General features: G+C 34.1%; 1 protein-coding gene, 1 non-coding gene and 1 pseudogene across 10 annotated transcripts; all 3 read right to left on the bottom strand.

The window, feature by feature from the left end:
* Window positions 1-9,483: 9,483 nt before the first annotated feature.
* On the bottom strand, window positions 9,484-53,787 carry TIA1 (TIA1 cytotoxic granule associated RNA binding protein). 9 transcript variants are annotated; one of them, XM_031950637.1, is made up of 13 exons: window positions 53,616-53,787; window positions 30,444-30,546; window positions 26,639-26,737; window positions 25,971-26,025; window positions 25,766-25,798; window positions 24,394-24,481; window positions 21,384-21,459; window positions 19,499-19,607; window positions 18,981-19,076; window positions 18,790-18,874; window positions 15,502-15,625; window positions 14,338-14,483; window positions 9,484-13,221 (listed from the first exon to the last, which is right to left on the bottom strand). In XM_031950637.1, exons 1-13 carry the CDS (start codon window positions 53,639-53,641, stop codon window positions 13,068-13,070), a joined length of 1,194 nt encoding a protein of 397 aa, XP_031806497.1. In that variant the 5' UTR covers window positions 53,642-53,787; the 3' UTR covers window positions 9,484-13,067. The 9 variants fall into 9 exon arrangements, with proteins under 9 accessions (XP_031806497.1, XP_031806498.1, XP_031806499.1 ...); XM_031950638.1 differs by having other exon boundaries at window positions 14,338-14,480; XM_031950639.1 differs by having other exon boundaries at window positions 30,450-30,546.
* A 439-nt stretch (window positions 53,788-54,226) lies between these two features.
* On the bottom strand, window positions 54,227-54,297 carry TRNAG-CCC. The gene has a single exon. It is a non-coding gene; the product is annotated as a tRNA-Gly (tRNA).
* Window positions 54,298-61,938: 7,641 nt separating this feature from the next.
* The window catches only part of LOC100929033, a 1,569-nt pseudogene continuing 167 nt past the window's right edge, over window positions 61,939-63,340 (bottom strand).

Raw genomic sequence — 63,340 nt, 5'->3', positions numbered from 1 at the left:
CCCGTGAGCGGCAGAAATGGCAGCAGGTTCCCGGCCTGAGCTCTTTCCCTTCAGGAATGGCAGCGGCAGACGTGGACAATGTAGTGTCACTAGTATGGCAGAAACGAGGCACGGACCCACCCTAACACCATATACCAAGATCGAAAAGTTCATGATTTAGTCATAAAGTGACATGAGCAAAGGAGAACAAAGGACAGGGGCAGCTAGTAGCGCAGTGCATAGAGCACCAGCCCTGAAGTCAGGAAGACCCGAGTTGAACATATGATCTGACATCTAACACATCCCAGGTGTGTGAACCTGGGCAAGTACATAACCTCCAGCAAAAAATGAACAAATGAATAATTAGTTTACCTCTCAGATCTCTAGAGACGGAAATAATTTGTAGCCAAAAACCGGAGTTCATTATTGAACACAAAAATATATTTTATAAAGTTTTCGTACAAACAAAACTAATGCAGACAAGATTAGAATGGAAGCACTAAACTGGAAAAACATTTTGACATTCAAGGGTTCTTATAAAGGCCTCATTTCTAAAATACAGAATTGGCTCAAATTTAAAAGAATTCAAGTCATTCTCCAATTGATAAATGGTGAAAGGATATGAATAATTTTCAGATGAAGAAATTGAAACCATTTCTAATCATTTGAAAAGGTGTTCAAAATCACTATTGATCAGAGAGAAGTGAATTCGGACAACCACGACACACCTCTCAGATTGGCTAAGATGACAGGAAAAGATGACGAATGTTGGAGGGGATCTGGGAAAACTGGCACACTAATACATTGTTGGTGAAACTGTAAACTGATCCAACCATTCTGGAGAGCAATTTGGAACTATGTTCAAAAAGGGAAAGGGATTCACATGTGCAAACGTTTGTGGCAGCTCTTTTTGAAATGACGAGAAACTGTAAACTGACTGGATGTCCATCAGTTGGAGAATGTCTGAATTATGGTATGTGAATATTATGGAATATTCTATATATTATGGAATATTATGGAATTGTTCTATAATAAACAATCAGCAAGATGATTTCAGAGGCTTGGAAACTTACATGAATTGATATTAGCACCAGAAACAGTAAAATGAGCAGAACCAGGCAATCATTGTACACAGCAACAAGATTATATTATGATCAATTCTGATGGATGTGGTTCCTTTCAACAATGAGAGGATTCAGACCAGTCCCAATGATCTTCTAATGAAGAGAGCAATCTGCACCCAGAGGGAGGACTGTGGGAAGTGCGTGTGGATCACAACATAGCATTTTCATTTTGTTGTTTGCTTCAATTTTCTCTCATTTTTTCCTTTTAATTTGATTTTTCTTGTGCAGCAATTTGTGTGTGTGTGCGTGTGTATACACAAGGTTTTGCAAGGATCAATGTTGAGAAATTATCCATTCCCGTTTTGAAAATAAAAAGCTTTAATTAAAAAAAAAAAAAAAAAAAGCAATCCATCCTTGGACCAATTATCAGCTGAAGAACAGCAGGGGATGATGGATCCATTATGTCAATGAACAGACTAGGATTTTATCCATGTAGTGTATAGAGCCAGGAGGATGACGACTATATTGTTCCAGAATACCTTTCCCTTGCTGGGGTTCAAAAGGAAGCCCAAATATTGTATAGGGCACTATATGCATGTGGTGTTGGTCCTTTTGAAAAGAATCAATGACATCACAAGGTGAAGTGAGGCAACTGCACAAAGTTTCAGCCTCACTCTCTTCCAGTCATCTTAGTCCCAACAGCAAATAAAAAAGTCAGTTCTGGTGAAAGCCAAGAATGCAGTAGATAATCTTGGAGGCTTTTATGTCTGATGAAGCTCCAAGCCTGCTTCAGACTGCCTAATAAATTGTTTTCGTCAGCCCATGGCAGGGAAAGAAAGGGGTACAGTTCAGGGTTCCTTCATAAACTTGGGATGGACAGCCCCACTCACTGGGTGAGTAAAACTCAGTTTTACTAGGCTGTGGCTGCTGTGCATGCTAACAGGTTCTTAAGAGTCATGAGTAAAATTTAGGTGACAAATCTTAAGGGCTTAGCAAGTTCTCTTGAGATATTAATACTCCCTGAACACCCCACCATACCACATATAAAACACAATAAAACTTAATGTGAACAATTTCAAAAGAGGTGTAATTGAGCAGAGGAGCTTTGTTTGACTTCTTAGCATACAAATCAAAAGGGTTTTTCTTTTTTCTTTTGGAGAGAGCTGCCTAAATCACAGGGAATAGGCTTTATCAGAGCAATTTAATCTTGATCATTTAAGAGGGTACACATCTTTCGCACATTTTTAAGTCTAAATAAATTTATTCTACATTCTGCTGTTAGCCCAGGTATTTTGCATGCAAAGTTTAGAGAACTTTACCTTTTTTTATGAGTCAAATTTTAAGTAAGGAAAGAAGCAAAAAGCATTTATGAGACTACCCCAAAGCTAAATCCAGCCCAACCTTTTTGAAACCATCATCTTGGCAGGCTTTGAGTTCAGCAGACTACAATTAATTTGACTTTTGTTAGACCACAGGGGTAAACGGAGCATTTAGAATGAGATGGCACCCTGCTTTCATTAATATTTATTCCAGGGAACTGAGTGGATGCCCATCAGTTGGAGAACAGCCGAATAAGTTACAATATATGAATGTTATGGAATATTACTGTTCTGTAAGAAACAATCAGCAAGATTACTTTAGAGAGCCTGGAGAGACCAACATGAACTCATGCCAAGTGAAGTGAGAAGAACACAGCAACAAGAATATTATGTGATGATCAATTCTTATGGATGTGGCTCTTTTCAACAATGTGGTGATTCAAGCCAATTCTAATAGACTTGTGATGGAGAGCCATTTGCATCCAGAAAGAGAACTGTAGGGAGTGAATGTGCTTCACAACATAGTATTTTCACCTTTTTTGTGGTTTACTTGATTTTTTTTTTCCTTTTTGATATGATTTTTCATGTGCAGCAAGGCAATTATGGAAATATGTATAGAATTCATATTTGGATTACTTGCTTTCTAAGGGAAGGGGGGTGGGGAGAAGGGAAGGAGAAAAAATTTCAAACACAAGATTTTTTTGCAAGGGTGAATATTTTAAAACTATGCATATATTTTGGAAAAAGAAATAAAAATGACAAATTTTAACAATAAAAAAAATAATACTTATCTCATCTCCAGGGGAGGAAGATTTAGTTCAATTTAGCACAAGTGCTTTGCATAGAGTAAACATTTAATGTTCTATGTATTGTTATCTTGTATTTAAGGGGCTGAAACAGAAGTATAAATAACTGTAATGCATAGTTTTACAAGATTGCATTAAATACTAGTTAATCAAATAAAAAAGTCACTCTACTTTTCCTAATCACTAAGGGTTTGGTTTATGTGTGCCATGTTATTTCTTCAACAACAGAAATTATTTTCCATTGAAAAGAAACACTTTCTAAAAAAAAGAAAAAGAAAAAAAGATCCAAGTACATCTAAAATATCACAAAATACTCAAGGTAGGAAAAAACACAGAGATTATCTAGTTCAGCCCTGAAATTTTATTTATGTATGAATTGTCATGCTGAAAGAGTAAAGTGCACTGGATTACAGGTTTCCCGATTCCTGTTCCAATAATATTTACCTTACACACTTTATTCCTTGAGACAATTTCATTCACACATGGTGGAGTCAGAAGACCCAAGTCTGAATCCTGCTATCACTGATGGTTGATCTAAATGTTCTAAGCTTCTTTCCACGCCTAATTCTAAAAATGTCTATCATTGGATTGGAGGGAGGGAAGAGAATAGTAATTTACTCCCTGCTATATCATCAATTGAGTGTGATCTTTAGGCATTTAACCTCCATGTACTAAAATGGGGGACCCTTGGCTAGCGCAGAAGCAAGTTTGAGGAAGTGAAAAAATTGTTTGCATTCAGGAGACTGTGTGAGTCAGCTTCAATACAACTATGAAATGGGGGGATTAACACTTGCACTATATACCTCAGCTGAAAAGAACATACTAAAACACTACAAAAATGACATATGACACTCATGCCATAACTTTAATCACTGTTGAAGCATTTACCATATTATAATGGGACTTTGATTGAAGTTGGAAAATTTACAGACAATAGCCACAAACTTCACTTTATTAACACAGCTGTTTGGAAAAGGAAGTTGAGCAGGATGACCTCTTAAAACTCTTAATATGAAAATGCCTTCAAAAAGGTTTCAATCAGTCAGTGGGGAGAAGAACCATACTGGCAAAATGACAGATCCTAAAACCATTATAGTATTTCAGGATAAAGCAACTGTGCAATGCAACTTTAATAGTTTTGTTTGGAACACACCAAAAGCATAAAAATTAGAAAAGATTCTTAAGTTTCCTCTTCCAATCTTGCAGCTTCTAAAGGAACCATTTTTGCAACAGATCTGATAGGCAGTCATCCTATCCAGCTTCTTGAACTGTCTTGCTTATCCCTCTCCAAATCTCACATTTTACATTTACAGTCCAATTCAAACACCATTTCCATTTATATAACCTAAATTTTGTCTATCAATAATGATATTTCAACTTCTTTGATTTAGAATTGTACCGATTCTTGCCATACATTATTTTTTATTATCAAAACTGCATTTTAGAGAAATGCACTGCTTCTAAGTCCCAAATTGCCCCTACTAACACATTATCAATGGTACTATTTAGCATACAAATTCACAATTTTTAAACACAACTGTAGGTAGTCCCAAGGAGCACTGATGAAGTATACAGCATATTTAAGTAGGTTGCACTTCCATGAACTTAAAGAGAGAATAATTTATGATAGCCAAGAAATATAACTAACAAGAGGTGGGCCAATTATATAACAAGTATATAGATATAGCCCAAATACTACTCAATAAGACCCTTCTAAGTGTTGGGTAGAACCTCTATGAAGTATCTGTAGGTGGTCATGGAAAAGAATCATCTAAAATGAATTGAGAATAGATGAATTTGTAATCTGTACTAGCAGAGGAAATATCGACATCAATATTTTTTAAGTTTACTCAAGTTCCGGTGATAAAAGATCTTACTATGTCATAGTGTAGTCCATTCCATTTATTAGACAACTGTAATTTTTAGTTTTCTAAATTAATCAAAATTAAAATGGGTAAAATTAGGTAGAATTAGGTAGAAGGCATCTTTCAAATATCTTAAGAGAGTTCTTATTGCTCCCTCCATATCCATCAAGTTGTACATCCTCTCAGTTGCTTCAATTAAACCTTGTATGACATTTCATAGTTCCTTTAACCTTCTGGATCACTCTTCTAGATGTATTAATGTTATTAATCTTCCAATCTCATCCTGCCTTTTGAACTATTCAAAATGGATATTCTATAAAAACCTTAAACTCAAAATATGACCAAAACAGAATCTTTTCTCTCAAGCCCTTCCTTCTCCCAAAGTTCCCTATTGCAACTGACACAGACCTGTGTCACCCTCATTTCCTCACCCAAACTCACAATACACATCCATTACACTGTCATTTTGTCCTTTTAACCTTCACAACACTTCTCATAAATTCCTTTCCCTAATCACATGAGTCATATCTGGGATTAACCCTCATTACATTATTTCTAGAATAGTTCGATAGCTTTCTAATTGGTATTGCTGATTTGTTTCCAATCCCAATCCATCTTTTACTTAGCTGGCACACTGATTTTCCAAAAAGATGTCTGATTTTGTCATCCCCTGATTTAGCAGTCATTTTTTTTTTTGGGGGGGGGGGGGGGGGGGGGATGGGGGAGAACTTCCTAGTATTTCCAAGATAAAATATCAAAGCTTTGGCAAAGTACTTCATAACTTGGCTCTTTTCCTAGATTTCTAGACTTTTGACCTTATTCCTCTCACCTCCATATTTAAAATCTAACACTTCTTTCTTACACTCCAATTCCCAACCTGTTCTTTTAACACCTGTCTTCTATACTTGGAAAGCTCATTTTATTCCTGCTTTCTTCAGTCTCAAATATCACCTCCTGTGATGGCTTTTGTGGTCATTACCTTTCTAGTGCCTTGAATCTGAGATGAATTTTGATTCATATTGTTTTTCTCTTGTGTGCTATATGGTTGTTGTTGCAGTTGTCTTTCCCAATAAAATGTCTAGTACATGATAGGTAATAAGCATTAAGCGCTTACTATGTGCTAGTTACTATGCTATAACAACACTGTAAAGTTTAAAGATTTGCTTGCCTCCATCCACCATTAGTTATCCAAATTTCCTTATCTCCCACTCCCTTTCAATCCAAATCCAAATTCCTGTTTAAATTCTATAAATTAATTATTATAGAAGATCAATGAATTTGAATTCAAGAAGGGTATCTCTGATAACAATCAATCATGACAAAGAAAATGATTAAAATCCAAAATTAAATGATTAACTCTTCAATTTTTGGGGAAACAAGTTTTAACAGAATAGTTTATTTGATGCCTCCTTCCATTTTTCTTATCTTATTAAAAGTTTTCTTGCTGTTATTTTTAGGAAGGTCTAGTCAATACAAACATCTCTGGCTTCCTTAGGTTTCTTTGCCTATTTGCCATTCTTTGCAGTACACTAATTTCCTATCACATACACTTATATATATCATATACACTTATATCATAAACACTTATATTATACCATATCATATACACTTATATAAAGCTTTTAAAAAAATTATTCATGAATACAGGCTTTTTTGTTATTAAATTATATGTTTTAAAATAAAAGTAGATAATCCCATTCTATCTTCCTTTGAGTTAACATCCTCAAGCTAGTCTTAGCAGTTGGATCATTGTTTCAAGGGTTAAAAATTCTCCCCCCCCCACACAAAAAAAAAAAAAAAACAATAGCTCTAATTAGTTGATATTACCCCCAAACTTTACTAATGTTGAATTTTGAAATTTCCAAACATTTTTTCAATTTGATAAAAGTAGGGTGAAATTTCCTCCACTTTAGTTCTATATGGATGTCTCCTTCCTGGAATGGACTTTTCAAAGTCATGCCAAACAGCACAACTTAAAAAATGTTTATAAAATGTTTAGTACAGTGCCTGGCACAAAGTTAAGTGTTATGTAATTGTTAATGTTGTTAACTATTAACTTTCAGCAGATCTTAAGCTAAAAGGCTTAGAGTATGAATTCTCAGTAGGGAGTATTGAGGATTAATCTATTTGGAGACCTTACTAGAGGGCCAATTACCAGGTCACGAATTTCTTAGGCCAAGTCAATTTATTAAGCTACAAATTAGTATGGAGACACTGAAATCTACACATCAGTGGTATATGCTGCTAGGAATAGTCACCATCTTGAGCTAATTGTCCTTAAATGTTAGATAAGGATTTTTTTTTTACATGGGGAGAATGAAGAAGAGATGGTGAAGAGTGTAAGGAGAAAGAAATAAAAAGCAGCAATAAAAAAACTTTTCCATAAAATAATTAAATAAAATGTTTTTTTTTTTTAATGAGTATTCACAATGGAAGAAATTACAATTATTCAAAATATTTAAGTGGTATATCCTAAATGGTTGCTTCTCTAATTATTAAAGCTTAAACTGTTTTTCAAATGATTATCAAACTTTTTTGGATAATAGTCCTTGGACCATTAGCCATATGATTAAAATTTTATCAGTTACTTAAATTTTCTTGATGTCAGATATTTAACTGATATTCACTATAGCACAATGGGGTACTGAATTAGTATCAAACCTAAAAAAGAATTTAAATCCTACCACTGACATTATATTATTAGCTGTAGAATCCTTAATCTTGTGGATCTGTGGAACACTTGATTTTGCAGTGCATCAAATCAAAAGGACCAAGCATATCCACATTACTCCTTAATCCACCAGAACCATATTAAAATAAAATTGGAAAATACTTAACAAAATTTTATAAATATAAGTCAATAATACAACATGAAAAGACCTTTATGTTTGATTTAGGACCTAGTTTAACATCAATGCTCTGGACAATTTCAAGGCAAAAGTTGCACAGAAGCTGCATTAATAGCAAACATTTTCGCATTTAGCAGTTCCTATTATCATTGAAATCATACATGCAGCCTCATACAAAAATTTTCCCCAATCTGTTTTTGTTGAATAGTTTTATTATGTAAAATTCTGTTACTGGTCAAATCCCATCTTTGTAATCAACAATTTTTCCATTTAATATTTTTCTTCTACCCAAAATTATTAATATCATACACATCCTTCAAGAGATTTTAAGAGACCTCCTTATTGGTTCTGGAAACACTCATGGCAAGAAACCAAATCTTTCTCGTCATCAGTCTTTAGCATCTTCTTTAACTGACATATCAATCGACAAAGCTCCACTTTGCCATTTCACAAGCTTGACACCTGTATTTAAAATGAAAGAACCAATTCTTATTTGCATCAAACTTTTAAAAATGTTATTTGCTGTCAAGTTTTGTTGAAAATGGTGAAGAAACTGAAATATTCAGCATTGAAATTGATCCTGAATCCAAATTCAAACATTTTTGCATCTCCAACCACATCCTTCATCTAATCTTAAAATGAGTTTTAACCTCAGCAAAAGGTCATTCATCCACATATTATACATTTTTGTGGAATAAAAATGATAATAAAACAATCAAAGAAATTTTTACACACTTACCAGAAATGATTGCTTGTGGAATCATGACTCAAAAGTAGTTTCTGTGGAAGGCCATACATATGTTGCCACTGATACAGCTATTTGTATGATTATGGGCAAATCATAACTTTTCCATGCCAGAGGCAATTCTCTAGGAAAGCTTAGTTCTTTAAATTACAGGCTAATTGCCAAACTATATCAACAGAGGGGATTTCCCACAATGCTGAAAAGAGAACTGGGAAAAAAAGAAAACCATGCCAGTATTCAAGATAGTTTTGACTAAATTCAGATTTTACCAGGGAATAAAATTAAAAAAAAAAAAAATCAGTAACATTATTTCATTACAGGACATCTTTTCTTTTCTGGAATTTTTTATCTCCTTTCCTAGCTCTTTAAACAAGCCAGACTGGGAAATGGAAGGACTCCAACATCAATCAGAAGGCAAAATCCACTTGTTTGCTTCTGGTTGGTTCTAAGCAATAACACAATCATAACTGGTCGGTTCTCCCAATTGCCTAGGTTCTATCTATACAAAATCCACTTTAAGTCACTGTTACCTTAAAGAGAAACTGAACCAAACTGTGGGGTTACTCCAACTTAAAGTAAATAAATAATAATGGTATAGTATCAAACTTTTTAAAATGAGAATACTTTTAGCTTTCAACTTAAAATATTAATACAATCATTTTCATCTATTCAATCTTAGCAAAACCTATTCTTTGAAGTTACCATTTTGATACTCTACAAAACAAAAATCATTTTCAAAAAAATATATATACTAACAATTAAATACCAACTAACATGCTAAAGTAGGTGGTAAACTTGGCTGTACTTCCCACATATGCAAGAGCTCCACAATAAAAAGAAAATAAGCCAACGAAACTGTAAAATGAGGCACAAATTCACAACTTTTATTAAGGTCCTTAATGGCTTAAAAACATACTTGATTGTTCTGGAATTAAATTCCTGAAATTCTAAAAACAAGACCCAAAAGACATTGATTTAATTAAATGCAAACAAATGAGCTATAGTGGAAGCTGATTTTTAAGCACTCCCATTTTTCTACCTTGCTCCATATGTAACATTTCTATACATCTTAATACCCAACTAGATTATTGACTCCTTGAGAACAGGCCCCATGTCTCCTACTTCTTTGGTATCCCCTACAGTACTTAATCCCTATTAATTTCACTTATCTTCTTTCACTGAAGTTCCTATGCAAAAATCAGTCTCTCTTTTCAAATGAAGTAGAAAACACAAGGGAAAAACACAAGGACATGGGGAAAAGGAGAAGAAAACCAACATATAAATCAGAGCCCTTTGCAAAGATGCTACCCACATCAGGCAACAAAAATAAACCTGGGTTTCAGAATGGTCATTTGCTCTTAAGATTATTAACACTCAACATAAACATCGGTTTCTGAAAGCTTTTTGTCCTATCAAGTATATGAATGGACTTAACAGTACTGTTGAAAATACACAAGCACACATCCACACTCACATGTCCACAACATCCCAGATATTTGTAAAAATATAGAGGGATTTTAATAATCAAAAAGCCTAGGGGTGGAACACTGGAATAATAAACCATCAAGTGTTAGTCACCTTGGATCCTTTACAGTAGTAAGTTGTTTTCAATTAACAGCAGAAGATATTGCAAAAAAAAAAAAAAAAAAATTTAATCATATTTTGACCACTTTATTTCCTTACCTGATATGAATACCACAGAGTATGAAAAGAACCTCTGAATGATTTCCTTTGATCTATAGCAAAGTTTAAATTCAGTTCAAGGTTGATTTTAAATGCAAGACTCTTAAATAGTAACTTTTTCCCAATAAGATGTAAGGCAGTAGCAGTTATTCTTTATATTGACCACCTTCTTTCCCATCAGCAGGTGCTGAGCATTTTGGTATTGTTATCAAGTACAAACATGTAATATTTTTACTTTATGCAATAAAAAAGTAAATGAGAAAAATCTGACTTCTGTATACATCCAAAATCAGGAAGGAAGCCTGGTAGTGGAGACGGACCTGGCTCTGGAGTCAGAGGATCTGAATTCAAATCCTACCTCTGAAGCATACTACCTGGATAAACTGGTCAAGTCAATCTCCCTGGGCCTAAATTTACTCATCTATAAAAAAGAGAAGGCTAATCTAAAGGCCTCTCAGTTCTTCCTAAATCTAATATCTACAATCTATCTAAATTAATTCAACCTGCAATTACTGATATGCAGGAAGTAAAAGCTATTTTTGTTAAAATCTGAAATGGTATAATGAATGTCTAAATAAGTCAAGGAATCTAAAATTAGTTTCCTGATTTTATTTTTTAGAGTATTTCATTTTCATTTTGTTTTGGGTTGCATGCCCTGATCTGCAAAAGTTAAACATGGAAATAAAGTTTCCATTTTTAAAAAAATTTACGCATCTTCCATAAAGCAAACTCTTAAGTACCAACACTTGAAAAAACACACACAGTGACTCAATGAAACATTTTTAGTACAGCTGCATAGAATTGATCTCCAGAGAATTAAACACTTATGAACATTCTTTTCTGGCCCCCAGTTTTACAACTTATTGGCTTAGAGACCAGCTTAAGAGTCATTTGCTCTTATCTGGAGATATAGGCCAGAAACTAAAATTCCTTAGGCCTTTCTTGTCCCTAAGGCGTTAGGAGTTTTGAAGGTCTTTACAAAAAGATACCCCCAACTATACATATACATATATACGTATACATATGTGTGTTAACACACGCACATATCTTATGTGTATACTGGGAAGCACACTACCTCACATATTTCCTAGTGTGAAGCAAGGAAGAAGAGATTTGAATAGACCAAGTTTGACCTTCATTTTAAAATATAAGCAAAAAAATAATAATAAAATTCCCTCATGAGTTACATAAGACTTTGAAATGCTCTAAAAAGAAACTTTAAAAACTAGAATGAAGCCATCAAAGATAAAACCCCCTGAATATGTGGAGGTATCCCAAAGAGACACTAATACAGAGTGAGTTAGAGCGAGTTGGGAACTCCACAAAAGCAGGTACCAAAAGGATCATAAATTACACTGAGGACTCTCCTCTTTGAAGGCTGGTTAAGGAGGTAGGATATCATAAGGTTGGTTTTTTTTTTTCTTTCTCTTTTTTTCTTTTTTTGGGGTTTTTGGCCTCTGAACATTTTTTTTAAAAAATGCTTTGCCCAGCTGGTCCTTCAGGCAAATTTTGGAGCACTCCACATACCCCATGCCTGAATAAAGGATATTTTATAGTTTCACAGCTATAGTTGTACATATTAAAATTAAGTGACTTACTCTACTTGAGTAAATCTAATAACTAGAAAACAGTAAATTAATAGCTTTTCCATTTTTTACTTACAACTGTGTCTTAATTTTTGAAAAATAAGAGCAGATGACTTTGTATTCAAAGACTACCAAAGTGTATATTTGATACCGACATGCAAACATAAAATATAAATCTCATGTCAACTCTGTATCATACCTTTAAATAAGGAAATGACAAAGTTTGCTAACTGTGCAAAATATTAATTTGCTAAAATATTTTACATGATAGTGAAATAATACATGTAAATGTAAAAGTTGACAGATGAAATGAAGGGGGAGTTTTTATAGAAATTTATCACATTTCGGTAATTGTCTTTAGTATGTTTTTATATATATATATTTCCTGGTACACAGCAAAGTTTATCACAGAAGATAAAAATCCTTTAAAACAAATCTAACAGGGAATTCTCTAGGCACCTTCTCATATAAAACACAAAATGAATGCAATTATCGATCCATCTGAGAAAGTTTTGCAATTTTTAAAAGGTTGAACATCATTTTCCCCATTTAACTATAATTTACAGAACTTTAATAAGGCAAGACAAAATTTTGTGAAAAAATGTTGATACAAAATGATGTAAACTAATAATTTATATTTAAAAACCCTGACAGACAGGACAAAAGTGGAGATGGACAGCTGAGACAATGCCTGTTCTTCTAAAACACAGAATTGTGCACAAGTTGAAGATTTCAAAGAACTTTCAGACTCTGCACAGTTTTGGCTTTTTGTACATTTTTTTATATTACACATTTTTAAATCATATTAGGAATGCAAACTAGAACTGCACACTACTTCAGTGGAAAAAAGTTCGACATTGTGCAATTTTCTGCCTCTTAATTTTAAAAAGTGGCAGCAATCCCTGCATTTATTGTGTTTCAAACAAGGATCTGAGAAACATTATCAAAAACAGTAATGAAGGCAAAAATTGGCAGACATCCAGCATCTTGTTTCTTATTAAAACAATGCGGATGACAAGTAATTTCATGATTAAAAAATGAATTTCTTTTAAATAAATACATTGTATCTGACATTTGCACTGACTGATTTGATAAATCTTTAAGTAAACAAAGGCTTTACTACACTCCTTGTAGCCTCAAGCCACTGGTGTTAAGATTCCGTAGTCCTTTTTCATTGAGTCTCATAACCTGCCACGCGATATCCAGTTTGATTGGGCAACATGCTTCCATTCTGCCCTTGAGGTGGCTGTACTCCATAATTTGCACCCATCCATGGTGCAGAAGTCTGTGGTGGTGGTGGTGGTGGTGGAGGAGGAGGTGTCTGACTGGTTAGAGAACATGGGGAGGAAAAGGAAGAGAAACCACTTAATTAAAAAGATGATTTAGTGCCTAAGAATATATTACACGAAAAAGTTGAAAACATGTTATCATATGCTCTTTAAAAAGGGGAGGGTGCAAAAAACTATGAAAAACTTATGAAAACAAAAGGAAATTTTGGAGTTTTTTTTTTTAAGCACAAATATTCCAATCGAATTTAGATAATGAATGATACGACAGTCTTAATTTGGAATTATTTTACAATGAAATAGCCTATTCTGAATAGGTGTGAAACTAACAATAAGTAAATATTTTACCACAACATTCAAAAAACAAGCAAAAGCTGCTTATCTCAGTACACCAGGCAAAAGAAAAAACATTCAACTTGCTGAAAAAATAAAAATATTGACAACATGGTCAGATATGGCAGAATTCTCTTTATGTTCCTTACCAAAACAAAAATGATCATTTTTTATTATGTAAAACTAGAATTCTTTTTTTTTTTAATAGGAAAAAATAGTAATAAAGCATTATTTTTACAAATTCAAGTATTTTTCTTTCAGTAGACGTACAGAATAAGAAAATCTAATCTCACAATTTCACAATTAACAGGAAAAAACCCATGAAGGGATTTATGTTGCACACATACAGAATATAGAAAAAAATTCTATAGTGAGTCTTTACCCCCATACAAACATAACCATCCTCCCCAAATTAAACATTCTACAGAAGTGGCTTCTTATATCTAGGATCCAGAACATCTTCTTGTTAGGGGGAAACACAAATATACCTGCCAATAAAGCAAGGGTATCCAGAATGAGTACTATGTGACCAAAGGAAAATAAGATTATGGCTTATCAGATATTTTCCCTGCTACAAAATGTTCTATTTCATGACCAGGAATTATAAAAACCAATAAAACAAGGTATTCATAAAGGCAGTGATCATAAGAAAATTCCAAAAGCAAACATTTCAAGTTAAAAATTTTAAGAACTTAAAAAGACAGTAACTTTTACAAGGTGGCCATGCTTTAATAAAAGCAGCATAATGTCCACTAAATATTGAACATTTTCTCCCTAAATCAACTCCTACTCAAGCAACAGTAAAATAGAAAATATACTTACTTAAATCCCTGTTGATTCCATGCTTGTCCATACATTCCATATGCAGGTACTTGCCAACCATTAGGCATGTACTGGCCAATTTGTTGGGCATTTCCATACCACTGGCCCCACTGACCATAAGCCTGTGGATATCCAATTTGATTCTGCTTTTAAATAAAATTATAACAACTCAAGTTAGTATTATATGAAGTTGCCAAAACAGAAACAGCCTGAACACAACTATCCGCTATATTTAGTCACAATACATAAGGGCCTTTATCACAATGAGAACAAACTAGAATTTGCCAAGTGGTTCTTAATAAAGTGAAGTTGTACTACTGTATTTCTGCTTGGTGTTCTAATTGCAGACTTTTTGAAATGTAGTAGTATAAACTGTACTGATAATGAAATGTTGTATCTGAGTGTGTGTATAGGGAGATAATAAAAAAAGCAGAGATGACCAATTTAAAAATTAAAGGCAGAATGTTTTATGACTGTTATTCTAAAAGGGCTATCAATTCAATTATATTTTAAATGTGCTAAAGGGAGCATGGTATTTAAAGGAATCCTACTGTGAATTCTTGGTACATAAAAGTGCTCAGTAGGAATTTAACAAATACTCGACTGACTTTTCAAAAAGCAAATAATTAGAAAACATATTTATATTTGGATTTGCATACTTGTACAATCCTGGACATTACAGCTCCTACTTATAATGTGCTCCATCTATAGCTTCTCTTCAGAGGAGAGTGCTATGGTGCAAAGTTTAAACCACTAGTTGCACGGAAAAATAATGGACAGCAATCTGGAGGACAACTTTAAGGCCCTAATAAATATATATTAACAATTTTTGTTTAAATTGACCCAAGCATGCTTGTGAGTTATCTGCACAGTATGTGAATAAATCTATCAAGTATTAAAAAAAGATTTAATACCCTGTTATGTTTGTCGGAGCATTTTTAAATCCACTGTGTGAGCATGAGTCAATTGAGGAGGTCACATTCACCATGTCACCACTGCAATCCATGAAACACCACTCTGGAACTATAATACATGTAGGAACAGCCCTTATACACTATAATTTTAGCTAGAAGCCTATTAACAAGGATTTAATAACAAGTATTTATTCTAAAGTAACCCTTATGAAGCCCAGAAATCAAATACTAATATCAAGAACTCTCTTACCTGTTGAACTGGATTAAGCATATCAAGAGTTTCTTTGCCCCAATAGCATTTCACAACATGTCCTTCAATTGTAGTACCATTAACTGAAACAATTGCATGTGCAGCACTCTCATGGGAATTGAACCTATTAAATACAAGATTTTAAATAATCTGTTACACATTCTATTACAAAAATCTTAAAAAAAAAAAAAAAAAAAATCAGTTAGCCAATCTGCCTCACACCTTCCCAAAAAAGGTTTCTTTATTGATCTTTTAAAGTGATCTCATATTTATAAAAATAGGATTCAAAGTTGGAAGAGACTTTAGAAAGCATCTACTCGATAAAGTGATCTCATTTATCAAAGGACTGAGTTGTTTTGGCCTTTCTAAAATGGGAAGCAGGAAGAAGTAGGCATGGAAAATTGTTTAACATTGGCAAATATGATGAACACAGATACAATTCCCAAATAGGTATTTAAGCCTATACAAAGTCAAGAAATGACACATGACCCTAAAACAGAATGAACTGAAATTATAGTATATATTTGTATTTAAAGGAATCTTAATGATTAAGAAATGGAAAACCAAAAAGTGACTTGCTCTTTCTCATCACCTCTGGTCAAAAGTTTTTCACTTTTTTTAAAACTGATTTTTAATCTCATGACCATAATCTAACCTTATCTTACTATAAAAAACAAGAGAGTGAGTTATTTCTGAAGGAATAAGAATACCATTCTCAACAAACTGTTCCTAACCCAAGATTAAAAACTAATTTAAACTATCTCTACTGCTATTCATTTCCAAACTATACTAATGGCCTCAATAGTAGAAACATAAAAATTTTCTTAAGTATTAACTTTGCTCTAAATATAGGATTTATATTTGTACTAAATATATGTACTAAATATATGAAAGGTGAAAATGCTTAAAGTACCCTTTAAAGGCTATCATCATTAACTGAATACACTACAGAAAAATAAACAATTAATCCCAAAGTAGTAAGATTAAATAAAAGCTAACAACAGAAGTCTTATAATTTTAACTCCAAGGACTGGGTACTTTTTATTAGGGCAGTCATTAAATTTTAGTTTAGTTAATAGTAAATTTTATTATTTCACTCACTCTCTATTATCATTCAAAATGTGTAGCAAAGCTCTAATCTTATACGATAAAAAGTCTACCCTCAAGAAACTTACATCCTAACAAGGAAGACAAATACATACACAAAAATATATATGACTCAGATAAATTAGATACAAGCTAAACTTAAAGGGGATATATTAGCAACTGAGAGGACTAGAAAAGCTCTCCTAAAATTTTCAGAATTCTAAGAGGAAGGAGTAAGGAGAGAGCGCAGAGGAGCCAGGAAAGTGACAAGATTAAAAAAAGACTATGAGTAAGATGGTTGGATCTCAGAAAAATAACTTATAGACCCCTAGAAATATAAGATGGGACCAGGTTATGGTGAGCTTAAAATACTAAAAAGAGCAGCTGTTATGTGATCCTAGAGGTACAAAGATGTCATTAGAGTTTACTGAGCAGTAGAGATGACAGAAGCTATATGAAGGATAGACTAAAGTAAAGGAGAATATATATAAATATATAAAATTTAAATATATTTTATTTTGTATATACTATGATATGAAATATGCTGTAAAGATAGAAGCACCAAGATTTGGAAACCAAGGGGCTATATAGAGTGAAAAATTGAAAATTACTAAGACTGCAAAAGAGGTGACTATAGACTAGGGATTGGGGGTAGGAGGTAGGGGGAAGAAGAAAGGGAGATGATGGGGATAAGGGAATAGGAGAGGAAGGTAATAATGGATATAATGAATTCTTTTTAGAAAAGAGTGAACTTAACTGACTTCTGGAATATCCATTTTAGACAGTCCAATACAGTTACCAGACTGGAGCTTAAAAAAGAGACTCAAGGCTGGAATACAGATGTAGGAACCATTTAAAATAGAACTAAGTGAACTCATTAGAACTCATAAGGTCACCTAGGGAGAGAGGAAAGGTCTAAGAACCTTCAGTTGAGGAGCATGGTGTGAATATTTAGCAAACAAAGGACACTAAGAAAAAAACAATCAGAAGGCTGCAAAGAGAAAAAAGAGAAAGTTTCACAAAAAAACCCAAAAAACTATCAAGGGGGCATAGAGGATCAACAATGTCAAAGGCTTCATGAATGTCAATAAGGATCCGCACTGAGAAGAGACCATTAAGCAAGTTACTACATAATGAACTCCACTGGCAAATCCAAACAAGTACACAATTTTGTTGATGTTGACACTTTTTACCAACTCTAACTATAAAAATAATTGGGCATAATGTGAAACTGTCTATATGAAGCCAAATTCCTAGACCATTTGTGAATCCATTTTGTCAGATTACATACAAAGCAAAATTACTTTTCCCACGTGGGTCTCATATACTACCATTCACACTAATTGGATAAACCTTCCAATCACCTACACCTGAGTTTTAAGGGAAAAGAATATTTCCTTCATTCTTTTTCTATTAAAAAAGAATTTTCTTAAATGCTATCCATACCCAGAAAGAACTAATTGTGTCTGAATACAGAATAAAGCATACTTTTTTCCCCACTTTATTTTTCTTAAAGAGTTTGTTTTTGTTTTTATTATTTTTGGGGGAAAGGGGGAGTTCCTACGTTTTCTTTCACAACATGGAAATAGTGTACATCTGGAGAATCTAGAATTTAAAGGTTTAAAAACAAATAAAAAAAATTGTTTTGAAGATATACCTGGGGGAAAATTAACTACTAAAATTTTTAAAAATTTCTTTTAATACTGTGAGTTTACTGGGTAATGGCTTTTCATACAAAATCCCTGCTATACAAGATAGAAAAGAGATTGGTTACTATAAAGAGATTAGACTTCAGTGTCATTAGATCTGAGCTTTGATTCCTAGTGGGATGTGTCCCTAGAGAAATTCTTTTACTCATATAGACCATTACCTCTAAAATGACATTTCTAAGTCTGTCTTTTTCTTTCTCTTTCTCTCTCCTGTAAAATTCTATAAATTTACAACATAATCTTACCCATCAACATATCTGGCTTATATTTGATTTGGCTTTCTGCCGTTCTTTGAACTGAAGTTTTTAAATAATTTGTATAGATGAAAGAGTTGAGGCTAAATGATCTTAAGTCCTTTTCAAAGAAAAACTAAAAAGTTAACTTTCCTGGATGACTAGACAAAGTGCTTTTTAAATATTGAGCCTATATTGAAATTCATAGAAAACCTATGTGAGAAGAAAGAAACAGAAATACAAACAAAAAAGCACCATACCGTACAAATGAGTATCCTTTGTCTGGGAAGACTCGAATTTCCATTATCTGTCCAAATGGTGAAAAAGTCTGGCGCATTAATTGTTCTATAATTCAAAAATGAGATTCGGGTTACAAATATTCTATACTTTACCTCTTTGGATTTCAAAATGAATCAAAAAACATGAATATGAAACATGTTAGATAATATACCTGTTAGGCCTGAAGTAACACCTCCACAGTAAACAGTGCAATTACTTGGACTGGACTGATTTACCACATCATCATAAGACAGTTGTTTGGTATTTGCTAAGTCAGAGAAGAGTGGAGGGGGAAGGAAAAGAGAAAATAATGTTATGATATTAAATTTCATAAACATTACCATAAAATGCTAAGAAAACAGTTTTAAATTTTTAACTATCAATTCACATAACGCAAGCAATACATTAATTCTACTTTTAATAATCCATATCCCTGACAAGTTATTCTTACCAAAATTCAGTATTTTCCCTCCATTTTTTTAACAAGATAGTTGAAATTAGGAATGTCACATTACCATTATTTGGAGGGGTGGGGGTAGGGAGATAAATCTTTTTAAATTATTTTTTTAAACTAGCTTTGATTCACTTTTCTAGTGCAGCTGTTAAAGTCTTCAAGACTAGTATTTAAAACCTGCTATTTTTTCTAAAAAAAAGATTCTACATTCCCTTTTCCTTTTCTAACACACTTACATTCATAAGTACTCTTTGGAGCTGGAGGTTTTCGTGTTGCCCAGTTAGTTCTGATTTGTCTTCCTCCAAGCCACTGTCCACCCATCTGCTGTATGGCATTTTCTGCATCCTATTAACCATAAAAAAATATAAATGACAAATATGTTCAGTTGATGTTACATAACATTCTATCAGTATGCATAACCAGGTCTACCCAAAATCAACAGAATTACAAAGAAAAATTACTGCAAGAAATATTCAAAGGAAAACAAAAATGAAATGAATTAATTCATATAGGGTCTTTGACTAGAGATGCTTTAATTAAAGCCTTAATAATAATACACATAGTACTCTATATTTTACAGATCACTTTTATAAGAACCCTGAGAAGAAGTTCCTTAGGGCAAATATAAATCATATTACTGACAATCATAAACATATGAAATCTAGTCCACAGCCTGCAGTTAAAAGACTCTGTGACCGAGCTAGATCTCTATGCACTAAAAAGATTCAAGTTCCTCATTTAGAATGATGACTTAAAATAAGCTTAACTTATTCAACTATTACAAAAAAAATTTCTCTAGCTCCCTAAGAGATACCTCCCTAATATGTGACAAGACATGAAAATGAAGCAGAAGATATAATTAACCAGGCACAAGAATTAGAATGTGGTTCAGCAGCATACAGTTCTAAACACGAATAGTCACTGAGGGCATCACCATATTCATCATGACATGTTGTCAACAAGAAAAAGCTTAACTTATTTAGTATAAAAATCAAAGAAATATCCAGTAAATTTAAAAAATGTTTCCATTTAAAATAAAGTATTCCATAACAAAGAAACAGAAATAAGACATTATTGTATAAATAAAATGATAAAAATGGGGAAAGCACTCAATTAAGCAACCTGAGATGGAATCTGTCTCTTGAAACTTGTGTGACTATAAACTTATTCAACTTCCATCGAGTTAAGTTTTCTTTGCTATTAAATGAGGATAATAATATCTGTACAACCTACTTCATAGAGTTGCTGAGAAATATGCTTAGGGCAACCTTTTATAAATGCAACAAAATACCAGAATAAGATAACAAAGATTTGATCTTCAAGGAGTTATTAAAAGGAAATAGCTTAATTTCCTAAGTGAATGTCCTTATCTACATGCTACATCAGCAGAATTAACATATGCTTTTTCTTCACTCTCGAAATCTCATGATATCCCCTCAAAAAAAAAAAAAAAAAAAAAAATCCACCACTATGGAAAAGCAAAGCTATGAATGGATATACAGTTCAAATGTGTATACAAGTAAAAAAATTTTTATATATATTGTTTGTGAATGTGTATGTGTATACACATAAAGAATATGTTGAAATGAATGATATAAAGTTGCCAAATACAGAAATACAACTTATTTTGAGCCAGAATTTACTAGTAGTTTTTCAACAACTTATGGTAATCAAGTACAAGGATGAACAAAATTAAAACCATGATAAAAGATATATGAACTTTATCTGGGATAATTTAGTTTCCTGAGTTTGTCTCATAAATCTTTTTTTGGATGTATGTGCATTGTACAGAGTAGGCATTTAAAATATATTTCTTGGATAAATAGATTAAGGTACTCTACCCTAAGTTAATTAATTGAAAATGATCATAAGGTAAAAGTAAAAAAGGAAGGACAGGTACTATAGAAAAGAGAAATGTCTAATTTTAATAAAAAAAGTCACAATGAATAAATTCCCTTCCAATGATACAAATTTGCAACTCCTCTGTAACTTCTATACCTTTAGATGATAAGCTTGGGAGCACAAAGTCATTAAGTCAGAAGCAGAGCTTTGAACCTAGGCCTTCCTAATTTTGAAGGTTATCAACTGCTAGACTGGACTCTGAGCTTGATTAGAACTTACCCATTTGTTGAAGAAGGAAACAAAACCATATCCTTTTGACTTTCCCGTTGCCATGTCTTTCACAACTCGAGCATCTCTAAAATCAGAAGCAATAAGAATTTCAGTTTTGCCAATCAAACTTTTCTTACAGAAAGAAAAGTGTGAGTCTCACGCACAATTTATTTTCATGTTTCATCATTAAAGTGACCCTTTTAACACACCAGCAAAATAGTCAAAAGCAAGTTTTGCTTTTTCTACTATAAAATTTAATGTTTTCTCATGTAGCAGTAAATTAAACAAATTGTATAAAACATGCAAATCATTAACTTCTCAAATATATACAAATATTTTACAGAAGTTGATTCCCAGTAGCTCAAAATGCTTTTACATTATGTTAAGCACTAGGCATGGTCAAAGCAGCTATTCACATTAAATAAGCCACTTATAGCTCACTAGCACATCAGATGAATGGCTCTCTTTAACCATGCAAATTTATAACTTGCTATTTACCAACACAATCTACCTACTACTCAGTAAAAAAAGTTAAAATAGAAAAAATGGAAAAAATAGGAATTAAAAAGGCATACGTCGCCTGTTAACTGAATTCAATTTTCTCAGGTCAATTCGTTACCCCCTTTTTGGACTGTGGGCAGCTGTAAATTTTGAGAAATTGACATTTTCAGAAATGGTTGCATTATTGAAGAAAAATAAACACTAAAAACACGTCAGTTTAAATTACACACTAAAATTTTATACTAAGATTTTAAACTGCATTTTAAAACAGTAATCATACAGGACTGATTGGAAACTATGAGACATAAAAGCAAATTTTATAAAATTCAGAAAATAAATAAGAACTCCAACATTTATCCATTGTGAACCGTAGCTTGTAGTTAGCCAGGGCAATTCTGTCCACATTCTTCAGAGATACTCTGCAAAATAACCAGAGCCCTATTATTTGAGATTGAGTAAAAACCCAGCTATGACAGCTAAAACTCCATACCTCAAAAAACTGGAATGAAATTTTATTTCTCAGACAATCTGTTTTAAGTTAGCCAGGTATGCTACAATGCTTGTTCTCTTATGACACACCATCAAAACAGGCTATTCTCATTACAAAAACACATATCAGAAAGCCATGCATATACCATATAATGTTAAAAGGATCTAATATCTATCACTCCAATTAACGTGTGTGCCAATTTTAGAGCCAATGAGCTGACAAAAAAGGGGATCAAAATGGAAAACTACTGTCAGTCACTTTTCGGTATTTAAAAATTCTTTTAATTTTACATTTCTGTGCACATGCACTCAATTTTGTAGTTTGACTAAATACTATAACAAAGTTATACTTTGTCTGACTTTCTAATTTAAACCTATTCCTACAGTCAAAAAGGAATGAATCTGACAAAGGAAAAAGAGGAACATTTTTATTTTCAGTAAAGGAGATGGAGGAGCAGGCAATATGCTACCGACTGTCTTAAAAAATGTTTTCTAAATTTAGAAAATCTGTATACTGCACAGTGCAAAAAAAAAAAAAAAAAAAGCTGTCAGATTCACTCTAGCACTTTTTGCATAAATTTTAATTTAAGAAAAATCATGGCAAAATTAATTTTTATATACACACCAAAAAAAAAAAACCCTAAGCATCATATTTCCAATAAAGAAATCAATGGAAAGCTTATTAATATTAGCTTTTTTATGTGCTAACAATGTTGGAAGTTCTAAATGAGACTAAACTAAAATCTATATTTAATGTGTTATTCTACAATCCTGATAATTTGTAAAAGGTACAAAAAGTACAACAACAAAAAAGCTTTCATTTCTTTTTCTACCTATACTTTTACCTTCATAACTAAAGAGGAATGAAATAAAATAATTTAAGATGCATTCACCTTATTGCATATAAGGGACAAATGAGTAGAAAATGTGCAAAGTATCAGAAGCAAGAAAAGTAAAGACTCATTGCAAATCATAGTTGGCCCGATTATTATGTCCAAACCCTACAACAGATTTCAGAGAAACACAAGGAATTCAAATTTGGCTTTACTTTCCTAACCAGTTCACAAATAATCAAAGAACAAACTTGGTGATACAAAAATTTGCTTTAAAAGGATATTTTTCGATTTGTAATTTTAAAGCAATTTTAAAATATGCTGAAATTAATACAGGTCCTTATTTCACCTATGATTTTCAGTAAATAGTTTTAATCTCCTAGCTATCTTTTAAACCTAGCTTCTTACTCCCTCAATAGAAGAAAAATATTCTTAATTCATGAACCAAGGGCCAACTCAAAAATATGCAGTGGGTCAGATTTGTTGACTCAACACTTTAAAGGACCAATTACTTCTAATAATCTTCAATTTCTCATCATTAAGAGTATTCCCCATCAAGAAAAATCATACTTGGAACTTTTAAAAACTTTTAGCTAAATGGAATAATGACCAAAAAAAGCTCTTAAATAAATTATCATTTTGGTAAAACACACAAACTATGCAAATGCACTAGAATAAAATGCTCTACAAAATACGGGAGTACTGTTTTCACTGCTACCCTAGAGATTGACTATGTTTGTAAAGTAAAACTATGATCAATAACAAAATGCAAGCATTTGAGGGATTCACAAAACATTAATATACTTTTGAAAATTTTGTAACTAAAACTTTTCCTAAACAAGCTCACTAACTGTTTTATGAATATTTCACACAAAATGCATGCCAAAATCTAACAAACTTAATACAGATACCAAACAAGATACCTAATCTCAACTTAAAACAGTTAAAAATGAAATGTAACATGGCCAACAAATTTCTTTAAAAGAAAAAAAAAATTTTTAAAGATACTATCTAAGAATTTATAACTGAAGATCAAATATTTACATACTACAAATATAACATGGCTACTAGAAATTGTATGTTAATAGTTTTGCACTGATTAGTTGCAATTTAAATCTAAAAATCAAGGATCATTTTCAATTTATGTAAGCTTGTGTCTTAAGTAAAAGAAATTTAAGTTGCCATCTGTTACTTACGATATTCTTCCAAATGGTGCAAAAGCCGCTTTTATATCTTCAGTTGTAATTTCTGGACTGAGATCACCAACAAAGACATGGAAATGATCTTATAAGGAGGAAGGAAAAGGGGTGGGGTAAAAAGAAAAATAAAATTTTAAAGTTTGAAAAATAAATTTTAAAGCACATTTAATATATTGCTGATATAAAATAATTTCCAGACAATTAAAAGTAAAACACAGCTCTATATCTAAGTAAATAAATCCTATCATAATCTTAAAATAATTGCTCAATGCCACTATAGCAAGGATCTGTTTTTATTTAAAAAGTTATAATGTACTTAAGTTGAACTTGGTATTTTACAGTCACTTCCAGTCACTATTCTAGAACACAAAATACTATATAGTTCATTTAAATTCTGCAAAAAAAAACATCGAATGACAGTTATCATGGTAGTGTTAATTATTTACATTAATTCACTTAACTACTATATATATGATGTTTTATAAATTAAAATAAAATAGTGGTATCGTAAAAAAATAGAAAATAATGTTTCAGGTAAGACAAGATACCAAAACCTAGCTACATAAAAACACTTGGTTTAACCACAGTTTGTGAAGAACAATCAAAGAAATACCTTGCATTGCAACAGTTTGCTGTTATAGTATTTGACAGTTTTCTCAAAAGCCAACAGTTTTGGTTGCCCAGCCATTACACCATTCAGTTTATGTGAATCCATGTGCAAGTGAACTAAGACTGAAGGCAACAGAATGAAAACAGTAATCCCTTCAACTTTATGTCAGAGTCATTAAAGAGTACACTGGAGAGAAATAAAGATTCCCATAGCTGAAGATAATTTAATTAAAAATACATTCTTATTAAAAAAAAAAAAAATACACAATACCACACATGTACAGAAGAGTTTGATCAACACTCTAGAAATGGACACATATATTACACGTTTTAATGAACTGTTTATAAAAAAAGCTATCCCCATCGGTTGGCCTTAAGCAACACATTGGGTTGCCATTTGGGAAACCCAGTTTTTAGAAGTAACTCAAGCACTCTGAAGATCTGGGTAAAAAATAGCACACATCAAGGATGATCTCAAGGAAGGAAAGTATCTTGTTCCTTCTTTAGTTGGATAAATAACTTCTAAAGCATCAGCTATTACCCTAGGGGATTCAGAATATCTGAAATAGTACCAGACTAAAATAGTCTACTACAGGTCAGATTCTGTCAATGCTGGGAAGAAGGGGGAAATATTGCCAGACAATCCAAATACAGCCCTTCCCTCCTCCCCCATAAAAAAACAAAAAACAAAAAAGCTTTCAGATGGTTAGTGAATACCCTTCAGAGATATTTCATTTTATGTTTAAGAAGATACAATTACCTTGTGAACGCAGTGTGCTGACAACGGTACTACCTGATGACAAAGATTAGATTTGTTCTTAAATTTATTAACACAAACATATTAAATCATATCTTAGGATAAAGATCAAAACATTACTGCAAACATGTATGATGCTTATATGCTTTATAAAAAAAACTATGTGTACAATAAAAACAATTCATCAAAGCATATAAAATACACTTACTGCTTGTATCTTTCTTCTGACTGCTGGGGGTTGTTGCCCAATTCACTTTGACTTCCTACAAAAAATAATATCTAGAGTTATATCTAGGAAAAATCTGAAGTGTAGTTTCAAAACAGTTTATCATGTGTATAAAAAAGGAAATTGCACAAATCTATAATGAACATAAAAGGATTAACTAGATTACAGTCAACATATTTAATGCTTTTCTTTTAACCTATAATATAGAAACAAAATGTGAATAGAAATACCTTTCCTACATTCTGCTCTCTGTTCACATTACTAGATTAATCTTACCTTAAGTATTAGCCAGAGAGCCTTTTTTCTTCTTGCTTCCAACCTCCCCTTAGTACCCAATTCTCCTATAAGGCTTCATCCACACCTAATTAAAATTCCTTCATTCAACAAAGAGTAACCAAGAATCTACTAAGTGCAAAAAGGCACAATGGGGGATGTAAAGATGAGTAAGATATGTAGTTCCTTCCTCCAAGGAAAGCTACAATATAGTAGTTTTATCCCACCCCTTTCCCTTAATATTAAAAGATAAAAGGAATAATTTACCTTTTGTAGTTCAGTTGACCCTTTTTTGCTATTTTAGAAGTGTTTCATCCACTTAATATTGTTTAACAACTTTTGAATTTCCACTCCACCCTTCAGTCATGACAGCTTACCTTACCCATTATCTTCCGTCCATTCATAGCAGCTAATGCTGCAGCTGCATGACGGTGCTCATAAAACTCCACAAAACAATAAGGATCATTTCCAGCTGTCTGTTGAAGAAAACACAGAAAAAACATTTTCTTAAAGTTCCATGTTACCCAGTTCCTTAAACCTGCTTAAAAAATATTTACTATATAAAAAGTTGTATTCACTAAGTAAATTTTTAAAACTTAAGACATTTTCATATGGATACCTTTCTAATAACATGCTGTCTTAAGACAGAATATACTAAATAGATCCTTTTTTTTTTTTGATAACCTTGAGGTATATATGCATATTTTCCTTTCTTTTTGAGGATTTTTATTGTTTTTGTCCTCTAGCTGTCACATGCAGAAGCAGACAAAACTTTTAAGCAAAGTGCCTCCCTAATCTCAGTTTCTTATATACTAAGAAACCAGATTACCAACCTTTTTAGAAAGATACTATCTAAAACAAATATAAAAATCCCTACATGAGGGCATGAAGAAGTTTCCCATTAATAAAATGGGCATGAGTAAATGGACTTTTTAACATCTACTTTGGCTGACACAAGATTTTACTAGGTTTTCCTGGTTAGTGTCTATATCTTGAATGGCTGAAGTTTCTTAGTCATTAATTACTAATGGAAAGAGGTGTGTTATTTAAACTATAAAAACAAACAACACCTCCCCCCCAACATTTTATCTATACATACTTCAATATACAAAAGTTGGCATTGTAATCCAATCTTTCTATAATCCCTTTTAAAAAATTAAACCCCCATTTCCTAATACTCTTTCTCCCCAATTTAGAGGAATTCAAGCATTTAAAATTTAAAGTGAAACAATGCTACAGCTATCCAAAAAAATTCAGGTATATTAATCAGCAATATAAACAAAAAAAGAAAATAATCAAAAGAAATCTAATTTTAACACAAAAGGGGATATAAAAAAACTAATAGTTTTTATGCCATAAAAAGAAGAAAAGGATAGACATCCTTAATATTGTATAATGTGAAATATTTTTATATTCGTAAAAATTCTAACAGTATTTCTCCTATAGTTAAGAGATCAAAAGATATGAACAAGAATTGCAAAAAAAAAGAAAAAAAAGAATTGCAAACTATAACTACTTTATGAAATGATTACTAATTATAATGATGAACAATTTTAAAAATGAATATTATTTGACATCTCATTACTGTAAAATTCAGAAATAATCAATGTTGTAGGGGTCATGGAAACATAAGCACACTAATATATAGTTGGAGGAATTAGATTAACTAGTCCAACCATTCTTGGATAAATTTATAATAAGAAAAACCACTAAACTATTCATACACTTGTACCCAGAGACCCTAGTAACTGAATATAAACACTAAGAGAAAAAGACTCTATATAATGGCAGTACACTGTGGTAGCTGAAAAATTGAAAGCAAAGTGGGACCTCATCAGGTGGAAATGACTGAACAAATTATCATATATGTAATATTACTGAACCATAAGAAACAATATAAGAAATTCAGAGAACTATGGGTAAAACCTATAATGTACTGATACAGATTAAAATAAGGGCAAAAGTTGCAAACAGTAGTAGAAAGAGCATTGAACTTGAAAGAACCCGAGTTCAAGTCCAGGTTCTGGTAAGAAAATCATTTAACCTTCTCGGGTCTCATCAGCTAATTTTTGTTTTTTGTTTTTTAACTAAAAAAAAAAGTAGGAAGGGACATGGGAGGGATTAAACTGGACCTGAAGACTAATATACATTGTGATTATATTAATGAAAATAACACTAAAATGAAGCTGAACATTGAGTAACATTAATGACCAATCTTGGCCAAGGAAGTTATGTGAAAGCATCTTTTTCCTTTTAGTAGACATGTAAATAAATACTAAATATGTCAATTGTGTCCATTTTTTTCTGTTATTACAAAAGAGGTCTCATTTGGTTTAAAGAGGTTATCTGGAAATAACTATAATGTAAAAACAAAAGGTACTAATGAAACATCTTTAAAAAAAAAAAAACTCTACTTGTGTTGGTAGGGAGCAGAATGATACAAGGTAGTACAATAAAGGTAAAAATGCAACATTATATAATAAAATGGAAAACCAGAAAGTACCTAGTTATCTTACAAGTAGAATATACAAATGAAAATGAATGCTCATATGACTTACTAAGCCTGGACCACAAGAAGGCATTTGAGCAGTCTACCTGGAAATTAGAGCAAAGAAAGGATGTTCATATAATCCTTTGCTCCCAAGAAATGCTCAGAGAATTCATGCTTTGAGGGTTAGGGATGGGGAAAAGGGAAAAGGAAGGGGGGGGAGACATGACTTATAAAAATCTTCAAAGATTAGTCCAGCAAAAGATAACAATCCTATATTGAGGTGGGCTTATCAAGGGCAATCTTTCCTTTTCCATTTCACACATAAAAGCCTAAAATTCTTGTTCATCTAACTCCAAGGCAAAAATCTGGAATGGGAAGAATGAGGGAAGAAAGAAAAAAGTAGGGAAAAATATTTTTTAATCTCCCTTTAACTTTCCCATTCCTGGATTCCCTCACTCCCCCCACCCATGTCCCCCCCCAAAGCATAAATACATAGTAGAATTAAGGTAAATATAGTGCTTCCAAAAAGTAGAACAATTTTTAAAGCTTGGTTAGAATACACAAACATAATATTACAGATATTGAAAAAGATATAGGGCACTAATGTCGGGAGTCCAAAGTCAATTTTTAAAAAGCAAAAAATACAGGAGAAAGGTTGGGGAATGGGGAAGGGAGGATAACAAATATAGGGAGGGAAACAGAGACGAAAACAAAGTGAATTAAGTACCCATTAAACTAAATTCTCAAGGTGATATATTAAAAAGAGAAATGAGACTTAAGACAACTTCAAGAATGGGAAAAGAAAATTAAACTGTAAGAAAAAGAATCTATGCAAATGTTTTTTTCACATTATTTTAATCTTTTTAATGTGTATTTTAAAAAAAACTAATACTAAGTAGATGCATAATTTCATTGTTATGTGAATATACTATGATTTATATGGAAGTCAAATCAAAAAAGCAAAATAGATGGAATCTAAATTTAAATTTTAAAACTTTTAAAAATGCATTTTTAAATTATTTGCAGCCTGCTAAAGGAAAACTGAATTCAAAGTAAGTGCAATGATCAATCTTGATTCCAGATTTGATGGGAAAACATCTTTCCTTTTAGTCCAAAGGTGGGAAATGCCTACAGATGTTTCATACACTAATAAATGTGGTTGCACATGTTATGCTTAACTGCTTTTCTTTGTTACAAAGGAGTCTCAAAATGCATGTAGAGAAGCTCTATTCAGGAATGGCTCACATAAATTAAAAACAAAAGCCATCAATAAAAGTTCAAAAAATATATTGAAGGACTTTTACTATTTGATTTCAATTTTCAAATTATTAACACTTCATTTCAAGATTCCCTATATAAATTTAAAGGTATTTCAAATATAACAAAAAAAATTATACCTAATGCTCAAAACTTCTTAGGTCCCTAGCTACAGTATTCTTTTTTCAAGAAAAATAGAAAACTTCTCTCAAAAACGGTTTTGTAAAAAAAAAAAAACAAAAAAAAAACATATATATTTTTTCTTTTAAAGAAAGTTGAGCTCAGTGACTATAACTTCAACTCTTCATTTCTATATGTGTACATAATTGTAATATTTATGCATACACCTTCCCCCCTCCCCCTTAAATATTAAGTGAAAAACCCTGAATTATTAATTTCTAGATTAGTTTAAAAAGAAGAACTAAGTAAAATACCCTTACATCCATAATCATCTTGCAGTTTTTGCATGGTCCAATCTGGCTGAAGAGCTGGAGAATTAGAGCCTCTGTCACATCTCGGGAAAGGTTGCCTACATACCTATAAGAGAAAAAAGAAAATCAACTTTGAAAGTGTTTCTTTGGAGATCAAAGCAAAAAGGGCCTCTAATACGCCAAAAATCATCACATTACAGGTGTACAGTAATACATGGCACCAAAAAACTGGAAACAAAATAGATGACCAGCAGAATCACTAAATGAATAGAAGTACATGAATAGAAAGTATTATTACATCATATGAATATGAAGAATCCAGAAACACATAGGAAGACTTTATGAACTGAATAAAGAATAAAGTAGAACCAAGAAAGCTACATTAACAATGAAGCAATTAAATGTTAAGAACAACAAAACCCGACAGACAAAGGTAACAGCAAGGGTCCAATTTAGTTGAAGGCCTTTTCTAAAGCCTGCTGAGAATTTTAAATATATTAAAGGAGCACTCTTTTTATAGAACAATGGAACACTAACCAAAGAGCATCAGGTGTGAGTGATGTCTTATAAGTAAATTAAATGTTAACAACAAAACCTGAACTTTCTAAATATAATAACCAAGTTTGACACTTCCCTCCCAAAGAAGAGATATGAAAATGCACCTCCCCTCATTTCTTTGCAGGACTGAAAGTCTCCAGGTATGAAACACTACATCTACCGTCACGATCTGCTGACTTGTGGGCTAACTAAACTTTTTTTTAAAATTACTTGTGCCAAGGAGAAGTTTAATAAATATAGAAGGAAAGGATTTATAAAGAAAGTTCATGTAAAAATAAAAGGTATCAAAATTAAAAATAAAAATGATTCTTTTGCATTGTTTCTAAAGTTTCTTGACTTAAAACCAGGAAGAATGTGGTGCCAAGCAAAGTTAGGTCAACTTTTAAGATATATTCATCCCAGAACATGGTTTGAACCTCAATAAAGGAAAAATATTTTTATAACAACGTACTTGGGGGCAAAACTGGGTCACTTTTAACCATTCTGGACATTTCACCATGAGAATAATGTTCAATTTTATTTTCCTTTGAAAATCAAGGTTTTCCCTTAATCTAATTCTATTGCTTCAAATCAGATTCACAATCACAGCAACAAACCTAACAAGATGTTCTTGTAAAATTCTAAATGGATTATGACGCTACATAAGAAAAATGAACCTTGCAACAAGCAACAAAACTTAGGCAGCAGTACTAATATTTGTAATTAATCTATAACTAATCTAATGTGTAATTAAAACTAGTATTTTGCTTCCAAGTTAGATGACTTTGAATTTAAACCATACATCCAACACCCAATACAAATGCAAAGCTCTGAAGCCTCAAGTTTGATAGGATTTTTCCAGAGAACTTTTCCAAGAGAATTCTCTTACATAACTTGGGTTAGGTCAAAAATATCATATGAAGAATTAGAATACTGCACTTCAACTTCACTATGTTCAGGAAAATCCATTACTAGAAAGCTGGTCATCAAGTTTTATTGTTTTAGTTTAGTCTATGTATCTCCACTGCTACAGTAGTACCTGGTACTTGATTGATGAATGATTGAATGAAACTTTTATGCCCTATTTCTTGATGAGTCAGAAAATCATCTATTAATCATCTACTATTTTTCTACTAGTTATATAAAACAATTATCATCTACGTCAGATAAAACTATAGGTTTTCAGAAGTGGTAAAATGCAATTACTAAGGACACAAAGCAAAATGGAGAAGCTCTAAAACTTCTGAAAAGAAAAAGTGTGTCTCTTAAGTAAAACAACTGAGATTTTGTGGTACAATCTTATAGGCCTGAATGACATTACCACCTTAAATCATATATTGTATGTGATTCCTAAACAATTGCTTTATACCCAAATACCAATTTATGTGTAGTCATGTTAAAACAATTCTATTTCATACAGTCATAGCATTTTAGAACTGTAAAAGATAATCTTTAGTTCCCTCACTGTAAAAATAAAGAAATAAAGAACAGAAAAGCCACAAAGAAAGATAATGGCAAGGGCCACATTTAATTTTTGTCTCCTGGACCCAAACTGAGGGCCTTTTCTAAAACCTGCAAAACAGCACTCTTTTCAGGGAACAACAGGACTAACCAAAGCTTATCACACATAAGTGATAGCTATCAGTAAAAACTAAATTAAATCAATAGTTTAAAAATTACCTTAGGAGAAATAAAAAAGTGACTACCCATTTGTTTTTTGTAGAGGGCCAGAACTCTGAAAAGGTATACTTGAATCAAGTACAGCAGGATGCTTATAGTTAAGTACCTATTCAGTATGAGATGGTTCTCTAAACATATACTTAATGTAATATGGTGATATAATGGTTGCGCTCCAGATTCCATCTTTGACCATCCTCCTAGTGGCTCTCCTGCCTCCTGCACTCCTCCACTAAAATCAAGACTGGTCCTGAGATCCTCCAGAAAGCTAGCCTGAACATTATAGTTTTTATAATTTACATACGAAAAAAAAAAATGACTTTTTAAAAAACATAAAATGTAATGCTATATTATGGAACATTAAGGGAGAAAAAGGTAGGCGAGTCATTTGGAAGAACAGGGAATAAATGAAGCAGCAACCCCTGACGACCACTGGTATACATATCTACCCCTCTCCTTAGCATACTGGGTATACCTCTTTTGTAAAGTATATAAGACAAGACAGGAGTCTTGTAAATTAAAAGAGCATGGATGAGTTATGATATGCATAAATGGAGAAAGTATCCACAGGCTATGTCTCTCTTAATGTAGATCAAATTTACATGAACTTTCCTGGCTACTGTTTAACAATGCTGACTTATGCTTAGTTTATAGAGTAAAAACCCAGATTTACTTCTCTCTTCTCCCTCCTCCCCCCCCAACAAACTGCTATCCATACTTCCTCCATCTTCTATTTGGCTCAAAATCAAATTCATAAACTTAAGTCCTTCTATCTCCCAAATCTTTTTAGATCCAAATATTCTAACCCATCATGATCTTTTTAGATTTTGGCTGTTATTCAATGGCTTAACTGTCCTCAATTTGTGTCTCAGTGTTAATCCAAGCATGCTGATAATGTAACTAAATAGCTAGAGAGTAACTTTGAGGCACTTACTACAGACTTCCCTTCTAAGCTGACATTAAGTTATTAATGGCTATTATTAAAGTCTAACCATTCAATCAATCCCAAATCCCTCTTGATAGAAGGGATTCCTTGACTTTTTTTTTAATGTCATAGAAACAACTACCACTATCACCACACTTCCTTCCCCACTCCCACCAGCTATGACATTTGACAGTTTGATGAAACCTATCTACCCTTTCTCAAAATGCTTTTAATAAAATAAAATGCATGAAAAATGGTCAAAGGATATGAACAGACAATTCTCAGATGAAGAAATTGAAACTATTTCTAGTCATATGAAAAATGCTCCAAGTCATTATTAATCAGAGAAATGCAAATTAAGACAACTCTAAGATACCACTACACACCTGTCAGATTGGCTAAGATGACAGGAAAAAATAATGATGATTGTTGGAGGGGATGTGGGAAAACTGGGACATTGATGCATTGTTGGTGGAGTTGTGAACGAATCCAACCATTTTGGAGAGTAGTTTGGAACTATGCTCAAAAAGTTATCAAACTGTGCATACCCTTTGATCCAGCAGTGTTACTACTGGGATTATATCCCAAAGAGATTATAAAGAAGGAAAGGACCTGTATGTGCACGAATGTTTGTGGCAGCCCTTTTGTAGTGGCTAAAACTGAAACTGAATGGATGTCCATCAGTTGAGAATGGTTGAATAAATTGTGGTATATGAAAATTATGGAATATTACTGTTCTGTAAGAAATGACCAACAGGATGATTTCAGAAAGGCCTGAGAGACTTACATGAACTGATGCTGAGTGAAATGAGCAGGACCAGGAGATCATTATATACTTCAACAACAATACTATATGATGACCAGTTCTGATGGATCAGGCCATCCTCAGCAACTAGATCAACCAAATCATTTCTAATGGAGCAGTAATGAACTGAACTAGCTATGCCCAGAAAAGAACTCTGGGAGATGACTAAAACCATTACATTGAATTCTAATCCCTATATTTATGCACACCTGCATTTTTGATTTCCTTCACAAGCTAATGGTACAATATTTCAGAGTCTGATTCTTTTTCTACAGCAAAATAACGTTTTGGTCGGGTATACTTATTGTGTATCTAATTTATATTTTAATATATTTAACATCTACTGGTCATCCTGCCATCTAGGGGAGGGGGTGGGGGGGTAAGAGGTGAAAAATTGGAACAAGAGGTTTGGCAATTGTTAATGCTGTAAAGTTACCCATGTTTATATCCTGTAAATAAAAGGCTATTAAATAAAAAATAAATAAATAAATAAAATAAAATGCATAGGATGACAAATGAAATCCAATTATGTTGAAATATAGTTACCAAAATATTTTTTAACATTAACTTATAGATCTTAGATTAAGAATCACTGCTCTAAATTTATTGTCATTGAGCTCACATTAAATGGAAAAGGAAATGGCAAACAACTATAGTACCTTTGCCAAGAAAACTACACAAATAATATTAAAATGCTAAAAAACATGATACTGGAAGATGAGACCCTCTGCTAGGAAGGACATGATGTAGTCAGAAGCACCACAGGTCATGAAGAGTTGGGACACAGATAAACAACAAATTTACATCTCTAAATTTTTCCAATAAGAATATGTGAGACTTTAATCAAAGCTTTGCTAAATGTATGCCAACTATGCATTAAACCTACAGCACCTCCCTGGACTTACAGAGTTCTCTGTCAAAAAAGGAAACAAGGTTACTTCTGGTATTACTTGTTCTTAAATTCAGTCATAATGCCTGTTTTTAATTACCACTTGCTTTTCTAAATATTGATTAACCACTTTGCCAGGAAATGCAGTTAGATTCACTGGGTTAAGAGTGCAGATTCCAGCAACAAACGGGAAAACATCTTCACAGTTAAAGGTTCTGATAAAGGCCTCATTTCCAAAATATATAGAGAATTAACTCTAATTTATAAAACATCAAGCCATTCTCCAATTGATAAATGGTCAAAGGATATGAACAGACAATTTTCAGATGAAGAAATTGAAACTATTTCTAGCCATATGAAAAGATGCTCCAAGTCATTATTAATCAGAGAAATGCAAATTAAGACAACTCTGAGATACCACTACACACCTGTCAGATTGGTTAAGATGAAAGGAAAAAATAATGATGAATGTTGGAGGGGATGCAGGACACTGGACGCTGATGCATTATTGGTGGAGTTGTGAACGAATCCAACCATTCTGGAGAGCAATCTGGAATTATGCTCCAAAAGTTATCAAACTGTGCATACTCTTTAATCCAGCAGTGCTACTACTGGGCTTATACCCCAAAGAGATACTAAAGAAGGGAAAGGGGCCTGTTTGTGCCACAATGTTTGTGGCAGCCCTGTTTGTAGTGGCTAGAAACTGGAAAACGAATGGATGCCCTTCGATTGGAGAATGGTTGGGTAAATTGTGGTATATGAATGTTATGGAATAATAGTATTGTTCTGTAAGAAATGACCAGCAGGATGAATACAAAGAGGGTTGGAGAGACTTACATGAATTGATGCTAAGTGAAATGAGCAGAACCAGGAGATCATTATATACTTCAACAACAATATTGTAGAGGATGTATTCTGATGTAAGTGGATTTCTTTGACAAAGAGAAGATCTAACTCGGTTTCAATCGATCAATGAGGGACAGAAGCAGCTACACCCAAAGAAAGAACACTGGGAAATGAATTAAACTGTTTGCATTTTGGTTCTTCTTCCCGGGTTATTTTTACCTTCTGAATCCAATTCTTCCTGTGCAACAAGAGAAGTGTTTGGTTCTGCACACATATTGTGCATATATACTGTGGATATACTGTGACATATTTAACATGAATAGGACTGCTTGCCATTTGGGGGAGGGGGTGGAAGGAGGGAGAGGAAAAATTGGAGCAGAAGTGAATGCAAGGGATAATGTTGTAAAAAATTACTCAGGTTTTTGTCGATTTTTATCGACAAAATTTATAATTATTTTTTTTAAAAAAGTACAAATTCCATCTTTTTTTTTTTGAAAGCTAAACATTTAACATTTGCTCTTTTTCAGTTCAGCAACACCTCTTCTATTCTCCACAATTTCTCATACTATTTACAGGAGAAAAGAATACACATACACAGAATTGGATACAGAAATACATTTCACTCAAAAGAGAAATAAGAGGAAATGGGGAAAAGGGAAAATTAGACGGGACGGTTAGATTAAGGCATTGGTCCCAAGTCAAATGTGGATGGACAATATCCATACCTCTTGGTGGTGGCCTATCAAGGGGGAATAGAATAATTAAACACATTATAGCATATGTGGTGGAACACTAAGATGAAAGAAATGGTTTCACAAAAACTTGGGAACCTATGAGCTAACATTCAGATTCAGTGTGAATGGAACAGTGCAAGAAGAACAATTTATACAATTACAATACTGTCAAGATAAAAAAAATTAAAGACCTAGGAATTCTAATCAGCATAAGACCAATCACAATGTTAAAGGGCTAATGATGAAACAAACCATCTACCTTCTTATATATGGGGTAAAGTCTGAGAGTGTAGAATGAATGCTCTTTCTTATGTCTAAGTCTATATGTATATATAGCCAGAGATTTAGAACTAGTGTTATCAGGGTTCTTTGTCCCCACTAAACCATAACTTTTAGGACAAGTTCCTGGAACCTAGATCTTCTTATTCCCGGTGACACCAAAATATTTTTTAACATCATGATTTTAAGAAGAAATCCAGGCATCAGTATCCATCTTCTACTTTTAATATTCTCTTTTCCCAATACTATGTAAAAAGTCTTTTGTTTAAGCAAAAGCTTATGTTCTCTGCTCATCTGTTATGACCCAGCAGCAATTGTAATCATCCAAACTTCTTTCCTTTAATCATTTTTGGCATCTTATAAAAGAACCCGTTTGGGAATATGAATTTGCCAAACTAAGGACAGCATGACAAAACTAGTATTCAAGCTTCTGACTTGCTATGTGAACTCAGGCAAGTTAATTTTTCTGATCCTCCTACCTAATAGTTCTTCTGGATCCAAGTATCTAAAACAAATCTTTTAGGAAGTACAGCAGGGCTATTCTATTCTTATTTTACTTCTGCTTTCTGTGCCATGTAGAATATTTAGACTGTACAAAACAAAAATGAATAATTAAAGAGCTGATCCCTAAGATAAATAAGGAAATGATGAGAGCATCATTTAACTGTCCAAAATATGTTCAAGTACCCAGGCCCAGATGAACTACATACGAGCACTGTCTACAATGATGGACATGACTATAGAACCACTCTCAGTGTTACTTCTATTTTTAAAATGAACGATTCTCTCTTTTTTTTAATCAGCAAAAAATCTGCCTTTTCTCCCTTTTTCTCCTTTCAACTGAAAAACAAAACATTACAGACATGCATAGTCAATCAAAATGTTAGACAAGATGGATGGATTGAAGGACAGATGGCTAGATATTACATAGGGCATGGCCAATGTAGAATTCTGTTTTGATTACTTATGGTTACTTGCTATATGGGTCCTGCTTTTCTTTTTGATGAGAAGAGGAGTAGTGGGAAGGAGAAAAAAGCTAGGGTTAAGAGAGAGAGACAGAGACAGAGAGAGAGAGAAAGAGAAATGTGAACAGAAGGAAGGCCAGAAGGAACCCCAAACTGGACAGCTTTGAAAGTTACATGGTGAATTTATTATACTTTAAAAGAAAGAGTTCTACATAATAAAGATTCAATTTCATTTACAATCCATCCTTCTGTTCTACTATGTATAGGGAGAAGATTTGTTTTATTTTTCATAGTTTTAAAAGAATTTTAAATTACTGATGCTATAAATGGAATATGAATGAAAGAAAAGACATTAACACCAATTACAGTAATTTTATGTATTCTAAGGCTGAGGTGTCAAACTCCAAGAAGCTGCAAGTTACTGAGTATCATCTAAAACATATTAAAATGTAATTGGAAAATACTTAAAAACAAAAATACAGTACAACATAATGTTCATTGTGATTTTCTACCTCAATATTCCAGCAGCAAACAGGGAATCCCTTCTGTTTGAGTTTGCAATACGGAATCAGAAGTCACTTCCAAAGTGTCAACATTAGAGAATATTCATTAAAATACTTGGAAATAGAAAGGACATAAGTGATTGAATCCATTTTCTTATTTTGAAAAAAGAAATCCAGAGGCCTAGAATTTGCCCCAAATTACAAGCTAAACCGCAGCAGAATCCATGCAAGAATCCAGGTTTCCTTAAACAAAGGACAGACCAATTTCTCAACATCCCCCAAACACCTATCCCGTAAGTTGCCTCAATTCCATTAGCACTGTTCAGACTCTTTTATACACACCCAGGCATTGAAACATCAAGGCAGTTTTATGTTGGTGACATGCACAGCTGGAAACACATATGCATTTATACACAAACACAGTCCTATCCTTTTTAATGGGGGGGAGGGGGGGGGGAGAAGGTATTCAGAAGTACAAAAACTCTTGAAAAAAATTAACAACTAACCCTGTAGAAAGGATATAAAGACTTCACAATGCTACAAATTTTCACCTATAGAATATATTCATATAACAAAATTTTGATATGCTTGTTATTTTATCTCTATTATTTCCCCAAGCCATCTCATAACCTGCCCCAATAGTTATCTCTTTTGTTACCAAAGAAGTACAATTAGACAAAACAACACATTGGCCATCTGACAATGCATATTTTATTCTGTCAATTAAATTTCATCCCTTTTTAAAGGAGGTAATTCTTATCTATTGGTCCTCTGAAATAATACTTTGGGTCTGCATAGAGTCTAAAGATTTTTCGGTGGTGTTTTCCTTTACATTAATATGAGAATAGCTGGTTTGGGATAGGTAAAAAGGACATGAGAAGTACAATATAAGTGGAAGAAAATACAATAGCATAAAAACAGTGATTACAATTCTCTTAATTGACAATTTAATGGCCGTTCTCGATCTTCATCAACAACTAATCCTGTGTATGGGATACAAAGAGTTAATGCTACTAAACAACAACAGGATATGTTCATACAGCAAAATTGATGTGCTTTTGTTTATTATATATAACTATCATTTCCCCAAATTATCTCTTGATCTCTCTGCAGCCTTTCACGCTATCATTCTCTTCCTTCATGACCTTCTTCTTCCTCTAGGTTTTCAGGACATTCGTTACTCTCTTCTGGTTCTTCACCTACCTATGTGATCATTCTTCCTCTGTCTCCTTTGCTGGATCTTCATCACACTTCTAAATCTAAACGTCTCAAAGGGTTCTGTCCTAGGCTTTTTTTTCCTTTTCTATATTTTCATTTGAGGACCTCATCAATTTACATTTTTAAAAATCTCACTACCTCAAATATGTTGTTCTCCAATCCACATCTTCAACTGACTTTCAGACAACTTGAATTAGATATTCAGTAGACAACTTAAAAATCAACATGGCCAGAATCAAACTCATTACTTTCCCCCCTAAATTTCCCCTACCTTCCTCCTATTTCTACATAAAGGGCAGACCATTTCCCCCAACCCCTTGGATTCACAACTCAGGAGTCATCCTGGTCTCATTATCTCTTACTCTCTATAACCAAGGTGTTGTCAGAGCCTGTTGATTTTACCTCCACAATTATTGTTCTATAAGCCCCTTCTTTCTGACATAGTCCCCACTCTAAAGTGCCAACATCATCTCATAAGTTTGATTTTTACAGTAACTCAACAGGTAGGTGAGGTGGATTGTCTAGCTCAAGTCTCTTACCACTCCCTTTCCTTACCTACAATCCATTCTTCCTTTCAACCACTAAAGTGATTTTCCTAAAGCATGGGTCTGTCTAATCATGTCACATCTCACCCACTTAATAAATTCCAATGGCTCCCTACTGCCTATAGGATAGAATATAAAATGCTGCTTGGTATTCAAACCTAGCTTTACCTACCCCATTCCCCCCACCCTTCCCAATCTTCTTAGACTTTGTTCCTTACCACATTCTCTTCAGTCAAGTGCCACTGATCTCCAGGTGGTCTTGGATCCAAGCATTTTCTCTTGCAATCTTACATGCCTAAAATGCACCCCCCCTTTTTTTTGCTTCCCAAATATCCTGGCTTTCTTTTAGTTCTATATTTTACAAGAAATTTTTCTCAACCCCTCTTAATTCAGTTCCTTCTCTCTTAATTTTTTCTCTTTTATCATATACTTAGCCTGTTTGTATTTTATTTGTTTGCTTGTTCTCTCCCCCATTAGATTATGAGCTCCCTGAGAGCAGAGTCCTTTGTTTCTTATAACTTAATAGATATTAGCAAAGAACTTCGTACACAGTAGAGGTATTTAATGATTATTGACTTGACTGAATTTGTACATGGAGTGGATGGAAGGGTAACACTGATGGCTCTTTATTCTTCTCTTACAAGAGGATTATAGTTAAAACTTTCAATGTAATATTGGAATGGAAATAAAAATCTCAAAGTACATTCTTTTAAGAGATTCTATATTTACCTGGAATTCTTAACTACTAGCATATCCTAAGATAAGAAAGTACAAAAAAATGTCAGAATAATCAATATATTCTGGTGAAGATCATAAATTTGTTTTCACCTCTTATTACAAATCAAAAAGAACTGATTCTATGAACAAGTTCATTTGTACCACATTCTTATCAATTTAGTAATCTGTAAATCTTTAAGAGACTTAGATTGTTATAGATGGCTATTTCTAAATAAATTTAGCTAAAAAATAAGGGGCAATTTTGAGACTTTAAAATAAACAAAAACTATTCAGCAGTACTTTCACTCAAGATGGTTTTAAGAAATGGAAGCAAATCATGCCACTCCCACAAAATCTTGTAAACAAGTGAAATTCACAATTGACTCACAAAATAATCATTAAGAAATCCAATGAGAAATTGTATTGACTGCTTCTACCCCAGAAATGCACAAAAAGTCAAACCAGAAGCCCACAAGCAATAGGAACTGCCAACACAAACAAATGGACAGCCTCTCAGCTTGAGGAGGTTGACCTGTAAATTCTGTGTCCAGGGACAGAAGAATTGAAGTGACCACCACCCCAAATTTATAGATAAGAGGACCTCAGAAGCGTATGGTTTCAGCAGCAGTCAATCCAAACACAATTAACATTCACAACATGATACTCAGGCCAGAAGCTTTGAGAAATCCTTATGAAGTTCACTTTGTCTAAGATGATCGAAAGCCCTGAAAATCCAGTACTGAAACTCAAAGATCTAAGGCCTAATAACTACATTAGGTAAAAAAAAAAAAAAATCCGGAGTGAGACTAATTTAGCCAACTATCCCAACCAAAAGCACAGAGGGATCAGGGCCTGGTCCTGGTACAAAGTCCCAGTTCAAGAACTAAATAAAACTAGGGAGATGGAAAGAGAAACCCAAGAGACTAATTAATATGCAAAGTTACTCTTGACTTACAGATACTCAAAAAGGAACAAGTAATTCCTTAACAATAAGCAGAGTCAAAGATCCCCAAGCATCACAAGAGACTACCCGGGGGGGAGAAGGGAGGGAGCAAAAAGGAGAAAAAATAATATAAAATCTATGGAGAAAAAAATTAGAAGATAAATAGCTTAGAAGATTAAGTGATAAAACTTGTCTAAATAACAGATTGTCTTAAACTATAATATCCCACAGAAATCAATTACTATATCAGCAAGAAATAGTTGTGTTTTTTAAAGCCAAAAATACTGGGGGGGAAATAGAACATTTAAAATATCTAATTTAAAAAAAAAAAGACTTGGAAAAACAGTTTAATGAGATAATTCAAGAATCACTCAACTTCCTGAAAACTATTTTTTAAAAGGCCTAGATACAGTTCAAGAAATCACAAGTTAAAATCTGCCTAGATAGTCCCAGAGAGCCAAATGAAACTAGAAAGCATTCACCAATCACTCACACTGGTGGGGGAGTGGGGAATGGGACCTCAAAATGAAAAATTCCTTGGAGTTATACCAGAATTTAGATTCAGAGCTTCCACATCAAAGGGGGGAGGGGGGAAATGCTAAAAACATTCATAAAGTACTTCAAATATCCAAAAAGAAAAAAAAAGTCAGAATCATATAAAATCTGCAAAGTTTTATCCTAAAAGAGATATCTGGGGGAAAAAAAAAACCACAATATTACAAGCTTAAAATCAAGAAAAAGAATTCCTACAAAATTGAATATAATCTTACGGGGGGGGGGGGGGGGGAATGGAGTCTTTTCTCCCTCAAATTTAGCCTTGATCATAATTCATATGGTTTTTTAAATTAATTTTTTCAATTAAGTATTTATTTTTTCTTTCTCCCAACTACCCAGCAGAAAGAAAAAAAGAAAAACAAAACCTTTTAAAAAGTATATATGCAGTCAAGGAAAAAAAAAGTTCACTAAAGTGTTCACAATAAAGAAGGTAAATTCTCCTTTGCTATTGTACCTTTAGGAACACACATAGAGCCTTTCTATTTTATTTGCAACTTAAACCTCCCTCTTTAGTCTTCTCCATAAGAATATTAAGTTTTTTACCAGATTCATGATATACTAAGGAAGAAAGAGAACAAAGAATGGCAACTAAACTCCCAAATTTTGGTCGACATTCAAGATCCCCCTAACCAAGGCCATTTCCCCAGAAAAGGGAATGAACTAAGCCAAATTTCTGCAGGAATATTCACACACACACACACACACACACACACACACACACACACACACACACACACACAATAAAAGGGAGCAGTGTCATAAACATCTAACAGGAAAAAAAAAAAAAAGATTTTCTTGCCAGAGATTAAAAATAAATAAATAAAATGGATAGAGAAGAAGAGCCAGTAACCACTTAAGTCACCTTAAAAGAGGATTCCAGTGCATTGTTAATTCAGGGAAATTAACAAAGCACTAATTTGTAGAACACAAATTAGGAAACTTCAAAGACTTCTGCAATTATTGTACTACATTACTTTTATTTGGTACTGTGATATAAAAGATGTAAACTATATAAATAGTAATGATACACTGTAAAACAATTTACAAAAAATTAAAACCGCAAGCTGACTTAGCAGTACATATTTCAAACTGTATTACAAAGTAACAATCATTAAAAAAAAAAAATCAGAGGAATAAATTAAGCACACTATTCACAGTAATAAGTGACCATAGTAATCTAGTGTTTGACAAGCTTAAAGATCCAAGACTTTGGGACAAAAAAAAAAAAAATCACTCTTTGCCAAGAATTGCTGGGAAAACTGGAAAGCAGTTTAACATGACAAAATCAAAATGGCTACATGATTTAGACACATGAGGTGGTAAGGAAATTAAGGGAGCATGGAATAGTTTACCAAAAATCCACAGACCAGGAAAAAATTTATGACCAAACAAGAGCTAAAGCATTACAGATATAAAACAGTTAATTCTGATTACATTAAATTAAAAAGATTTTGCACAAACAAACCAATGCAAAGAAGATTAGAAGGAAAGCAGGAAACTGGCAGGTCTTAGTTCTCAAATACAGTGAGAACTAAATTATATTTATAAGAATACAAAAATCATTCCCAATTGATAAATGGTCAAAAAATATGAACAGGCAGGTTTTTTTTTTTTGTTTTTGTTTTTTGATTTTTTTTTTTTAATTTAATAGCCTTTTATTTACAGGTTATATGCATGGGTAACTTTACAGCATTAACAATTGCCAAACCTCTTTGAACAGGCAGTTTTCTAAACAAGTTAATAGTCAATACAAAAAAATTGTTCTAAATTACTATTAAAGAAATGAAAATTAAAACTCTGAGGTACCAACTCATACCTCTCAGATTAGTTAATATTGACAGAAAAGGACAAATGTTGGAGGGGATGTGGAAAAATTAGAACATCTAGTGCACTGTTGCTAAAGTTTTGAACAGAACCATTCCGGAAAGCAATGTGAAACTATGCTCAAAGATTGATAAAACCATGCATACCTTTTGATCTAGCAATTGCTAAGTCTATTTCCCAAACAGATTCAAAAAAATAAAAAGGACCAATATATTTGTTCTTTTTATGGTGGCAAAGAACTGGAAATTGAGGAGATGCCAATTCGAGAATGGTTGAACAAGTTGTAGTATACAACTGTCAGAATACTACTGTACTGTAAGAAATACCTAGCAGTTATAAGAAATAACTACCAGGATGCTTTTAGAAAAACCTAGGAAGACTTAGGTGAACTGATGCAAAGTGAAATGAGCACAATTAGAACACTGTACACAGTAACAACAATACTTTACATTTTCATCTGTGAATGACTTGGCTATTCTCAACAAAACAATGATCCAAAACAATTCCAAAGGACTTACTAAAAATATTATTCATAATCTGGCCTCAGGCACTTAACCTAGCTTTGTGATCCTGGCAAGTCACATGACTCCAATTGTCTCAAAAAATATATAAATTAATTAAATTTAAAAAATAAAAATGTTATCCATCTCCAGAGAAAGAACTGAAGTAGCCTAAATGAAAAACAAAGCACTTTTTAAAAACTTTATTATTCTTGGAGGTTTTTCTGGTCTTCATTTGCTTTTGCAACATGGCTAATAAGGAGACATTTTGCATGACTATATATATTATTTTTATATAATCTATGTCAAATTGCTTGCCTTCTCAAGGAAAAAGGGAGAGAGAATTTGGAACTCAATTTTTTTTTAAGTTGAATGTCTAGTTTTATATGTAAAACTTTCGATGAAGGGAAAGAAAGTAAATGTACCCAAAAAAAAAGCCCCACTTCATCATTCATTCATTCAGTCTTTGTACACACCAGAATTACTTCCTAGTATGCTATTGATAGGGAACTATATTCATTTCTAAACTCCACTCTAACTTGTTTTTAGTTACTAAGATAAAATATGCTGTCACAAAGTAAGCACTTAATAAATGCAAGATGAAGACTATTGGTAATTATATACAGTATTTATCACTACAGTCTGGATAATTCTTAAACACCACCAAACTCAGAAGGTCATAAGCATCAAATAAGACCACATGTATAGAGGATTTTGAAACCCATAAAGTACTGGTTATTAATGGTTATTGAAATCCATCAAGTTAAATTATATTTCAAATAGATAGTATCATTTCATTATTTGGGAAAAGCCTACATTGGATTTACTTTTTAAAAAATTTTGAGTCACAGTTTACTCTTTACTCTAATTCTTGAATATCAATAGTGTCAGGCATAACATGAACAAATTTAATACAGCCTAGCAATAATAATTTTTAGCCATTAGAACCAAATTCTTCAATTGAAACTATTTCTAGTCATATGAAAAGATGCTCCAAGTCATTATTAATCAGAGAAATGCAAATGAAGACAACTCTAAGATACCACTACACACCTGTCAGATTGGCTAAGATGACAGGAAAAAAATAATGATGATTGTTGGAGGGGATGTGGGAAAACTGGGACATTGATGCATTGTTGGTGGAGTTGTGAATGAATCCAACCATTCTGGAGAGCAATTTGGAACTATACTCAAAAAGTTATCAAACTGTGCATACCCTTTGATCCAGCAGTGTTACTACTGGGCTTATATCCCAAAGAGATCATAAAGAAGGGAAAGGGACCTGTATGTGCACGAATGTTTGTGGCAGCCCTCTTTGTAGTGGCTAGAAACTGGAAACTGAGTGGATGCCCATCAATTGGAGAATGGCTGAATAAATTGTGGTATATGAATATTATGGAATATTATTGTTCTGTAAGAAATGACCAACAGGATGATTTCAGAAAGGCCTGGAGAGACTTACACGAACTGATGCTGAGTGAAATGAGCAGGACCAGGAGATCATTATATACTTCAACAACAATACTATATGATGACCAGTTCTGATGGACCTGGCCATCCTCAGCAACGAGATCAACTAAATCATTTCCAATGGAGCAGTAATGAATTGAACCAGCTACGCCCAGAGAAAGAACTCTGGGAGATGACTAAAAACCATTACATTGAATTCCCAATCCCTATATTTATGCACACCTGCATTTTTGATTTCCTTCACAAGCTAATTGTACAATATTTCAGAGTCTGATTCGTTTTGTACAGCAAAATAACGGTTTGGTCATGTATACTTATTGTGTATCTAATTAATATTTTAATATATTTAACATCTACTGGTCATCCTGCCATCTGGGGGAGGGGGTGGGGGGGGTAAAAGGTGAAAAATTGGAACAAAAGGTTTGGCAATTGTTAATGCTGTAAAGTTACCCATGCATATAACCTGTAAATAAAAGGCTATTAAATAAAAAAAATAAATAATAAAAAATAAAACAAACAAACAACAACAACAAAAAAAAAAGAACCAAACTCTTCTTACCTAATTTTTGGTAAGAAAGAATAATCAACACCCTTACCTCCCCCAAGATATTATTATAACCCAAATGAGCAAACAAAAAAACCCATTTATCAGGAAAGGGGAGTCCATACCTACTTGGAAACTGAAATTTTTCACTTACAGGCCCTTGGAATTATTGGGCAGAAATTTAAGTATTGTTTCAAAATTATGTTAATTTCACATTAACTCACGAACAAGGTGAGTTCGTTAGCATTTGAGGGGGAAAAACTTACACAAAAGGTTTTCAGTGGAGAAAATTTTAAAAGTAGCTTAATTAACCTTCTTACTAGGTAGATAGAAAGAATCCCGAGTTTCTTTCATAATTCTAGGGTTACTAGTATTTATACTAGTACTATTCAATTTCAACAAAGAAATATGCTAAGGATTACATCTCTGGATATAAATGTAGATAACAAATTCCCTCCTTCCATGAAGTTCACAATGTAAAGGGATTTGATATGTATCACAATCAAACCATAAATTAATAAACTAAAGTGGGAGGAGAGGAAAAAGAATGTAACTATCTCCCAAAATTGAATGTAACATATGGTCTCAGAGAATAGGGGTAATCAAATAAAAGCTACATAAGAGAAGTCATTTATGCTGGGATTCAAAACAATGAGTAGGATATTTCAAATAAAAATTGGAAGATGGGGAAATGTCTCATCGAACACTAGAGGCAATACAACACCTGGGAAATGTGGGAAGAGTTATGAAGAATTATAGCCAATAAAACTGGGGGGGGGGGGAGTTTGAACAATGGAAATTGCTGAGGACTTTGAATACTAGGCCGAGTTTATAGTTAGAATGTTACTGAAATAATTTAGAGAGGTAGTAATGACCTATAATTGTAGCCATACGAAGAAAGAAGACTGAACAACTAGCTACTAAGCATCATTGGGTGGGTGGGGGGTGGGGGTGGGATCTAAAATAACAATTACAATGTTCCCTATCCCTGAAGTGGTGTTCAAGATCCTCACTTCCACTTTTGTAACTCAAAGATCTTTTGTGCCTCCTTATTATATAGAGAGTAATATATAAGTGCCTCAACCAGGCATTTAAAGTCCTCCACAAGAAAATGACTACCACTTATTTTTCCTTTCTTATTTCATATTTCTCCTCTCCCCTAGCCAAACCAGTCAAGCTATTGTGCACTACCTATTTCTGATACAAAACAGTCCCATCTGTCACAACCTTGCCTTTATACAAATGGTCACCATCTCCTAGTCTTAGAATCCTTAACTTGCCTTTTTAAAAAACAGTTCAGGTATCATCTTTTATGATAAGTCCCCTAGTCAGCATTTTCTTTCCCCTTCCAGAAATTACTTCACATAGCTTTGTATTTACTCATTAGTGTACATATCTTGACACCCACAGGGCTAGAAGTGTTTCATTTTTGTCTCTGTATCCAAATGTCTTGGCACATAAGATAGGCACTTCATAAATGTTCACTCCATCAAAGTGGCACACTGATAAATCAGGAGAAGTATATTGGAGAAGAAAATTAAGTTTGGGTTTGTACACAAGTTTTCAGCATCCCTAAGGTAATCAAAGTCCAAAATGTCCTGGACAATTTGGGTAGTATGAAATATGAATCTGAAAGCAAAAAGAAAAGGTCAAGACTAAAGACACCATTAAAAATCCCAGAATTTGGAGCCATCATACATAAAAGGAATTCCTCCTTTCATATACCAGGAAGTGGTCATCCAGCCTCTGCTTGAAGAACTCTCAAGAGGGGGAACTTACCACTTATAGTGGCAACCATTTCCACTTCTAGACACTATACCACTGCAGTTGTTAAGTTTTGTTTGATATGAAGTCTAAATTTGCTCTCTGTAACTTCCACACATTTTTTTTTCTGATTCTACAGTTTGGAGCCAAATAGTTTTATCAAATCTAATCCTTTCAAATTCTGCAGGACAAACCTTCAGATAAGTAAAGAACACAAGTAACAATGCTCCCAGAAGTCTTCTCTACTAAAATTGTCCCCTTCTATCCAGTATTTCTCACTAAAAGTTCCCCCTTTTAGCTACCAATCCTCAAGTCCCTTCATTATACCTACTGGATCTGCACCCTTCAGGGGCATTCCAATTTCCCAATAGCTTTTTTGATGTCCAAAAATGCATACAAAATCCCAGAATTTGGAGCCATCATACATAAAAGGAATTCCTCCTTTCATATACCAGGAAGTGGTCATCCAGCCTCTGCTTGAAGAACTCTCAAGAAGGGGAACTTACCACTTATAGTGGCAACCATTTCCACTTCTAGACACTATAGCACTGCAGTTGTTAAGTTTTGTTTGATATGAAGTCTAAATTTGCTCTCTGTAACTTCCACACATTTTTTTTGGTGTGGTTTGATTTTCTTAATGCAGCCCAAGATCACATTAGCATATTAGCTTGCTAACATACACAATTGACTTGAGTTTCCAGTCCACCAAAATCCCCCAGATGTTAAAGATGCTTATTTTCCTTACCAAAGCCAATACTCAAACCCTCATTCCTCCCAAGCAGGGTCCTTAAACTTGGCCATTTCTTCATTTCCCACACCTGGCTCCAATACTTTGTACTTCATCTTGCCCCCTCTGTTATATAGCTTCCTTCTGTGACTTTTTCCTTCAACATCCTTTCGTGTATTGTCTCCTTTTCTCCCTATTTCTCTCCTTTTCTCCCCCCCCCCCACCTTGTCTTCCAATTATATTAAATTGTAAATTCTGTGAATGCAGGGACTATCTTTCTTTTCCAATATTTGTGTCTCAGTACTTAGCAGCACAGTGGCATGTAATAATGCTTAGTAAATATTTACTGACTCACTGTATCTCTCCCATCTTATTCTCGTGAAGTTGATTTTTGTACCCAAATGAAATCCTCTCCATTTATACCGACTGGAATTTCATTTTATTAGATTCAGTCTAATGGGCTATTCCTTTTGGATTCCGTCATTCAATGTGTAGGCTATCCTTCCAAATTGTATGTAAAATACAAGTATGTTAAGTGTATGCTAGAAACACTTATCCAAGTCACTATTAAAAAGTATTTAACAGCACTGGATCAAGATAGATCCCTGGATCCATTTCACTAGAGATATCTTACCTTATATCATGTTGACAAAAAGCTTTTAACAATTTCAGAGTCCATTCATGCAACCTGTTCTAAATCCATCTGATTATTTTATCATCTAATGATAATCTATATCTCGCCATCTTCTCCAAAAGCATAATATGAGATACCTTAACAAGCTTTGTTAAAATCTATGTAAATTATAACCAGTCTTTCATCTCTACTTTAGTAATTCTCTCAAAAAACGAAATGAAGTTAGTTTGAGATGACCCATAGATGACTTCTTGAGGAAGTTGTATTTTCTCTTTATAATCATCTCTTGCCAATCTAGACATTCATCAAGCATCTCTTTAATGTTCTAATGAAACCCAAGTTCTTTGACACAGTTTGTTTATATTAACTAGAAATGGTCAAAACATTTAACAATTCTTATAAAATTGTCCTCAAAGTTATACTAAATGGATACAGTATTAAAATTTTCTTTCTGCAATATTATTCCAGAGTATAGTATGTTACAAAGAGAATCTCAAACTCTGATCTTAAATGCAAAGAACTGACTCACTTCTTGAAATTGAGACTTTTCTCATGTGACCTTTGTGCTACTTCAGATGGGGCTAATGACTTGAGCTTTCAGAGAACTGTGAATTCAGAAAGAGGAAGGGAAAAAAAGCTTGAGAATAGCTACCTCTGGTGCCAAACTCTCAAAAAGGAAGACTTGTCTTTATAGTCTCAACAGGGATTAAAAAACTTTTCTTCACTTTCTCACTGCCTCAAATTCTATCAATTAACTTATTCACCCGCTAAATAAAAATATAGATATCCTAGAAAATCCTCAAGTAAAATATTTTTCTTTACTTTCTCAATGTGCCTCAAATTCTACTAGTTACCTATTCATCAGCACCATCACCTAAAAAGGTATGTATCTCTAGGAAGGATGCCAGAACTACCAGTCATGTTATTTCACTTAAAACCTGACTTTTCACTACTAGTTCAAATAAAACTAACTCAACTAAAAGTATTTTCACAAATACTTAGCTGAGGTAAGCTGCATTGAATGGAGGGCAATTTTGATCAATAGGTAGTAGCATGTAATTTTAAGATACCTTAGTGGAAATAGAAGTTTGGGTAGAAGGCCTAACACTTCAGGAGAGTATTAGTCCACAGTTACTTTATTATCAGACTTTTATAGACTGGCTACAGGGCCTTATCACTTCCCCCCATGTAAGTTAATTTCTTAAGGCTAGCGACACCACCAAAAAACTTTATATCCCCCACAAAATCTCATACATAGAAGATTCAAATATTTGTTAAATAAATATTTTCTATGGGAAAATATTTTTTACAACTGACTTAAAAAGCAATGTGATGTATTTAATGATGAGAGATGGCCAGGAAAATTTGGATTCTGACACATACATACATACTACTAGTCCAATCACTAAACTCAGTACTCTAGGTCAATAGTGACAAATAGAAAAGGTGGCAACTAAATCATTAGTTGAGCCTCTTATTGACTTAGAAAAACCACATGTTAATATTAACTATTGTATTTTTATTTGTTAACTATTTACCAATTACATTTTAATCTAGTTCAGGTTTCAGTGAAGTGTTGTGGGCTGCATGCTTCTGACACTTCTGCTTTAGGTATCTCTAGAATTCTAAATTATAAAGAAAGTTCAGGTAGACAGAGTTTCTCTTTAAAAACAAAACATGAAATCCATTTTTGAGATAGAAACTTATTATGTGCATTCTAATGCTAAATTTCTTATTCAATAAGAAGCCAAACATTTTAACAAGAATACAACTGACATCATAAAACTTACTACATAAAATAAAAAAATTCTACTTTAAAAAATAAGGATTTTCAAGCCAAATTATGTTTTTGATAGTTTCCAAATTTAGCAAATTATAAAATCAATTCAGAATCTCAAACCTAAAATAATAAGGTTTTTAGGCACTAGCAAATAGGATTTTCAAATTACTCATTAACTAACAGAAGGTAAAAAATAATTTCCACCCAATAAAAGCTATCCTAATATATATTTAATTGCTGCTTTCTGTTAAAAGTCACAACACATAAAGTTCTTTGATAATTTACCAGAGCTAATCACTTATATCAAGAAACCTATCACCTAAATAAACATCAATGCCAATGAAAAGTTGACATTTTTAAGAATAGTTTGATGCAGAAAGCAACACAGCATTAGGAGCTGGAAAAGAAAAAAGCTACAATAAAAAAATCAAAATTTCAGTTTTTTACATGTAAAGTAGCTCCATCGTGATTCCAAGGAAATCATAAAAATGAAAGGATACAATAAATTTAAGAATCTAAATGAATCTAAATATCTAAATGATATCAAAAACTGTCCTTCACAGAGAACAATACTTAGCGATAGCAACTTAAGAGTCAATGGAACATAAATTTGTCTACCCACATAAGGGGTACTTTTCATTTTGTAAAACAAAGAGAAATGCAAGAAACCCAATGACAAAGAAATGGAAGCCAATGAAACTACTCAGAGAAAAAAAAAAATTATTCAGCCGTAAGAATGTGCCAGTATATAAAGATTCTCAGATCAATGATAATCAGTTACGAAGATTTAACTGTTGCTTCAAAACTACGGCCAGCTCGTTATGTAGAATGTCAATCACAAGAGTTATCTATTATCTCTAATACGGGGGAAAAAAATAAAAATTTACTTCTGTCTTCATTTTGTTAGATCATTTTCAAAATTTAATTTAAGGTCTTGGAGGAGAGATCGGAGGAGAAAAGAATGTTTTTTCTCTATTTCAACTTTTTTTATGGAGAGAGGGAAGAGAGGGCAAAAGAAAATATTTGGCTTTCTTCCCACTGGCAAACGAGCAGCATAAAGCCGATCTCACTCATTGATGAAATGGTTCTCTCTCGCTTCTCAAATTTTCCTACAGCACTTTAACTTCTCTCCTTTGCTCCCTCCTCTCACGCTATCTTGCTTTATAGGTTTTTTACACACATGCAATATATTTCCCTCCTCTCTCAAGAACAGTAAGCGAGAGTAAGGCCAGTTTCGTTTTTTGTCTTCCAATGCTCAAAAGCGCTTTCTTTGCACATAGTAGGCTTTAAATCCAGATTTTCCCAACTTAATTGATCTGAGTGCAGGCACTCTCGGGGGACACTGGGATCCAGTATAAGTCCCCACAACGAAGAGGGGGAAACGACCAATTGAGTTTGGGGCAGGAGAAGAAAACAATTGGGGGGGGGGGGGGGAAGAGGGAAAAAGGGGGAAAAAAAAGAGGGAAAGAAAAAACGGAACGTTTATACTAAGAGGGAATCAGGGCTAAACCGACACATGGCCGGTCTTTTCCCGGGCTCCAGAGCCAGGGGAGAGGCCTCGTATGCGGCAGGCCCCGGCGGGTGGCCCCGCCACACGCTCGCTCGCTCCCTCCCTGCCCGGCAGTCCCGACCTCATGGCGAAGCTCAGACGGAAATGGGACCTGGGAACCGGGGACCGGGCGGCGCGGGAAACAATAGGCCCACCCGGCCGCGGCCTCTCTCCCGTCCTCCCACTCCCCAAATCGCGCCCCGTCTTGGGCGGCAGCCCCGACCACCCGACTCCGCACAACTTACAGGGTCTTGGGCATCTCGTCCTCCATGGCTGCGGCTGTGGCGGCGGCGGCTCCTCGGCCTCCTGCTCCCCGGCCCCTACCACCTCCCTCGGCGGCCCGGCAGTAAGGGCTACCGGGGGTTTCTATCGCTCTCGGCGAAGCGGGGTCTCGTCCGCCTCCTCTCCGTACAGCAGCAGCAGCAACACGAGCCCGCCTGCCCCTGTGCCCGAACAATGAAGTCCCGACACAAGATGGCGGCGAGCCGGGCGCCCAGGAGCAGCCGAGCGGCCCGGGCCACGCAAGCGCAGAGGGAGCCCACTCTCCCTAAGACCCCGTCTGCCCCGCGCCACGGCACCACCGACGCCAACTCGTTTGTTGCGCAGGCGTGCTTCCGTCCCACGTACTGGGGGCGCTTCTCGCACTGCGCAAGTACAGAGCCACCCTCCCGGGCTGCCGCCAAAGTGCCGCCGTGACTTCTGACTGCGCACGCGCAAAGGCTGTACTCTTGTCTCCATCGGAAATCAGTAAAAGAAGCGAAATTTAAATTGCGTAGCCTTACACACGAATAAAGGTACGTTTCCCAATAGTTTCCTTCGTTCTAGTGAGAATTGCGGGGGGAAAAGCAAAACGGCGTGCGCCGCCCGGGAATCGAACCCGGGTCGCAAGAATGGGAATCTTGCATGATACCACTACACCAGCGGCGCTGTTGGCTGCCCCGTCCCTTACAAGCCTAAAGTACTTTAAAGGAGAGGAAGTGAAGCCGTCCCTTACCCCCTTCTGTGCTCTTCCTTAGTTGAAAGCGGAAAGTTCCACCCCGCGAATCCTGTACCGGTAGATCTTGTAAATGACCATTCTTTGAAGCGACTTCACCCGGTCCCGGTCACCATTCAACCCTACCAAGTTTTTCAGAAGTTTGTCATCTTATAAACTCGAAAAGTTCTTTTATTAACGAAGAAGAACTGCATCTTTGCTTACTATCCTTTTAAAGAATCCTGTTAAAATGAGTTTGCTGTTTGATGAGTGAGCCCCAGAAGGAGCTAATCTCAGTCACATTTTTACGACTATCGGAAAAAATGCTTTTCTTCGTGTTTCCAAGTCTGCCTTCAGTCGGGCATTTGCAATAATTCAGCAAGAACTAAATAAGCATTTACTAAGTGCTAAGCTAAGCTGATGGGAGGGGGGAGCGGGGAGCGAAAAGAGAAACGAAAGACTTAAAAATAAAACTACACCCGGCCTCAAAAAGCTTACTCTCTCCTGGAGAGGGGGAGGGGAACAAACAAAAGAGTGAGTATGCGTACAAAGTCACAAGGGGTGGGAGAGTCTATGAGGTCTGACTTTTTGGTGCCCCCCAGGTCTCGGCCACGTGGTTTTCTAGGCAGTGGAGCGGTTGGCCGTTAAGGCAAAAGGAGATTAAGTGACTTGTCCAGAGTCGCACAGTTTAACCTGGTCTGCTGAAGGTGCTGCGGTCTGTCCGCCGAGCCATTCAGCCTCCCCAGGCCTTGGGGGAGCTAAGGAGTCCAGCAAACGAGAGCAGACGCCGGGAAATGCTAGGTTTGAGACAAAGAGAGTGTGCGTGCATTTCAGGAATGGCTCAGAGCCAGTCCGGTACTTGGGCTGGAGCCTGGAAAGAAAGGTGTTGTCCCGGAGGGGTAGACTAGAGCCAGACGGTGAAGGATTTAACATTTTAAACGTGTGAAGGGATAGGTGGGAACCACTCCGTTTGACGGTGGTTCCCAGATTTTGTGAAAAGTAATTCTGATTGAATTACTCGGAGTTGAATATAAACAAGGCTGTAACTACTTCTGGAAGAAAACTAAGATATCGTGAGACCTATCGGGTCATACCTAAGCATTTTGTATAAAAGGGTGAAGCTATCTCAGGGTGTCAGGTAAGAAAAGATTTTGAAAATCTGGATTTAAAAGGTTAGAACAAAACTGAAGCATAAGGAAGACTGAGCTAAAGCGGAGACAGAACATATACAGGAGCTTTACTGATCATCATACATCCCAGAAATGGAAACCCAGGCTAAGGAAAGTCTTAAGAAAAACGGCCCCTTCTTTTTCTAATTTCCCCTCCCAATGCCTCTTTATCCAAAGATCTTGGTTTTCTTAATCTGTTTTTTCATTATCTGAACGTTTCCATTAAACTGAATTTATGCTCAAACACAGAGGTCAGGAGTTAAGTCAAAATACACATTAATGTAGAGTTACAAAGAGAACACAACTTCTCACTAGTAGTCTAAGGAAAAAATTACTGCTGATAATATTCTGTTTCCATTCAATTCTAGCAAGGACAAGTTTGTTGTCATTTCTAGTTTGTACAGAGAGATGATCTAGTCTCCCATGCCTTCCATGTGACTCTGTGTCCTAAGAAAATCTCAAATAACATTTACGGGAATCTTGAAAAAATCATATGTTAAAAATACAGTTTTGAGATAACACCCCAAAACTGCTCATTTCATTCCTGGACCACTGCCCTTAATGACTGAAACTTTGTTATCAATAACTGTTATTAATGTCTTAACCTTGAATTTTAAAAAAGAAAATAGTTCTTAAGGTGGATCCTAGCAGGGAATCATTGGAGATGAGTGGGAAGATCAAGATCTTTCCTAGAAAATTTATTTTGATTATCACCCTTTACACCATATCAGAGAAAGGCCTTAGTTTTGTTTTGTTTTATTTTGTTTTTCCAATTTCCTAAAAGGAAAAATGTGGAAAGAAATATTTCTCAATATTTTCAAAGAAACTAAAAAGGAGGTTTATTAAAACTATGTTTCCACAAAAGTGTTGGGAATTTTTCAAATTGTGGACTCATAAAGATTCTTTCTACATTCAGAACTTTTCATCTAAAATAAACTCTTAATCTGGAGAGGAAAAAACCACGTGACTCTTTGTTGTCCTTGTTTTATTTGTTTATAATCTTATTCAAGTCTTCATGATCTCATTTAGGGTTTTCTTGGCAAAAGATACTAGAGTAGTTTGCTATTTTCTTCTGCAGCTCATCCTACAGATGAGGGACTGAGGCAAACAGGCTTAAGTGAAATGCCCAGCTAGTGTCTGAGACCACATGAGAACTCAGATTTTCCTGACTCCTGGCTTGGTGTTCTATCTACTTCATTACCTATCTAAACCCCTGTTAGCGTTTCCAAAGCTTTAAATGAACTAATTATCACAACAGGGTATTACACTTAGAAGCAACACAGATCCATCCAGATATTTAGATGGATCTAATCCATTTCAATGATTTTTGCACTATCCCTAGTGTCCAATAAACCCTTCCTCCACATGTCTGTCTCTCAAGAGCTCTTAGTTTTCTCCAGACTCAGCTTGAACACCACCTTCCCCATGAGATTTTGCCCAGTCCTCTCAATTGTTGGTGTTTTATCCAAAGAAGTTTTTTTTAATATATTTTTTGTGTGTGCATGTACATATGTGTATGCATATACATATATAAACATAAAAGTACATGGATTTAAACAGTATATTGTATGTCTGTGTTTTTATATTCATGTACATATATGCACACATGCAGATACATCCATTTATGTGTATATGCATACTCATACAGGTATACATTATGCCTGGATATTACACATACCTCTATACACATATACAAGAATATATATATATATATATATATATATATATATACCTATACCTATGTGTGCACATTTACATGCATACACACACGATTTGCAGACATATAAATATAGGTGTGTGCATATATATACCTATACACGTGTGTACATGTGTGCATATATTTGTGCATATATCATGTACCTGCACACACACCTATACATAATGTATGCACTTATACATCCATGCTATATATACATGCACATATGTATACATGCATATCCACATATCTACACATACATCTATATAGATTTACTTTATATATATGTATACACATGCATATATACATACAAATACATATACATATATATGTTGTCCTCTTATCCAAGAGTATATGCTCCTCAAGAGAAGAAAATGTTTCAATTTTCTCTTTGTACCCTGCACACCTAGCACACTTGACACACAGTGGTGCTGATCAGATGTTTGTTGATTAATTGAGTAGGAATATCAATTTATTTGGGGAATTGGAAAAAGGAGATACTTTGGGGAGATCACTTTGAAAGTCACTACATTAGTCCAAATGAAAGTTGCTAAAAAGTCTGAATCAGTGATGATCCTATGGATTGAGAAAATAGCCCAAACATTAGAGATTTTGTGAAGTTACAAAGAGCAATTGAAAATATGGGTAATCTCATAATTTGATAAATTAGGTAATCATTATATTTCTTACATAATATGATAGCACAAAATGCTGATAAGATGATAAATGAGAATTATGATTGACAAATGTAGCCAGGGTTATACCCTTTGGAACATATGTGGGAATGAATTCATGTAGAACAGTCATCCCATGGAACATTCCCTAAAGTTCCTCTGACAATTTATGTGACTCAACACTGAATGGATTGCCACTTGAGATAATGAAGGGAAATTTTGGGTAGTCCCTTGGTCCTTTTCCTCTGTTGAAGGGAAAGTAAAGAGGAAATTTTATCAGTTAAAAAAGGGAAAATAATTTTTGCTTTCTTTTCAACTCTTTAGCACTTGTAGGTAACTCCCTGAAGGCACAGGGAAAAGCTATTAATCCCTCTTAGACCTCATGGTAGTAATAAGTACATATCCTACCTTAGCAAGCCTGAGACTGGATCTCAAAGTTTTAGTTGCCTCTTCTGCTTTATGTTTCTTTGCCTGTTCACAGGTGACTGAATAGCAATGCCAAGATGGAAATGTCCAAACTTAAATATGAATTTGAGATGTAGGAAGATTGTCTTCTTTGTAGGAGTTGTCATTTCTATACTCACAGTAGTTCTAGGAGATAAGACCACAGCCTGAAATTCCAGAAGACATGGACCTGGAAGTAATTATTTGAATATTACAGAACTAAATGTCTATTTAGCAGACCATTGTTTTGATGGTATTTTGGTGTTATTGGAGGTAGTAAAACCTGTATTCAAATCTTATCTCTGATTTATCAACTGAGGAATCATTTAAAATCTCAGTATTCCAGGATACTTTCTTTTAAAAAAAAATTAAAAATTTATTTTTCCCCAGTTATATGTAAAAATAATTTTTACCATTCTTCTTATTTTTAAGTTTTGAGTTGTAAATTTGTTTCCTCCCTTCCTCCTCCCTAAAATACTAAGTAATCTGATATAGATTACACATAAGCAATCATGTAAAACATTTCCATATTCATTATTTTGTGGGAAAAACTATAAGGAAGGAAGGAGGATGGCAGGGAGGGAGAGAGGGATAAAGAAAGGAAGGAGGGAGGGAGAGAGAGAGGAAAGAAGGAGGGAGTAAGGGAAGGAAGAAGAGAGGAAGGAAGGAGGGAAGTAAGAAGGAAGGAAGGAGGGAGGAAAGGAAGATAGAAGGAAGGGAGGGAAGAAGAGAGGAAGGAAGGAGGGAGGAAGGGAGGGAAGGAGGAAGAAAAGAGGGAGGAAGGAAGGGAAGGAGGAAGAGAGGGAGGAAGGGAGGGAAGGAGGAAGAAAGGGAGGAAGGAAGGAAGAAATGAGGGAGGGAGGGAGGAAGGAAGGAAGGAAGGAAGAAAGAAAGGGTATGTTTCAGTCTATATTCAGATGCCATTAGTTCTTTCTCTGGAGAATAGCATTTTTTAACATGAGTCTTTTGGGATTGTCTTGGATTATTGTATTGCTGAGAATAGCTAAATTATTCACAGTTGTTCCTCACATAATATTACTGTTACTTTGTATAATATTCTTCTGCTAACATTACTCTGTATCAGGTCTGTCTAGGTTTTTCTGAAAACATCCTTCTTGTATCTTATATATAATAATATCCCATTACAAACATATATCACAGCTTGCTTAGCTAATCATCAATTAATTGGTGTCTCCTCAACTTCCAATTCTTTCTCATTGCAAAAAGAGTTTTTATGAATATTTTCCTACAAGTAGATTCTTTTCCCTTTTAAAAAATCTCTTTGGGGGACCCATGTGTGCAAAATTGTTTTGTGGCAGCCCTTTTTATAGTGGCAAGAAACTGGAAACTGATGGATACTCATCAATTGGAGAATGGCTGAATAAATTATGGTATATGAATGTTATGGAATATTCTGTAAGAAACAACCAGTAGGATAATTTCAGAAAGGCCTGGAGAGGCTTACATGAACTGATGCTAAGTGAAATGAGCAGAACCAGGAGATAATTATACATGGCAACAACAAGATTATGTGATGACCAATTCTGATGAACATACCTTTCTTCAACAATGAGATGATTCAAACCAGTTCCAATTGTTCAATAATGAAAAGAGCCATCTACATCCAGAGAGAACACTATGGGAACTGAGTATGATTTCCAATATAGCATTTTCACTTTTGTTGTTTGCTTACATTTTATTTTGCTTCTCTCTTTTTAATTGGTTTGATTGGATTTTTCTTGTGTGGCATAATAATTGTATAATTATGTAGGCATATATTGGATTTAATATATATTTCTACCATGTTCAATATGTATTGAACTACTTGTCATCTAGGGAAGGCATGAAGGAAAATTGGGGGGGGGTGGAACACAAGATTTTGCAAGGGCTAATGTTAAAGAAATGTCCACATATATGTTTTGAAAAATAAAAAGCTTTAAAATTTTTTTTAAAAAATCTCTTTGATATACAGACCTAGTAGTAATATTGTTGGATTAAAGGTAATGAACAATTTTACAGCCCTTTGAGCATAGTTCTTAATTGCTCTCCAGAATGAATCAGTTCACAATTCCACTTATCATATTTTAGTGTGCCAATTTTTCCACATCTACTCCAAAAATATCATTTTTTTCTGTTATAACAGCCAATCCAAAGGATATGAGGTAGTACCTCAGAGTTATTTTAATATGCATTTCTCTAATCAATAATGATTTAGTTTTTTTTAATTTCTTTGTCTGCCTTTCACATCCTTTGACCATTTATCAATTGGAAAATGATTTGTATTCTTATAAATTTGACCCAAGTTTCTATGCATTTGAGAAGTGAAACCTTCATCAGAGATCCTTGGTATAAATTTTTTTTACCCAGTTTTGTGCTTTCCTTCTCATTTTGGTTTCATTGTTTTTCTTTGTGCAAAAACTGTTTAATTTTATATTCAAGTACCTTTCCAAAACTACAAGTTACAAATTAGGGGCTCATCTGTATCAATGGAGTTTCTACATCAAGAATTTCCTAAACTGATGAAATAAGAAGGTTTTTTTTACCAAAAAAACAAGTGGACCAGGCACTTTGCTTACCCTGGGGATACAAAAACAAAACAATCCCTCTGCTCAAGGGGCTTGCATTGCTAGTGAAGGAAATAATAAGAATTGGCATATAAATGGCACTTTAAAAATGGTAGTTATGCAGCGATACTGTATGAGGATGTATTCTGATGGAAGTGGATTTCTTCAACAAAGACAAGATCTAACTTAGTTTCAATTGATCAAGGATGGACAGAAGCAGCTACACCCAAAGAAAGAACACTAGGAAATGAATGTAAACTGCTTGCATTTTTGTTCTTCTTCCCAGGTTATTTATACCTTCTAAATCCAATTCTCCCTGAACAACAAGAAAACTGTTTGGTTCTGCACACATATATTGTATCCAAGATCTACTGTAATCTATTTAACATGTATAGGACTGCTTGCCATCTTTGGGGAGAGGGTGGAGGGAGGGAGGGGAAAAATCGGAACAGAAGTGAGTGCAAGGGATAATGTTGTAAAAAATTACCCTGGCATGGGTTCTGTCAATAAAAAGTTATTTAATTAAAAAAGAAAAAAAATAAAAATAAAAGGGAAGGCTCAAAAAAAAAATGGCAGTTATGGTTGTTCTTTGTTTTTGAAGTGGACCACTACATTGAAGTCAAGGTACACTGTGCCTTGCTGTGACTGATTAGGATATGCTTAGAAGGCTCTACCACAGGTCAGGCACAAATAATTCACATTAACATTTGGAGAGTAGATGTTGCTAAATTTGTACATTTCATGTTTCTTTAATTCTGCTCTGCTCATAGAGTATAGTGTCTTCTTTGATGGGGGCATGCCATGCTGGACAATTCTTTGCCTGTGCATCTCATGATACACAATCAATTCCATAGTTTTTCAGAGAGACCTTAAGTGTGTCCTTATATCACTTCTTCTGACCTCCATGTGAATACTTCTTGTGTATGAATTCTCTGTAAAATAATAATTTCTTAGGTAAACATGGTTGGCATTTGAATAACACTTTTTTTGGCTATCAATTTTTTATAGTTGTACTATAAGTTGGTAAAAGACATATTATTAGAGAGTTTCAAGTTCTTGTGGTCAAATATGACTTCTTTTCTTCCTTCTGGTGTCTTGGGCAAGTCACTCCAGACATTTCTGAAGCCATTTCCTTGGGTTTTTTTCTGCACCTGTTACCTGGTGAATGAAGATACCATCTTCAGGAAGTTCTATGTCATCCATTTCATACGTGTATGATGATTCTATTGCAATAGCTCATCATTACTGAAGCCAAGGAAAACTATGCTAATGGGATACTGATAGAATTGGCATAATCATTTCTTGTTGATCACAAATAATAACAAATCTATCAGATCCATGTGTAGCAAATGGGTAGTGAATATTGTAAAAGGAAATGGTATTGACAGAAAAAATATGCTTAATATTAGTTCTTTTAGCCTGTGGCATTTGAATACATATTTTTTTCTTCTGTACCTCAGGACTTGGGTCCAAAATTCAACTGCCTCTTGGTCTTCAATAGAGGTTAACATATAACATTGCTTATTTGGAAATGCTCAAACAAAAGAAGTCTAGTATTTCTGACTAGATTCTCTTCTCTACAGCACATAGCCCATATTTCACAAGTCTCATACCAACACTCTCCAGCCAGTTGTCTCCACAATTAATGTCTCTAGACACAAAGAACATATAAACCTTTTCCAGTTGAGAAAAAGTTCCTGTATTACAAGAAGTTTGGGAATCCCACAATTTAACTCTTTGGTCCTACTAACCAAAACATTCACATCTGGACAATATTCAACGTAGCTAATAGGTGCATCATGGGTTCCAACAAGGTATTGATCAGTATTCTCTCTGTAGTAGAGTTTGAATGCTTGACAGTTTAGCTTGAGAAAGAACTTCAATATCTGGTAACCTATTTTATCACATGATCTTCAGAATCTTCCTAAGATAATTCGAACGGAAGTGATTCAGTTTTCTGGCATGGAACTGGTGAGCTATAATAGACAGGCCACAATGAAGTCAGCACAGTGACTCTGGAGACCATTTTGGTAAGCAGTCTAATACATCTTCTCTTCCATACTTTCTTTTGGAGCTTCCAAAACACTAAACTACCTCTGGCAATGCATGTCAACTCATCATCTATGTGTACTTCCCTGGAAAGTATTCTGCCAAGGTAAGTGAACTTATCCACAGTATTCAACATTTTTCCATTTGCTATAATGATGGTTCTACATACAGAAGGTATGGGGCTGGCTGGTGAAGAATCTGTATTTTCTTGGTGTTTATTATTAGGCCAAAATTTGTACAAGCAACAGAGAATCAATCCAAACTTTGGTGCATCTCAATTTCAGAGACTGCATTGAATGTACAATCATCTGCAAAAAAAAAAAAAAAAAAAAAAAAAAAAATCATCCATCAACTTTCTCTCCACTTTAGTCTTCACTTGTAGCTTGTAGCCTTTTCAAATT

This window comes from Sarcophilus harrisii, chromosome 2 (genome assembly GCF_902635505.1).
Source record: "Sarcophilus harrisii chromosome 2, mSarHar1.11, whole genome shotgun sequence".
Classification (NCBI taxonomy): Eukaryota; Metazoa; Chordata; class Mammalia; order Dasyuromorphia; family Dasyuridae; genus Sarcophilus; species Sarcophilus harrisii.
The sequence above is the reverse complement of the archived record's forward strand: the minus strand, read 5'-3'. Positions and strand labels throughout refer to the sequence as shown.

What these genes read in the sequence shown, in the direction of transcription:
- TIA1 (XM_031950637.1), bottom strand. Translation starts at nt 53,641, where the DNA reads ATGGAGGACGAGATGCCCAAGACCCT. An exon ending in TCCAAAGAGTACTTATGAAT is followed by an intron (nt 19,077 to 19,498) that starts GTAAGTGTGTTA and finishes TCTCTGACTTAG; the next exon opens with CAAATACCAAACAACTGTCT. An exon ending in AAAGGATACTCATTTGTACG is followed by an intron (nt 15,626 to 18,789) that starts GTATGGTGCTTT and finishes TGTATTTAATAG; the next exon opens with GTTCAATTCCCATGAGAGTG.